The sequence below is a fragment of the Microcaecilia unicolor genome, unplaced genomic scaffold, assembly GCF_901765095.1.
Source record: "Microcaecilia unicolor unplaced genomic scaffold, aMicUni1.1, whole genome shotgun sequence".
NCBI lineage: Eukaryota > Metazoa > Chordata > Amphibia > Gymnophiona > Siphonopidae > Microcaecilia > Microcaecilia unicolor.
In genome coordinates, this window is record NW_021963593.1 from 1134694 (window position 1) to 1206782 (window position 72089).

The 72089-nt window shown below is 44.2% G+C and overlaps 1 protein-coding gene across 1 annotated transcript; it reads left to right on the forward strand.

The window, feature by feature from the left end:
* Positions 1–12353: 12353 nt before the first annotated feature.
* Positions 12354–54327, forward strand: LOC115459486 (fucolectin-5-like; the record flags this gene model as incomplete). The annotated part of the gene is given in 6 exon segments (XM_030189292.1): positions 12354–12418; positions 18029–18186; positions 43885–43937; positions 44010–44103; positions 44106–44154; positions 54207–54327. Coding segments are annotated over 5 exon segments (417 nt in total), but the record flags the coding sequence as incomplete, so codon positions are not given.
* Positions 54328–72089: the final 17762 nt, after the last annotated feature.

Consider the following 72089-nt stretch of genomic DNA (forward strand, 5'->3'; position numbering starts at 1 on the left):
ATAACTTTGTGTCATCCGCAAATTTAATTACCTCACTAGTTACTCTCCCTCTAGGTCATTTATATATGTAAAAAAGCAGCGGTCCCAGCACAGACCCCTGGGGAACCCCACTAACTACCCTTCTCCAATGAGAATACTGACCATTTAACCCTACTCTCTGTTTTCTATCTTTTAACCAGTTTTTAATCCACAATAGAACACTACCTCCTATCCCATGACTCTCCAATTTCCTCTGGAGTCTTTCATGAGGTATTTTGTCAAACACCTTCTGAAAATCCAGATACACAATATCAACCGGCTCACCTTTATCCACTTGTTTGTTCACCCCTTCAAAGAAATGTAGTAGATTGGTGAGGCAAGATTTCCCTTCACTAAATCCATGTTGACTTTCCAGCTTATAATCGAAAGTGATCGCCGGCCATCTTCTGACACAAATCGGGAGATGGCTGGCGATTTCTTAAAAGCGGCGAAATCGGTATAATCAAAAGTGGCATTTTACAGCATCGCCGCTTTCCTGTCGCTTCGCCAGCGAAAGTTCAAGGGGGCGTGTCGGTAGATTAGCAAAGGCGGGACATGGGCGTGGCTACCAGATGGCTGGCTTTCGCCGATAATGGAAAAACAAAAACGGCGTTAAGCAGTATTTCGCCGGCTTTACTTGGTCCTTTTATTTTCACGACCAAGCCTCAAAAAGGTGCCCCAACTGACCAGATGACCACTGAAGGGAATGGGGTATGACCTCCCCATATTCCCCAGTGGTCACCAATCCCCTTCCAAACTAAAAAAATAAAACTAAAAACCTTTTTTGCCAGCCTGTATGCCAGCCTCAAATGCCATACCCACCTCCATGACAGCAGAATGTGTTGTATCCTCCGACAGCCCTTCCCTGGTTGCGATGTGGCTCTCGGGTGAGTGTGACACCTTTTCTGTTAGGTGCCCTGCAGAGTCACATTAGCAATGCATTGTGGTGGGTGTAGGGTACTGGGCTCTACTCCCATGGTGCTTTCCCCCCTGCTAACTGGGTCAGAGTGTGCCCTGTTTTGTTTCCTGTTGTAGTCCATGCGGTAGTGGCCATTTTTGTAAGCCAGTTTTAGTTCCCTTTCCTGTGTTACCCACGTTAGAGAACGTAGTTCTTACCTTGAATAGTGCTGAAAGAGGGCATTGTACACCATTGTGTCAGCTCTGACCTACTGCTAATCTTAGTACCAGGGGACTCTTTGCCAGTGGGGCACAACCTCTGATCTGCAGTTAACTGTGAGTAAACGTGGTTATTTCAAGAAAGGACTTTTTCAGAGAGATTAGTCTTCAGGTGTGAACTGGTGTGCCAAAGTTATACAGCAGCAATAAGTCCTAGAGGCTGTATGCAAGTCCATGGAGCAATTTTAGTGGGTTGCAGTACATTTGTGGGTAGTGGGTTTGGGGGGGTTTGGGGGTGCTCAGCTCCCAAAGTAAGGAGCTATGCACGTGGGAGCTTTTCTGAAGTCCACTGCAGTGACCCCTAGGGTGGCTGGTTGGTGTCCCTGGCATGTCAGGGGGGCCAGTGCACTAAAAATGCTGGCTCCCCCACGGCCAATGCCTTGAATTTGGCTGGGGTTTGAGATGGCCGACATAACTTTCCATTATAGCTGAAAAAACAAACCCGGCCATCTCAAACCCGGCGAACTCCACGGCATTTGGCCGGGCTAAACCGATAATACGGTTCTGGCCAGCTGTAGCACCGCCGCCAACATAGATCGCCGGCGATCTATTTGGCCGGCGACGTATCGATTATGCCCCTCCACGTCTCATTAATCCATGCTTTTGATATGCTCTGTAATTTTGTTCTTAATAATAGTCTCTACCATTTTGCCCAGCACTGACGTCAGACTCACCAGTCTATAATTTCCACGGATCTCCTCTGGAACCTTTTTTAAAAATCGGTGTTACATGGCCCACCCTCCAATCATTCTGGTACCAAGCTCGACTCGCAGGATAAATTACCTATTTCTAACAATAGCGCCACAAGTTCCATTTTTTCAGTTCTATCAGTACTCTGGGATACATACCATCCGGTCCAGGAGATTTGCTACTCTTCAGTTTGTAGAACTGCCCCATTACATCCTCCAGGTTTACAGACTCATCAGCTACGAATACCATTTCCGGCACCGGTATCCCACCCAAATCTTCCTCGGTGAAGACCGAAGCAAAGAATTCATTTAATCTCTCCGCTACGGCTTTGTCTTCTCTGATTGCCCCTTTTACCTCCTCGGTCATCTAGCTGTCCAACTGATTCTTTTGCCAGCTTCCTGCTTTTAATATACCTAAAAATTTTTTTACTATGTGCTCTTGCCTCCAACACAATCTTTTCTCGAAGTCCCTCTTAGCATTCTCTATCAGCACTTTGCATTTGACTGACATTCCTTATGCTGTTCTTATTATTTTCAGTCAGTTCCTTCTTCCATTTTCTGAAGGATTTTCTTTTAGCTCTAATAGCTTCCTTCACCTCACTTTTTAACCATGTCGGCTGTCGTTTTGTCTTCCGTCCTCCTTTTTTAATATGCGGAATATATTTGGTCTGGGCTTCCAGGATGGTGTTTTTGAACAGCATCCATGCCTGATGTAAATTTTTGACCTTCGCAGTTGCTCCTCTAAATTTTTTTTCACTGTTCTTCTCATTTTATCATAGTCTCCTTTTGTAAAGTTAAACGCTAACGTATTTGATTTCCTATGTATACTTACTTCAAAGCTAATATCAAATCTGGTCATATTATGATCACTGTTATCAAGCAGCCCTTCAGGATTCTGGAATCTTGCTATTCTTTGGGTTTCTACATGGAATCTTGTCACTCTTTGGGATTCCAGAAACTTCTGGGATTCTACATGGAATGTTGCTACTCTGAGATTCTGCATGTAATCTTGACACTCTTTATTATTTTTAAATCTTTATTTAGAAACTTTTCCATAAGATCAAAGCATGAAAGGCCAAGTGAAATAACAACTCAAAAGCAGATTAAACAGCACATAGTGTTACATACCCACATACCCCCCTCAACCACCCCACCAACCTTAAGCATGATCCCCTAACACTTCAACTATTCACAGCGTAGAGGGTCCAGGTCCAGCAGACTACTGTATAAACAAGTCCCAATGCGATGGTAATCTTGTCGCTCTTTAGAATTCCAGAATCTTGCTATTCTCTGAGGTCCTACATGGACTGTTGCTACTCTTTGAGATTCTGCATGGAATCTTGTTACTCTTTAGGATTCCAGAATCTTGCTATTCTCTGAGGTCCTACATGGACTGTTGCTACTCTTTGAGATTCTGCATGGAATCTTGTTACTCTTTAGGATTCCAGAATCTTGCTATTCTCTGAGGTCCTACATGGACTTTGCTACTCTTTGAGATTCTGCATGGAATCTTGTTACTCTTTAATTCCAGAATCTTTTTATTCTTTGGGGTTCTACATGGAATGGTGCCACATTTGGATTTCTGCCAGATACTTGTGACCTGGCTTGGCTACTGTTTGGAAAACAGGATACTGGGCTAGTTGGGCCATTGGTCTGACTCAGTATGGCTACTCTTATATTCTTATGTTCAAAGGAGAGACAGTGCTTGCTCTGTAACCCTTGCAGTCTAGCCTGGACCCACACGTCTGAGGAAATTTGCAAATCATCATGAGCATCTTATATTATATATGACTTCTATTCCTCAGATACCTATATTTATAAGACAATTGGACAAATCAAAAATTTAGGAATTATTATTTCCAAATCTAACACATTCAATTATTAAGTATCCAAAATTCAGGAGTTAAAATTTCCAAATCTACTACTTATCACTTCTATAGCACAGTTTACAATTTAATCAGGTCAGACAAACAGGACAATAAGGGATAAGGGAATTAATAAGTTGGAAAGATAAAATATACAAGGGTACTACACAGGTGAATAGGGGTTAGGAGTTAAAAGCAGCATCAAAAACAGGGTTCCTGGGGACAAGTGTAGGGAGAGATAAGAGTGGAGAGGGTACTGAGGAGCAGTAGAGTGAATGCACTTGTAAGTCCAATAAGAGGAGTTCGAACTGTATGCAGAAACAGATAGGGAGCCAATGAAGTGAGTTGAGGAGAGGGCTCATATGAGCATAGCGACACTGGTGGAATGTAAGTCATGAAGCAGAATTTTGAACAGATTGAAGGGGAGAAAGATGGTTTAGTGGGAGACCTGTGAGAAGCAAGTTGCAATAGTCTAAGTGAAAGGTGATAAGAGTGTGAATAAGGGTTTTGGTAGTGTGCTGTCACGTTTCAAAGCTGGAAACTGGTTGTGAGCCCTTGGGCCACTGCCGAGAGCGGCAGTGGCAGGCAAAACCACCCCACACCGGAGACTAGGCAAATCTCAGGCAAGCAGTTAGGCTTCACCTGCAACTTGGCCACTTTTCACCCAGAGTTGAGCTCTGGGCTTCAGGTGGCCGGCAGGAACTTGCTGGCAGGGCAGGACTGGATAACAGCAAGGCAGCACAGGGACTGAGGGTCAAAGGGGAAAGGGAGGACAGGGCAGCAAGGCATGAAACCAGTGCAAAGGAAGGGAAAGCTAAAGGGCAGAACAGAAGGCTGCAGAACAGCCACTAACCAGGGAGCAAACACTGACTAACAGACACAGAACTAAGAGCTGCAAGCAGCCCCAAGCCAGAACACAGACAACAGAAACTAAACACAGAATTACAAACAAGAAACCAGGCAAGGAAAGCAAGCAACCTAAACTAAACACAGACTACTAGAAAACAGGCAAGAATCTCAGGCAACAACCGGACTAGCAGAAGTGCAACAGCACCAACATACCAGGGGCCTTAGACGCAATGCAAAGGCAAAGGCAGAGAGGTTCCAAATGGCTAATAAGCCCAGCAGGCAGCTGAGACTCAGGTGCAACAATCACCAGGCAACTAAGGGTCGGGCCAGCCTGGAAGATCCGGACTGGACTGAGCTGAAATCTGGAACGGGTGACAGCACACCGACAATCTAATACAGCCAGCACACAGAGACGGAGACAAGAACTACTCACAAAGAACAGACAGAAGCCAGCTCAGAAGCTGACCACAGGAAATAAGGTGAGTCTGAGAGGGGTCACGGCCACAGACGTGACATGTGCTTAGAAAGGAAAGGACAAATTTTGGTGATATTGGATATGTGCTGAGAAAGAGAGAGAGGAGTCAAAGATAACCCCAAGGTTACGAGCTGATGAGACAGGGAGGAATGACAGTGTTATCCACAGAGATAGAAAATGGAGGAAGAGGAGAGGTGGATGGATTAGGGGGAAAGTCAAGAAACTCAGTATTGGTAAGTTTAGTTTCACATTGCGGTGAGACATCAAGGCAGCAATGTCAGACAGGCAGGCTGAGACTTGGGCCTCAATTCCTACTGAAATTTCTGGTGTGGAGAGGTAGATCTGGGAGTCATGAGCATAAAGGTGATACTGAAAACCATGGGATGAGATCCGAACACCAATGGAAGAAGTATAGATGGAAAAAAGATGAGGTTTCAAGACACAGCCCTGAGGTACACCAACTAATAATGGGGTAGAGGTGGAGGAGGATCCACCAGAGTATACACTAAAAGTGTGATGGGAGAGATAAGAAAAAAAAACAGGAAGAACAGAGCCTTGAAATCCAAGGGAGGACAGCATATCAAGGAGTAGGCGGTGATCAACATTGTCAAAAGCAGCAGATAGATGAAGAAGGATAGGATAGAATAGAGACCTTTGGATCTGGCCAAGAACAAGTCATTGGAGACTTAGCAAGGGCTGTTTCAGTTGAGTGAAGATGGCAAAAGCCAGATTGAAGTGGATAAAAGAATAGCTTGAGATGAAAGAAAGTCAACACAATGAAAAGCACGTTCTAGAATCTTGGATAGGAAAGGATGGAGGGAGATGGGGAGATTTTTTTATTTATTTATGTTACATTTGTACCCTGCACTTTTTCCCACTCATGGCAGGCTCAATGCAGCAGGCAATGGAGGGTTAAGTGACTTGCCCAGAATCACAAGGAGCTGCTTGTGCCGGGAATCAAACTCAGTTCCTCAGGACCAAAGTCCACCACCCTAACCACTAGGCCACTCCTCCACTCATACACAGATAGCTGTAAGGACAGGTTGAGTCCAATGAAGTTTTTTTGAGGAATGGTGTAACTATGGCATGTTTGAAGGCATCAAGAACAGTTGCATTGGAAAGTGAAAGATTAAGGATATGACATATAGAAGGGATGACAGTAGGAGAGATAGTGCTACGTAGATGGGTAGGAATAGGATCAGATTAACCGGTAATCAGTTTGGAGGAGGAAAGAAAATGTACAGTTTCCTTTTCAATGATTTCAGAAAAGGAAGAAAAGGAGCCAGGGGTTGAAGGGGGGTTGAGAGAATGGAATGAGGGAAGGAGAGGTGGAGATGACTTGGTTGAGAGTTCAAGGTTAATCTTGTGAACCTTATCATGAAAGTACTCAGCCAGAGTCTGGGGAGAAAGTGAAGGGGGAGTTGGAGGTGAAGGCACTTTGAGGAGACAGTTCAGTGTAGCAAAGAGACGCTGAGGGTTTGAACCAAGAGAGTTTGTCAACTGGATGTAATAGTCCTGTTGGTAAGTGAAAGATCACACTGGAAGGAGGTCAGCAAGAATTTGAATGTAAGAAGTCATCATGGGCACGGGATTTCAGCCAAAGTAGCAACAGAATCTCAATAGTAACACAGAATCTCAAATAGTAGCAAACAGAATCTCAAAACATTCCATGTAGAATCTCAAATAGTAGGAACAGAATCTCAAATAGTAGCAACATTCCATGGAGAATCTCAAATAGGGAAAGGGAAATGGGACTTGATATAGATTTTCAACTCATATAATGGACCGATGAAGAACTGGGTGTTATCCACTTCCTATAAATAGGAGCAGTGGCTCTCAAGGAAACGCACTTCTGATGGTCCTAAGAACTAATTTAATGCATTAGATCTTTACACTACAGAAGCCTGATCCAGCTGTTTCCAGTCTGTCTGCTCCAGCTTGTTCCAGTCCGCCTAATCCAGCTCATTCTAGTCCGCCTGCTCCTGCTCCAAACCATTCCAGCTTGTTCCAGTCCTGCTGCTGTGCTCTCCACTGCACTCACCTGCTCCTGCCTGCCTGCTGCCCAATCACTTGCTCCTGCCTGCTAGCCACTCACCGGCCTACTAGCCAATCACCTGTTCCTGCCCGCCTGCCTGCTAGCCAATCGATCAGCCCGGCCGCTGTTAGCCCTTCAACTTGCCTGCCTGTTGCCCATCAACAACCTGCCACTTTACTAGCCCTTCACCCTCCTGACTGACTGCTCATCCTGAAACCTGCCTGCTTCCCAGCCCATCTTCCTGCCAGCTCATCGTTCCCCTGCCCGATTGCTCACCCTCACCTGCCTGTCTCCCAGCTCATCTACCTGCCCCCGTGAACACCTCAGTCACTACTCATGGCCCCCATTTAACTTCTATTTCCTTGCCCTGTCCCTCCCTAATCTTTCTCCCCCTCCCACCGCTGTATACCACACAAACTCACTGCCCATCCCTGTTCTCTCCCGTCCTGCTCACTACTGCAATACCCTACCTCCCCCTGTTCCCCACCACCTCACCATCCCTATTGTCCTCCTCCTCCTTCCTATCTCTCAACCTTCAACACCTCCTTCCTGCCATGAACCCTTCCCCATTCCTCCTAAGCGCATCCCGTCTTCGTCGCCTTCGTCGCCCTACCTCCCCAACCCTTCTCCGCACTCTCTTGCTCCTTCTCCTGCTATCTGCGGGAGACATCAATCCCAACCCAGATCCCCCACACCTGTCCTCGTCTTCATCTCATTTATGCAAACATTTCCACGATATCTCCAATCTCATCTCTATTCCCCTCCTCCCCCCTCCTCCCTCCCCTTCTCGTGTGCCCTGTGGAATGCCCGCTCGGTCTGCAACAAACTTTCCTTCACCCACGATCTCTTCATCTCCCATTCCCTTCAACTGCTCGCCCTAACTGAAACCCGGCTCACCCCTGACGACTCTGCCTCAATCGCGGCCCTATGCCACGGAGGTTATCTTTTCTCCCATTCGCCCCACCCAGTTGGCCGCGGTGGCGGCATTGGGCTACTACTTTCGCCCTCCTGCAGTTTTCAACCTCTCCTTCTACCACAGTCTCACTGCTTCTCATCCTTTGAAGTTCACTCCATCCGTCTATTCTACCCGATGCCACGCAGAGTTGCAGTCATTTACCGCCCCCCTGATAAGTCCCTCCCTTCTTTCCTTACCGACTTTGATGCCTGGCTCTCCGTTTTTCTTGAGCCCTCATCCCCATCCCTCATTCTTGGTGACTTTAACATACACACTGATAACCCATCCGACTCATACGCTTCTCAGTTCCTCACTCTAACCTCCTCTTTCAACCTCCAACTGAGCTCCACCACCCCTACGTCCTCTATTCTACCTGCTCACCCTCCAATTTCCGTGCATCAGCTCTTCCTCTCTCGACCATCACCTGATCACATTCACACTTCATCACCCTCCCCCTCAGTCTCACCCAACACTAACCACTACTTCCAGGAATCTCCAGGCTGTTGACCCCCCCACCTTATCCTCTAGTATCTCTGATCTCCTCCCTTCCATCATGTCCTCCGAGTCTGTTGACAACGCTGTCTCCACTTACAATGCCACTCTCTCCTCTGCTCTAGACACCCTTGCACCGTCCATCTCCCGTCCCACAAGGCATACCAATCCCCAGCCCTGGCTGACCCCTTGCACCCGATACCTTCGCTTGTGCGCCAGTTCGGCTGAACGCCTCTGAAGGAAATCTCGCACCCATACTGATTTCATTCACTACAAATTCATGCTATCCTCCTTCTAGTCCTCCCTATTCCTCGCCAAACAGGACTATTACACCCAATTGACTAATTCCCTCAGCTCTAACCCTCGTCGTCTCTTCGCCACCCTCAACTCCCTCCTCAAAGTGCCCTCCGCTCCCAACCCCCTTCACTCTCTCCCATCAATCTCCTGCCGACTACTTCCGCGACAAGGTCAGAAGATCAACCTCGAATTCACCACCAAACCTTCTCCTCCTCTTCATCCTATAACCCACTCTCTCAACCAACCAACCCAGGCCTCCTTCTCCTCTTTTCCTGATATCACCGAAGAGGAAACCATCTCCTCTTCCTCGAAATGCACCACCTGTTCCTCAGACCCCATCCCCACCAACTTACTTAACACCATCTCTCCTACTATCACCCCCCCACCCATCTGTCATATCCTCACCTCTCCACTGCAACTGTCCCGGACACCTTCAAGCATGCTGTAGTCACACCACTCCTCAAAAAACCATCACTTGACCCTACCTGTCCCTCCAACTACCGCCCCATTTCCCTCCTACCCTTCCTCTCCAAGATACTTGAACGCGCCGTTCACAGCCGCTGCCTTGATTTTCTCTCCTCTCATGTCATCCTCGACCCACTTCAATCCAGCTTTCGCCCCCTACACTCGACAGAAACGGCACTATCTAAAGTCTGCAATGACCTGTTCCTCACCAAATCCAAAGGTCACTACTCCATCCTCATCCTCCTCGACCTATCCGCCGCTTTTGACACTGTCAATCACAACTTACTTCTTGATACACTATCCTCTTTTGGGTTCCAGGGCTCTGTCCTCTCCTGGTTCTCCTCTTATCTCTCCCATCGTACCTTCAGAGTACACTCTCATGGATCTTCCTCCACCCCTATCCCGCTCTCTGTTGGAGTTCCTCAGGGATCTGTCCTTGGACCCCTTCTTTTTTCAATCTACACCTCTTCCCTGGGCTCCCTGATCTCATCTCATGGTTTCCACTATCATCTTTATGCTGACGACATCCAGTTTTATCTCCATACCAGACATCACTGTGGAAACCCAGGCCAAAGTATCGGCCTGCTTATCCGACATTGCTGCCTGGATGTCCAACCGCCACCTGAAACTGAACATGGCCAAGACCGAACTTATTGTCTTCCCACCCAAGCCCACTTCTCCTCTCCCTTCACTCTCTATCTCAGTTGATAGCACCCTCATTGTCCCCGTCTCATCTGCCCGCAACCTCGGTGTCATCTTCTACTCCTCCCTCTCCTTCTCTGTGCATATCCAGCAGATAGCCAAGACCTGTCGCTTCTTCCTCTATAACATTAGCAAAATTCACCCCTTCCTCTCTGAGCACACCACCCGAACTCTCATCCACTCTCTCATTACCTCTCGCCTTGACTACTGCAACCTACTCCTCACTGGCCTCCCACTTAGCCATCTATCCCCCCTTCAGTCCGTTCAGAATTCTGCTGCACGTCTTATCTTCCGCCTTGACCGATATACTCATATTACCCTCTCCTCAAGTCACTTCACTGGCTTCCGATCAGATACCACATACAGTTCAAGCTTCTCCTACTAACCTACAAATGCACTCGATCTGCAACCCCTCCTTACCTTTCTACCCTCATCTCCCCTTACGTTCCTACCCGTAACCTCCGCTCTCAAGACAAATCCCTCCTTTCAGTACCCTTCTCCACCACCGCCAACTCCAGGCTCCGCCCTTTCTGCCTCGCCTCACCCCATGCTTGTAACAAACTCCCTGAGCCCATACGCCAGGCCCCCTCCCTGCCCATCTTCAAATCCTTGCTCAAAGCCCACCTCTTCAATGTCGCCTTCGGCACCTAATCACAACATCTCTACTCAGAAAATCTAGACTGCCCCAACTTGACATTTCGTCCTTTAGATTGTAAGCTCCTTTGAGCAGGGACTGTCCTTCTCTGTTAAATTGTACAGCTGCGTAACCCTAGTAGCGCTCTAGAAATGTTAAGTAGTAGTAGTAGTAGATTGAGTTATATTATTACTGTAGTTTTGAAGTTTTCATCCATACAATTTTGGGACATTTTGCAACTATATCACTGGCTTAGCCCACAGGTGGGGCCTGAGGGGGCCGGGCCCACCCACTTTGGGCTCAGGCCCGCCTAACAGTAGCACACATTTAGCAGTACTGGTGGGGATCCCAAGCTCAGCAGCTCAGATTTCCCCCTGATGGTAATGAAAACGCTACTGTCCCAATAACGGCACCTGCGCATGCTGCAGTTTCAGCGCATGCCTGCTGCAGACTGCCAAGATGGAAAGATCGTTTTCCTCACCACTGAGATATTTTTTGGGTGGTTGGTTGGGGGGGAGGGGGGAGAACCTTGGTGCCCACCCACGTTCTTGCCTAGCCCACCCAAATCTGTTTCCTGGCTATGCCCCTGAACTATATGACAGCGTTTTGGTATGAAATGAGTCACATTTGCTCTTACCCACAGTAATAGATAGTAAAGAATTGGGGGGCAAAATTCATTAGGACTTATCCAGGTTGAAGTGTTCTGATTTGGGATAAGTCCTGCTGATTTGGATAGGTCATACCTCCTCAGTGCTGAGTGTTGGGCCATGAAAAGTCACATCAGCTGTGTTAAAATTCAGACTGAAGCGGTCAGTACTCCTTTAGAACTACTTGTGAATTGGAGGGAAGATTTTCTTGGAGCTAAATATGCAATTATTTGGACTCTTTCCATTATAAGAAAATTGTTATGCAATTTAGAACTATTTTAAGTTAACTTTTTTGTTATCTTAATTTAGAATTATTTATTTATGTGTTGCATTTGTATCCCACATTTTCCCACCTATTTGCAGGTTCATGTGGCTTACATTGTGTCCGTCATGGCGATCACTATTTCCAGAGTGAGAGATACAAGTGGTATTGCATTAGAGAATATTATTGACATTTTAGGTTAAACAATTAATATAAAGAATTCATATTCAGAATTAAGATAGAGTGGCAATCATGTTAAAGTTCATTCGTGGTAGAGTAGACTTTGGTAGTCGGTATAGAGATTGAGGTTATATCTAGTTCAGGCTTAGTTATGTTGTTTGTATGTAGGATGTATCCTTGTGGTAATGCCTTCTTGAACAGGCAATAATGAGCCAGGCAAGGTTTGTTCCATTTTGTCTCAAGTTCTTGATTTAATGCCACAACCGACTCACCCATTCTTAGTTAGAATTGCTGAGTTCATGATTGGCAAAAAGATACTAAATGAACTGATAGTATTGTACTGTGTTACAATTTTGGTCCTTCCTGCACTGCAAATCTTGCTATATTTGGATTTGGTTCCAGATACAAACATAGCACCATGGGGAATACGAATCAGAGTTCAACGAAGTATGATGGCTGCGGCAATATTAGCCATCGATGGGAATTTAAACAAAGATTCCCGGAAAGGCTCCTGTACCCATACTGAATTTGCTACAGGGGTCCTGGTGGCGGTTGGATCTACGGCGTTCCTGAAAATTGCATCCATCGTGGTACTGAAGCCGGGAAGACTGTTGCTCGCAACGACTGAAGGATGCAGAGATACGCATTGGTGACCGTCCAGACAACAGCAATCCTGTGTGAGTTGATTCCAGTGGTTGCACTCTCAAGTGCTACATTAGAACTCGCCTCTTCTACTTAAAATGTGCTCAGATTACTTTCACCCCACATGGGTACATGAGACTTAGAAATGGAACCATCTGAGATGCTATTAGTCTGAGGGGACGTCTCAATGGGCTTTTGTGGGTTTTATGGAAATTCGATAAAAAATATATAAGCATGTTTAAATGTGTTTTAAAACTTGGAAATTCTCTATTTCTGTGGATAACACTCTCATCCTTCCTGTCTCATCAGCTCATAACCTTGGGGTCATTCTTCGACTTCTCCCTTTCCTTCTCTGCACATATTCAGCAGACTGCTAAAACCTGTTGTTTCTTCTCTATAATATCACCAAAATTCGCCCTTTCCTTTCTGAGCACACTACCAGAACCCACATCCACACTCTTATCACCTCTCGCTTAGACTATTGAAACTTGCTTCTCAAAGGTTTCCCACTTAGCCATCTCTCTCCTCTTCAATCTGTTCAAAATTCTGCTGCACGACTAATATTCCAACCAGTGTCATTATGCTACTACTACTTAACATTTCTAGAGCGCTACTAGGGTTACGCAGCGCTGTACAGTTTAACAAAGAAGGACAGTCCCTGCTCAATGGAGCTTACAATCTAAAGGACGAAATGTCAAGTTGGGGCAGTCTAGATTTCCTGAATAGAGGTATGGTGGTTAGGTGCTGAAGGCGACATTGAAGAGTTGGGCTTTGAGCATATTAGTCCTCTCCTCAAGTCACTTCACTGGCTTCCTATCCGTTTCCACATACAGTTCAAACTCCTCTTATTGACCTATAAGTGCAGTCACTCTGCAGCTCCTCAGTACCTCTCCACTCTCATCTCTCCCTACATTCCTCCCCGTGAACTCCGTTCACTGGGTACATCTCTCTTATCTGCACCCTTCTCCTCCAGTGCTAACTCCAGACTCTGTTCCTTTATCTGCTGCACCATATGCCTGGAATAGACTTCCTGAGCCGGTACGTCAAGCTCCATCTCTGGCCGTCTTCAAATCTAAGCTAAAAGCCCACCTTTTTGATGCTGCTTTTAACTCCTAACCCTTGTTCACTTGTTCAGAACCCTTACTTTATCATCCTCACTTTAATATTCCCTTATCTATTGTTTGTCCTGTTTGTCCTAATTAGATTGTAAGCTCTGTCAGGCAGGGACTGTCTCTTCACGTTCAAGTGTACAGCGCTGCATACGTCTAGTAGCGCTATAGAAATGAAAAGTAGTAGTAATTAGTAGTAGTAGTGAGTGGGTTTGGGGGTTTGGGGTCTAATGTAGTTGAAAGCTGGCCCAGTGTCCATAAATATAATTATTAAATTTAAAAGAAAGGGTTTAGAGTCATTAGTGACAAAGAACTGGGGGAGGGGGGGGTGTTAAAATGTTATTTTCCTGCCCAGTGTGTAATAATAACAATAACAATATAACTTATATTCCACTATATACCTCTTGGTTCAAAGCGGATTATATTTACAAAGAAGCTGGAAATTTCCAGAAAGTACAGAGGTGTGGTAGCCGTGTTAGTCTACTCTTAAAGGTTATCAATAGAAATCAAACAAAATAAAACATGGAAAAGAAAATAGATGATACCTTTTTTATTGGACATAACTTAATACATTTCTTGATTAGCTTTCGAAGGTTGCCCTTCTTCCTCAGATCGGAAATAAGCAAATGTGGTAGCAGATAGTATATATGAGAGAAACATCAAAGCATTACTTTGACAGTCTGACAGAGTGAGAGGGTGGGGGTATGCATGGGGACATCAAAGCATTTCATTGATATTCTAACAGGATGGGTGTTGGTAGGTGAGAGGAGGGTGATAAACAGAGAAATACAGCTTTATGTTTTATAATGGGTTAGAAAACCCAGATCCTTTATTAAGTCCTGTCTGTTGGGATGTCAAAATATTCAATCATTCTTACTTCAAAGGTCTTACGCTCCTGTATTGTTTTAAAATTACCGTTCAGTATTCTTACTGTGAAATCACTGGTGCAGTGTTCTGGTCATGTGAAGTGTTGGCCCACAGGGGTGGGGGCCTGACTGGCACCGGCTATTTTCATGTGATGTCTGTGCAGATTGAATCTTGTCTTAAGCATCTGGCCTGTTTCTCCAATATAGCATCCTTCGTTACAGAAAAATAGTCAATATTATAAAACATTAGTATTTAAATTTAATTAAAATGATAGCAACCTAACTAATTATTACAATTCAGGACAGATTTCCTAAATAAATATTTTTAAATTTGTTTACGAAATGGACTGTCACAGAAAGCAGTAAAGCTTGAATATCCTTATCCAGACGAACCTCTTGATTTGAGAAAAGTGATGAGCTGGGATTGGGAATGTCTGTGAAAAGTGGCTGGGTGACTGCAGAGGGATTTAAGAAAGAAAACTAAGCTCAGAGAAAGTTTTTCCATTTTCTTTCAAAATAAATCTAAGATTCTGTTCTGACAGGGCTGTGTTTGTATATAGGGCCTGAACCTGTTTGATGAGTACTGACTTGAACTCCAGAATTTGGCATGAGTGATACTATGACATGAAATGCTGAAGAATTGGGGTTCTTCCTTAATAGGGAAGCAGTATAAGAATAGACATACGATAGATAAAGATTGTGATTATCCACTTAATTATACTGTGTCTAGTCAAGGAGATAGATTTTCTTATTTAATTTATTAAAGCATAGGATAGAAGGTGACAGCATCCAACTGCAGAAGCTGATGCCAAGAAGCTGGGCCCCAACATACAGCAAGCCTAAATGGATGTGGTAAGGGCTCACACGCTAACCCGGCGATAACCAATGCTAAAAAAATATAAATAATTTTCGAGCACCGGAAATAGCATGTGGCACACATTCCGTGTTACCAATCCCAGGGCTTAGTATTGAGACCTTGAGATGGATTACTTTCTCTGTACAAACATTATCAGCTCTGTCTGCCTTTGTTACCAGAAACGTTCCACAATGCTGTGCCTTAGTTGAATCCTGGTTGAACACACAGAGGGGCATAATCGAATGCAAACGCCCATCTCCATGGGCGTCTATGTCCGAGAATGGGTACGTGAAGGGGCAGGACAGACTGTATTTTCGAAAAAAATGGGCGTCCATCTTTTTTTCGATAATACGGTTTGTGCCGGGCAAATGCATCGGATTTGTGCGGATTTGAGCTGGGTGGTATCGTTTTTCAGCGATAATGGAAACCGAAGGCGCCCACCTCAAAAACGAACAAATCCAAGGCATTGGGTCATGGGAGGGGCCAGGATTCGTAGTGCGCTGGTCCCCATCACATGCCAGGACACCAACCGGGCACCCTAGGAGGCACTTGTAAAAAGTAAAAAAAAAAAAAAATACCTCCCAAGTCCATAGCTCCCTTCCTTTGGGTGCTGAGCCCCCCAAGACCCACTGCCCACAACTCTACACCATTACCACAGCCCTTATGGCTGAAGGGGGGCACCCACATGTAGGTACAGTGGGTTTTGGGGGCGGTTTGGAGGGCTCCCATTTACCAGCACAAGTGTAACAGGTAGTGGGGGGCCTGGGTCCATCTGGGTGAAGTCCACTGCACCCACTAACACTGCTCCAGGGACCTGCATACTGCTGTCATGGAGCTGGGTATGACATTTGAGGCTGGCATATAGACTGGAAAAAAAGTTCTTAAAGCTATTTTTTTTGGTGGGAGGGGGTTAGTGACCACTGGGGGAGTCCAGGGAGGTCATCCCCGATTCCCTCCGGTGGTCATCTGGGCAGTTGGGGCACTTTTTGGGACTTGTTCATGAAAACAAGGGTCCAAAAAAAGGGACCCAAATTCACGGTAAAATGCCTTTTTTTCGATTATTGGCCGAAGGCGCCCATCTCTTCTCGGCCGATAAACATGCCCCAGTCCCGCCTTCACCATGCCTCCGACACCCTCCCATCAACTTTGTTTGTTTCCATGATGGAGTGCAGTTGAAGACGCCCAAAATCGGCTTTCGATTATACCGATTTGGTTGAAATATGGGCGCCCATCACTTTCGAAAATAAGACTGACAGTGTCCTGTGTTGAATTAGGAGAAGGTGGTGACTTTCTGACTGAGGAAGGATGATAGCCAAACATCTGACCATTTGAGAACACAATAATTGGGGTGATCACTGATTAGGTGTCTCAAATTTGAAAGATCCATGGTCAATGTTTTGCCCTCTTAAATCTGCTAAGAGAAAGTCTACAACCCTTATTGTATACCTTCGATTTGTGTGATGGCCCTAGCCTTAATTTTGATTAGACTCAGTTTTGGAATCCCAAAGAATTGTCTTCATATTCCCATGTGTACTTGTGAACACAGTGGATTGTAAATATGATTAAGACCAATGCAGAAAGCTACTGTGGGCAGAAGGCTGCAATAACAAGCGGCACATGATGCCGAAAGGGTTTCAGTACCGAGTTATCTCACATGGTAGACATCAGCACACAGCATATTAAAATGAATAGTAAAGAGGCTATCAGTTAATTTGCAGAGAAGTTTCTAAGCTGGGCGAGAACTTCTTGAGAAATGCACTGGAAGGTCTGAAGTGGCATAGAAGGGTTAGTGAGAGGATTTTAGTGCACTCTTCTGATTGAGGGATCAATATTACCTACATACAAGGGGACCAAGAGAACAACTGTAGGGCCTCAATATTCAGTTCATGGCAAACAGCATTTTTCTAACTGGTGCACAGGGCCATGCCAACCCAGTAAGCGGGGTAAGCACCCGCAGGGGGGCGCCTGCCTTAAGGGCGCCACTGCCGGTCGAGTTCTATTTCAAAATTTAAAAAATACAACCGTACCGTACCACGTTGGTGCGTCGGCGCCTATGCGCATGCGCTGCTGCCTTCCCGCGCACAGCGCTTGGCTCTCCTCCCTCCCTCCCCATCAGCACATAGACATGTCCGCCTGCGAGCTCTACACCCAGGTAAGTGAAGCGGGGAATCTATCTCTTCAGCTGCTCAGCGAGTGGCGGGGGGAGGGGCGCATTGAGAGAAAGGAGATGACACATGGGGGGGGCGGGGCGCCAACTGATAGTCTGCAGGGGGGCGCCAACGACCCTAGGCACGGCCCTGCTGGTGCAAGCCATGTCTGGGTTCTGGCATTGAATTTCTGGCTATATGACGGTGGTGAACCCATAGCTGGTTACGGTGAAATAAATAATATAGGAATGACTTTTATGTGTCCTATTTACGTAGTTACTATGGCTGGTTAGTACTGATCTGACCGCAGAATGCCCACAAAATAGCCAGTTTCAGCTTGAGTGCTAACTGGATATGTTCAGTTAGCCCCAGGCAGCTGATTTAAATCATTTTAAATATTGAGCCCTCAGTTTCTACTTTTTATTTTTCTGGAATGGGGGCAAGAGAGCAAACATGAGGCTAGGACAAACCCTGTCACGGTGGCCTCAGGGTGCTGTTGTCATTTCCTTCAGGTTTCTTCCATCTCATCATGGCAAGGATGGTTATAAACCCTTATTAATCCTGTCTCTGAGTCCTCTCTCTTCTCTCAACAGGATAAGCTGGCCATATTTTAGGTGGGGTCCATCTCTCAATAAACCAGTCATCTTGATTTCTTCCCAATATCCAGATGTGGCAACATCACTGATATCAGAGCGGGCTCCATCACAACGCTCTGTTGTAATGGGATGGAAGGTCGTTATGTCAGCGTGGTCCTGCCAAATCGCAAGCAGTATTTGACACTTTGTGAGGTGAAGGTGTTCCCTCTCCAACATCCTCAAGATTCATGTAAGTAGCTGGATCATCCTCTGTTCTCTTACAGTGTCCAGACCCCCAACTCTCAGTCTGAGCTGAGGGTGTCAGGTAGAGATATAACATGGGAATCCACCGCAGATGTTCTGCTTCTCATTCTTCTCTAGAATTCTTTAGACTGATATTCAAAAGTATGACATGGGATATGCAGCATGGCCAAATGTATCCGTCAGGAAAAGGGATGTGGTTTGGCATAAGGCAAGAGGAGGGAAAATAGCTATGAGTTTGGTGATAAAATTTAGTCATTCATATTTCACCTTAAATATCCAAGTACCAAAGAGTAGACATCAGATCTAACATCTGGACATAAATGCATCTGTTCAAGTTACACATGTATTTTCAAAGATGATAGTTATGGGTAATGCATCTGAAAATACTTATAATTTCCTACAGCCAGTTATACATCCAGAGGTCATCATAGTGACCATAATAAATTCATTCTTAGATTATTAACTCAACTTCCCAATGAAGTTTAATGTGATTGACAGTATTTTTAGCATGTAGGTACATAAGTTCCTTCCCCAAGGAGCTTACAGTCTGAGTACATGAGGCAATCTCTTATTCTTTGGCAGTTCTGCACTCTCTCTCCTCGATTGTCTCACATGAGGTGTCATAATGTACTCTCTTCCCTGTCCAGTATAAACAGGTAGAGGAGCAGTAATCCCAAGCCCTGTGCTATTGTAATACTAGTCAGCAAGTTTAACCAGATCAAAATCCCCATGAGAAGAGCTGCTTTCTTAGTTTCCAACTATTTATTACATATAAGCAAACAGATTGTAGAAGCCCAGAGTACCACACTGAATCTGGTTAAACAAAAGGATTAAAAAGCCTTTCTCTAGGTCTTTCAGTTGTATAGTTGAGAATTGAGTGAATAGTAACTCAGTAGCACAGTAACTGACGCAGAAAAAGAACTGTATGTGCCATCCATTCTTCCCAACAAGTCGAAGCCATTTAAGCAAAACATCACCCCTCTCCTCAGGTCACTTCACTGGCTTCCGATCAGATACCGCATTCAATTCAAGCTTCTCCTTCTTACCTACAAATGCACTCAGTCTGCTGCCCCTCACTACCTTTCTACCCTCATCTCCCCTTACGTTCCCGCCCGAAACCTCCGTTCACTGGACAAATCCCTCCTCTCAGTACCCTTCTCCACCACCGCCAACTCCAGGTTCCGCTCATTCTGCCTCGCCTCACCCTATGCTTGGAACAACCTTCCTGAGCCCTTACGCCAAGCCCCTCCCTGCCCGTCTTCAAGTCTTTGCTTTAAAGCCCACCTCTTCAATGCTGCGTTCGGCACCTAACCCTTACCGTTCAGTGAATCCAGAATGCCCCCAATTTGACTGCCCCTATCGGACCGACCCGTTCACTTGTCTATTAGATTGTAAGCTCTTTGAGCAGGGACTGTCTCTCTTTGGTTAAATTGTACAGCACTGCGTACCCTAGTAGCGCTCTAGAAATGTTAAGTAGTTAGTAGTAGTAGATAGATAGATAGATAGATAGATAGATAGATAGATAGTGAGATTACAATTGACCAATAATCTATCCTTTGAAAATCAAGTCTCTAAAGTGATTGTCAAGTACTTTTAACGTGTTCTGGAATCTAAGGAGGCTAAGACAATTTTTCACAAGACCAGTCTTTCATACCTTAGTTTAGTTCAATCTCCTGTTTTAACAAAATTTGGACTATTGTAATTCCATCTATGCAGAATCAAATGTGGTTTTCTTAAAAAAAAACAACCCATAACAACTACAAACCACTCAAAACATATCTGCGTATCTCACTTTGTCAAAGCTGCTCCTCTCCTTCATCATTTACATTGGGTGCCAATAAAGAATAGAATATCATTCAGCTATGTGTGTATTTAGTCATCAAAATCTGCACGGCATGCCACTATCCTATATGAATGACTCTAATTGAATTACCACCACGTAACGCCATTATATCATCCAGAGAATATCTCATCTTACATTTTCCTAGATGCAAGAATGTAATCTACAAAAGAATTCATACTACCAGCTTCTCATATCAAGGCACCAATTCTTGGAACCCTAAACAAATTAGATACACAAATGATTACATGATATTTCAAAGCTTACTGAAAACACATTTTTTCAGTTAGAAACATAGAAACATGACGGCAGATAAAGGCCACATGACCCATACAGTCTGCCCAACCTCTGTAACCCCTAATTCTTCCTGTTCCTAAGCATCCCACATGCTTATCCCATGAACAGTCCTGGACTCCACCACCTCACCGGGAGGCCATCCCACTCCTCCACCACCCTTTCTGTGAAATAATACTTCCTTAGGTTACTCCTAAGCCTATTCCCTCTCAACTTTGTCATATGCCCCCTCGTTCCAGAGCTCTCCTTCATTTGAAAAAGGCTCTCTTCCTGTACATAAATGCCCTTGAGATATTTAAACGTTTCTATCATGTCTCTTCTCTCCCTCCTCTCTTCCAGCGTACACATGTTGAGGTTCATAAGCCTGTCCCTATAATTTTTTGCATTCAAGACCGCTTACTAATTTCGTAGCTGCCATCCTTCAATAAACAAAGAACTAATTTTGAACTGTACAATGTTGATCTTTCTATGTCATATTCTATCTCTCTTGTGGCCCTTTTTACTAAACGGCGGTAAGCTATATGGGAAGTACCGCCAGGGACAGCAGCACGGCAGTACTTTCCACCCTAGCACACAGTCATATCTGGCGCTACGAAAAATATTATTTTCATAATGCCGGGTGTACCTGGTGGTAATCGGGCAGTCCCGTGGTGCTTCCGGTTACCGCTGGTAAGGTGTGGGAGCTCTTACCACCACCCAAGGGCTCCCTCCGAATGGCCACGCAACAAGTGCTTACTTGCTGCAGCGGCCATTTTCTGAAGGAAAGAGAGACTTCTCTGCTGCGGTAGAAGGGGGCCTCAGCACCCATGAAAATGCATGCCGACACCAGCGCAAGCCCCTTTTGCACAGCTTGGTAAAAAGGGCCCTTAATTACTTCATATCTCTTGGATAATCAAATCCTTAGTTGATCACTCTATAATTAATGATTACCTATCTAATATTACTCAACATATTTTACTCACTATCATTGTACTTGAGTCTCAATATTTATCAATTCTATATTGAAATTGTCAACTTTTAGTTGCTTTTATTATTCTATCTACTACTACTACTTAACATTTCTAAAGCGCTACTAGGGTTAAGCAGCGCTGTACAATTTAACATGGAAGGACAGTCCCCTGCTCAAGGAGCTTACAATCTAAAGACAAAATGTACAGTCAATCTGATAGGTCAGGACAGATTGGGGCAGCCTATATGTTCGAAAGGTTAGGTTCCGAAAGCAGCATTGACGAGGTGAGCTTTAAGCAAGGATTTGAAGATGGGTAGGGAGGGGGCTTGGCGTAGGGATTCAGGAAGATTGTTCCAGGCCTAGGGTGAGGCAAGGCAAAATGAGCGGAGCCTGGAGTTGGCAGTGGTGGAGAAGGGTACTGAGAGGAGGGATTTGTCATGTGAGCGGAGGTTACGGGCAGGAACGTAGGGGGAGATGAGGGTACAGAGTAGTGAGGAGCAGCAGACTGAGTGCATTTGTAAGTAAGGAGGAGAAGCTTGAATTGTATGCGGTATCTGATCGGAAGCCAGTGAAGTGACCTGAGGAGAGGGGGTGATATGAGAATAAACGGTTTTGGCGGAATATAAGACGGTGCGGCAGAGTTCTGAACGGATTGAAGGGGGGATAGATGGCTGAGTGGGAGGCCAGTGAGGAGTAAGTTGCAGTAGTCGAGGCGAGAGTAATGAGAGTGTGGACGAGAGTTCGGGTGGTGGCTCAGTGAGGAAAGGGCGAATTTTGTTGATGTTGAAGAGGAAGAAGCGACAGTTTTGGCAGTCTGCTGGATATGCGCAGAGAAGGAGAGGGAGGAGTCGAAGATGACTCCGAGGTTGCGGGCAGATGAGACGGGGAGGATGAGGGTGTTATCAACTGAGAGAGTGGAGGAAGAGGAGAAGTGGGGTTTAGGTGGAAAGACGAGGAGCTCGGTCTTGGACATGTTCAGCTCAGGTGGCGGTTGGACATCCGGCAGCAATGTCGGATAGGCAGGCGATACCTTGGCCTGGGTCTCTGCGGTGATGTCTGGTGTGGAGAGATAGAGCTGGTGTCATCAGCATAAAGATGTACTGGAAGCCATGAGATGAGATCAGTGAGCCCAGGGAAGAAGTGTAGATAGAGAAGAGAAGGGGTCCAAGGACAGATCCCTGGGGAACTCCAACAGATAGCAGGATGGGAGTGGAGGAAGATCCATGAGATTGTACCCTGAAGGTGCAAGTGGGAGAGATAGGAGGAGAACCAGGAGAGGACAGAGCCCTGGAACCCAAATGAGGCCAGTGTGGCGAGAAATAAATCGTGATTGACAGTGTCAAAAGCGGCGGAAAGATCGAGGAGGATGAGGATGGAGTAGTGGCCTCTGGATTTGGCCAGGAGCAGGTCATTGCAGACTTTAGAGAGTGCTGTTTTCTGTCGAGTGGAGAGGACGAAAACCGGATTGGAGTGGATCGAGGATGGCATGAGAGGAGAGAAAATTGAGGCAGCGGCTGTGAACGGCGCGCTCAAGTATTTGGGAGAGGAAGGGTAGGAGGGAAATGGGGTGATAGTTGGAGGGGCAGGTAAGGTCAAGTGATGGTTTTTGAAGAGAGGTGTGACTATGGTGTGCTTCAAGGTGTCAGGGACAGTTGCAGTGAGAGAGAGAGGTTAAGGATGCGACAGATGGAGGGGTTGACAGTATGGGCGATGGTGTTAATTAGGTTGGTGGGGATGGGATCAGAGGAACAGGTGGTGCATTTCGAGGAGGAAAGAAGGCAGGAGGTTTCCTCCTCGGTGATCTCAGGAAAGGAGGAGAAGCAGGCCTGGGTTGGTTGGTTGAGGGAGAGGGTTAATGGGTGAAGAGGAGGTGATGGCTTGGTAGTGAACTCAAGGTTGATCTTTTGCACCTTGTCGCGGAAGTAATCAGCCAGTGATTGAGGAGAGAGTGAGGGGGGGGGTGGGAGTGGGGGGCACCTTGAGGAGAGAGTTAAGGGTGGCGAAGAGACGACGAGGGTTGGAGCTGAGAGAATTGGTCAATTGGGTGTAATAGTCCTGTTTTGCAAGGAATAGGGAGGAGTGGAAGGAGGATAGCATGAATTTATAGTGAAGGAAGTCTGAATGAGTACGAGATTTCCTCCAGAGGCGTTCCGCAGATCGTGCGCAGGAGCGAAGGTAACGGATGCAAGGGGTCAGCCAAGGCTGGGGATTAGTACGCTTTGTGGGTCGGGAGGTGGATGGTGCGAGGGTGTCCAGAGCAGAGGAGAGAGAGCGGCATTGTAAGCGGAGATTTGTCGACAGTCTCGGAGGACATGATGGATGGGATGGATGGATGGGTGAAGAAGTGTGAATGTGATCAGGTGGTGATCGGAGAGAGGAAGAGCTGAAGCTTGGAAATTGGAGGGTGAGCCGGAGGTGGAGAGGACGAGGTCAAGACAATGGCCGTCACGGTGAGTAGGGGTGGTAGAGCACAGCTGGAGGTTGAAGGAGGATGTTAGGGTGAGGAACTAGAAGCGTGAGGGTCGGATGGGTCATCAGCCTGTATGTTAAAGTCTCCGAGAATGAGGGACGGAGATGAGGGTTCAAGAAAAACAGAGAGCCAAGCATCAAAGTCGGTGAGGAAGGAAGAGAAGGATTTATCATGGGGGCGGTAGATGACTTCCACTCTGAGTGGGAGCGGGTAGAATAGCCGGATGGAGTGGGCTTCAAAGGATGAGAAGCAGTGAGACTGCGGTAGGAGGAGGGGTTGGAAACTACAGGAGGGCGAGAGTACTACTACTACTACTTAACATTTCTAGAGCACTACTAGGGTTACGCAGCGCTGTACAAATTAACAAATAAGGACAGTCCCTGCTCAGAAGAGCTTACAATCTAAAGGATGAAATGTCAAGTTGGGGTAGTTAAGATTTCCTGAGAAGAGGTGTAGTGATTAGGTGCCGAAGGCGACATTGAAGAGGTGGGCTTTGAGCAATGATTTGAAGATGGGTAGGGAGGGGGCCCGGCGTATTGTTGAGAATTGGGGGGTCCCGAGCCCCCCAAGAAGGCTGGAGTGACCTTAAATCTGACTCCATCTCTAAATAGCACTAGTACTGGGGTACTCAAGGAGTTATTGCCTCTAAGGGATTTAGACTACAGGTTATACAATGCAGCGAATGATAGCCTGATGTAGCAAAAGCATTTATACTTACAGCCTTTCATCATTAAGTGAAGCCCACAAATCATCATTTGGAATGAAGAGTTTATTTGCAAATCAGACTTTAATCAGATACATTCATCAGACAGGTTCTGGGTTCAATTGCACAGAGCTTCTGCCCTCCGAGAAGAGTTCGGGACCGTTCCAATGATCTGCCAAAATCTCATCTCTTTTATAGGCGCAGATCTCAATACAAGTCAATGGCAAGACCCTGTTTTTTTTCTCAATATTGCCCAACCTCTGAATCATTTCCGGCAGGTGTCCATCTGTACCCTCACTTTTCCATTCTAACTATTGCAAGTTATTGTGCAATTTCCCTTTTTGTCAATATCTCCCTAGATACGGACATCCAAACATGGCTATTGTGTAATTTCCTTTTTTGTAAACACTTTGTTCTTATGAAGATATCTAAATATAGATATATCAATTTCATAACATCTTGTGATCTGGGTGCCAACTTATTAAAGACAGACTCCGTGTTATGAACCAAACTTCTTATCATTTCTGTCTTTAACTTCTACATCATGTGTGTTACACTCAATTTGGAAGTTGCACCAGGTTTCATTAGAACTCACCAAGCAGTCCTTGCTCTTGCAGGCTCTCTGCTATAAGGCCATCATCTTGTTATCAGGCCTAGTCAGTGCTTTTCAGCTGTTTAAAGCTATGTAGCTTGGCCCACCACTATTCCAGTGGATAGGTCTTAAGCTAGAACACATATTAACTTGCAGGAAAAGCAAGTCCTTGCTCAGCCAGTCATAGATTTTTAAACCTAGCTGGTATTTTTACAGCCTGAGTCCTAAAATCTGGCCTTCCACCCTTCCGGTGGGCATCCAGTGAGGCCTCTTGCTGTACTATAATTATACATTCCCACTTGTCACCCCCTCTGAGGAGGGGTGACACAAAGCTCGTCAAGCTCGTCATCATCCATTCCAGAAGGTGGCAAGCTATCAAACGAGAGGGGGAGTTTTGCTCTTATGGATTGCTAGCAGATATTATGCAAGACAGAAAACTTCATTCTTAGGTGGTATATTTTTGGGCATATGGAATTCCTTTTATATTACCCAATCCCTTGGGCCTTAATCCTGATGTCATCTCTCTTGAGACTTACTCAAACCTGTAGTGAGAGAGGTTTTATGAATGGGACAAATCCATGAGTTCATCTACAAAATCCCATGAAGTATAGGTATGCGGGTAATAGCAATTTCAGGTGGATCATACTAGTAAATACTTTCAGGTCTTTCTATGACGTCTATTATATCTGTTGCATAGCGCATGGAGAGATAATCTAATGTATCTATCTCAGTGGTCCTCGGAAGGAATAGTAGTTTTGATTAAGTATTGTTATGGTGGCTCAACAACTATATGGTTAGTACTTAGATTGCAGGCTGTTTTAGGTTGTAGGTATTCAGAATCCTTAAACAGGTCGGAATTCCTGGACCTTACTATTACTCATCATTGGCATCCAATCATGAGCACTAAAAAGTGGATAGCAAGTATAAGGTTGCCTCATACAGCAAAAATGGTCAATCCTAGGAAAATTCATATTAACAAAGGACATGCATGGAACTTGACATATGCATAATGATCTGGAAGTATGGGAAGCATTTTATATATCCGTTATCCCACTTGGAGCTTAGTCAAACCTACAGAAAGATATGCAGCTTAAGTAAGCCTACACCAAAGTTAAACAATTGCATAACTGGTTGATACTAACAGGGTTTACACCTACATTATGATATCATAGCCAGTATTAGGGTTTGATGTTACCCTTGTATCTGAGCAATATCAACTTCAATTTAAATTACATAAACAGAAATAACGGGGAAACTCTTGGAAAAACAATTAGAACAATAAAGGAAATAATAGGAAAATAAAAATAAAACCTTTTCAATATATAGACAGGATTACTGCTACACTGAAAATAAAACAAAATATGAGTCTATAATGTCCATAAACAGCAACAGTAATTCTCAAATTAAGTATCAGTTCTGAATTCTCTTTCATCGAGGCGGTGGAAGCGCAGAAGAATCTGGACGGAGATCTGGGTTTTCAGGCTGGCCTGCTGAAGGAAGTGGCTGGTCTTGAGATGGTTAGGCTGGTAACATCTGGTTCTGTGGCTGAGTAAACCCGTATATCTTTCACATGGACCCAAGACTTGTGATCCAGTAGTTTGCAAGGTGTAAAGATTATTGCCACAACCTTGGGGGATCTAACATCATTTGGGCCTGGATAGATCTTGAAGACGTACTTGTGGTGTACAAACTTGGATCTTTCCATGTCTTTATTCTAGACATGCACCATCATAATCAGTCCATCAAGATGACTGTATGCCTGAATGTTACATTGCTATATCTTGGTGGGCATAATCAGTGTGAACTGAATAAGCAAAAATAATATATAGATGTCAAGAGACATGAAAGACAATGTAAACATGGAGAAAACAGTGCAATAGTATATATGAAATTATATCTCCTGATTGGTAGGGGTCAGAGCTTCAACTTCAACCCTCTTAATACTAGGAATTGGGATTTGCATAATATATCCCCACTTCTGGCTTGCATAATGTGCAAGACAGACTGGTAATTATTACGAAGAGATGATCCAATAACAATGGTAAAGTTTATGGAACAAAAGAAAAGAGTACAAAAAACTAATAATAAAAATTGATTGTTCGAGTTATTGATGTATGGAGGGTCAAAAATATGGTGAACAAAAATAAGCAAAAGGCATGGATAATGCGTTGCAATCTATGGCCAGTAGGTATGGAATCTTCACCTGCGATGACTAACATTCACCAAGGGTTGAGCCCTCAGCTGCAGGAGGCCAGCAGGACTTACGAGTTAGATGATTCAGAAAGAAGGGTGGCTTAGGAAATAGTCATAATCAGAGCAGAAGTCTAATGTGCAGGAATTTAAAACTCATAACTAGTCCAGGTGATGGAAGTATCTTCTGGAATCACGGTCGCTGTCTGTTGTAATAGAGAGCTCATACGTAAAGTGACATGTATGTTCTGGAAAAGATGAGCCTGTAAAAATATTTAATACAGTAGAATATTTAAGAGCATAACCAAGAAGGTCTAAGTTAATGACATCATTTGGACAAAAGAAAATTCTCATTGGAGAAGGTAGCGCTTCTTTTTCTTGTCAGAGGTCAGTTGTAGCAGAAGTACCAAACTGGAATAAAGGCGGTAGGTCAGGAATTGGATTAGCAGTCTTCACTCAACCTACAAGACTTAATAAATAGAGCTAATATAAGAAGTAATATCAAGTGGTCAAATCTCAGCACAGGACCATTAGAAAGAAAAAAATCAAAGAATGCATTGTTAGTTCCTTGGGGCACAATAGGTGGAGCATAGTTTCAATATATAAAATCATAAGTTACAAGTAGAAAACAATTTTTCTCTGTCGATTAGATTTTGCTAGCACAGGAAGTCAGCAGAGTCTGAGGAAACATTGTGGTCAGAGTCTGCTCTAGGAAAATGCAGACTTTAATATGATATTTAGAGAGATAGAGAAAAGCCAATATCAGAAATGTAAAAACTATATATTTCTATGAGGCCTCCTCACGTGACCTTTACAAGGTTTAAATAGGTCAAATGAGAAGGACAACAACCTATAGTCCTCTGTAATAGCTCAGAGCCAATTTGGAAAATAAAAATTATATTAAATTTTAAACTGATCCTTTCAATGCTTTCACAATTTGGGCCCTAAATCATGACAGCATATCAAGATTCACATTCAGAGGGATAGCTAAAAATAAGCTTATATATTCCCAGGAATCAATTTACAATTTAGAGTATATTATAAATACAGAGGAGGAACCAATTTATAAACAGGAGACAAGTAGGAGCATTTCTTAAAACATTTTAGTAAAATTCAAAAATCAAGGATATAATAACAATTTTTATTAATGCAATAAATGCATAAATTGACCAGTATGATATGTTCATATAGACCAGTATGATAAATGGAACAGCTTGTAAGCCTACATTGTAAATTGAATTCTAAACAAAGAGTAGCAAGGATAACACAGGACCACAGAAAAACCCATCTAGTTATTAAAAATCTGAAACACGTAATCAATTCCTGTATCATATACTGAGTTCAAAGCTTTTGTAAAAATGAACTTAAGAGAAAATAAGAACTACAAGGGTTAATCTCTGTTATTCGGTCCTAAGGAAATCACGAAATAACGGTGTTTCCTGTGTCAAATTTGAGTTTACTGCTCACTGCAAGCATTGGATATAATGGTGACTGAAAACAGGACTATACATCAGACAAAAACTGTAAGTTGAAGTTTTTATATTAAAACTTCATGCTGGTGTAATTAGTCTTCATAGAATTAATACTTCAGGAGAGGAAAAGAGGAGAAGGTTATTACTTTATCTGCTACCAGAGGTACGGTTTTCAATAAAAGGAAGGTGGCAATTGTAGCTAGTCTTATCTGAACATAGCTCTGAAATAATAGCAACCTAAATTTCTTTAGTTCGGATTTACCAGGTAGTTATGTTATGCAAGGGTTAATCTCTAAGTGTACTTCAGCACTTGTTATTTTAAACAACGTCACAAATAAACAGTGTTTTAGAAGGCATATAATATAGAACCTTTCATAGGAAATATCTGAAATAATTATGCAATTTTCAAAGAACACACACCTATTCCATTAAAACTAAAAAGTGCTTGCATTTCTAGTGAAAGCAATTTACCAGAAATCAAAAACAATCAGGTATTTAACATCTCGTCACAAATCAAACAAACTTTGCTTAAATGAAATAATATACAATCCTGAAAAAAACAAAAACACTCCTTTGAGATTTACTACCACTGCAGTTGATAGGCAATCTCGCGGGGTAACCTTAAAGCACTAATTTAAAACTAAAGAAATGATTCCTTAATAACTAGCTGGTTTAATATATGCCATTTACCACAGGACACACGGCAACATATAGACATAAAATTAAAACAGTAACCCAACCTTGATAAGTAGAAAACTTAAAGTTCAGAAGAGGAAGCAAGATATTTCTAAATGTAGTTCAAAACCAAGCATTGGAATTGTGCACGGTTAAGTAATTTTTTTAGGGTTTTAAAACAAAAAATATAAAAATAAATATTCAAGTAGCCAATTACAAGTCATAGCACACAGACAGTATAGAAAAGGAAAACCACACTCATACACATACAAAGTTATTGTCCCACATACAGAGGTGTCCCTGTGTATTGAGGACAAAATCTTTATCCTAAATTTGGTAAAATAAAACATTTAAATTAGAGCTAATCCAACAGGCCATGAAAGTATACAAAGGCAAGCTCAATAGCAATACATACAATAAATGAAAATATACTCACGATTCGTGCAATGTAATCTCCAGCGCAGAAAATCAATTGAGAAAGAGGACAGTTGGCGGGGTCACTATGCCCTTCCGAACTCTCGGTGGCATAGGGAGGTCAACCGCAAAATAGAAAGGTTTGTTTCGGACGGAAAGTCCTTACCAGAGATCTGAATAGATGTCAGATCACCAGTATCTGGTGTTGGGTGCGGAGAGGAAGATATGATATAATGGGTAGTGAACAACATCACCCAATATGTATAATAACGGGACCTAGTGAGCAAGTGGTCTACAAATAAGCTTCAGACCTGTAATTTGCTATAGAAAAAATGAACTAGATTAATAATAATATATATATTGACCAGATCTAGAACCTGGTCCAAGGTCAGTGGTTCAAAAGGCAGCTTCAGAGATAACAAGGAGACCTAGAAATGATAATGTGCTAACAGTTTACAAAAACATACAATGATTATTCTGATAGTAAAACATGCAGAGACATAACACAATCATACTCACACATCTATTAATGTGCTCCAACAAAGGGACCCGAAATAAAAATTACTAATTGGCGGGAAGCTCAACGCTTTTACCGCAGGTCAAATTAACAGACAAATGACAGTCACAAAGAGGAAAGGAGGAAAGGAAAGGAGAGTTTAAGAAAAAAAGTACAAAAAGTGAATGGTGTCAGCTATTATGTATCTATACTACTCTACCCCTAATTAATAAATACTACTCTCCAGAGTGTGCTTCTAAAGGCATAAAGAAACCCCGTTTCCCTGCCTGCCAAGAGCTATCCAGGTTACTTGGCCATGAGCTCCAGCCCATGATAGAGCCCCCAAAAAGGGACATTGCAAACACTCCCAAAAAGAACTCAAAAAACCAGCGAATAAGGTCTCATGAGTCGAAGAGCAGCGGTCCAATGGGTTTCCGCTGATTATTGAACTTCTCGTGTACGATTGAACTTCTCGTGTACGACTAATCACCCCAAAGGACCTGTAGTTTGAGAACTTCTCGTGTACAACAACCCACTCAAAATTTTATGGTTAGGAAACATCTCGTATATGACTAACCAGTCTAGAACGTTGAAAAGTTAGGAAAACTTCTCGTATAAAACTAACCCTCCAAGAATATTGAATGCCCGAGTCAACCTGTACACAATCTCAACCAATGTCTTAGACGTCTCTTTATTGCCACGGCGATCATGTATACCAGCAACTCCTATGTGGGCAATAATACCGAATCCGCAGGCCACTCCGAAAATGGAATGGAAGTCTGCTCCTACTAATTGAGATACCGTCATCCATTGAAGGATCACCTCCAATGGGTGTAAGCCCCAGGCATCGATATCAAACCCAATGGTTATAGCGTGACACTGGTATATAAGAAAATAAAAATAAAAAAATAAAAAAAAATAGAAATAAATAATAATAAAAAAAAAAATAGAAATAAAAATATAGCATATCCCAGGGAAGAGCCCCTGAAACAAACTGCAAAGGTAGTAAAAATAAAGTAGATATAATAAAAAAAGGAAATTGAAAGAAAGATTTGTAACACTGAACACATGTAAGCTCTTGGGGGATGGTACCATAAAAGAGTCACTAGACAATAGATTTTCTATTAAATAATTCATAAGAAGGGAACTCAAAAGGCATTAAAATAAAACAGCCGACAGTAAGGAAGCCCGCAAAACCAGGACAATACAATACAAAATAAAATCATTCACACTGTTGTACTACATAAAAATGCATTAAAGTCTGAAACAAGAGTGACACACGCAAAATAGGAGAGTAGGTGGGACTTGGAGGGAGAAAAAAATGATTTTGATGGACAAGCAGAGCAAACCAATGGACAAACGACTTCGTATGTTCCCCATATCAGAGGAAAAAAAAAACTGTACAACAAAATTGGAATATCAAGTAAATGAACAAAAAAAAACCTGGACAAACAGACTGTAAATCATTATTATGGAACTTGCAATATTACACTGCAGAAACAAAAGCCATTCTAGACAAACAACAAACCAGCGCTGCCACCGCAAAAATGAAACCGAAAGCATTCAAAACACTGCTGTTCGTGTAAGAGAACACATACAAAAAAGCTAGAGAACCGGGAACTGAATTATCAAAAGATAAGTGATTTAAAAGAATATGTACCATTACATAGGAATATCATTATGCATGCTGAGAAAATGTGCCATAAAACAAGGTTAAACTTGCAGAAAACTGAATATATGATTGAACTGAAAACATTGCCGCACACCATTAATTTATAGAACTCAAACATAGTCTTGCAATCTTAACTAAAAATGAAAACCCAAGCTTTTGACAGTAGAGCTAATCAGTAGTGTAAAATCTAACTTGCATCCTGAAAAGTTACGGGCAAGTAGTTCTACAGGAAATAAGTGGATATTAATCATGCCGTTCAGAAACAATGCCGTAAGCTAAATCCCGGAGTATCATTTCAAAGTATAATAACAATAATCTATGGAGGGTCATACATATAAATGCTACTACTTTTGATACATTCCATTAATTACCCCGTAAACTGAATATACCAGAGTAGCAGCAAGGAGGGACAATTTTAGGGGGAGGAAAAAAACAAAAAGGTGCAAGAGTCGGTAGAGCATCAGAGAGGAGGGCCGTGAGGTGTATCCCAAGTATGGAGCGTCAAAGTGAGAGCCCAAAGCATATCCAAGACATAAATAAGGAAAATAAATGACAAATCTTAAGCATTATTAATTAAAAATATAACATTGTCCCAAAACAAATTGTAAATTAAAAGGGTGTGATAACAGCTACTAGGTCAAGTACAAATTTAAAATTACAACTGTAAGAGGAGAAGAAAAAGCATTAATCAGACCGGAAGATGGCCGTATAGTTTGACAGCCAGCCATAAGTTACAGTATAAAGCACTGACAATACATGAAGGAGAAGAGCATGCTTCTGAAGTCCAGATAGCTTAGAAAAACAAGTCACAGAGCCAGGGGACAGGAGAATGCTGTATAAAGGACAAGAGACCTTTTGCAAGGAGAAAGTATAGGTGGGAGTGAGATAAATTTAACAGTCTTACAGCCGAGGCTGTGACAGGAAAGAGGGGTACAGAAAAAAGTGGCATATTCACTCAGAGAAGCAGTAACAACGAGAGCTTAAGGCAGACAACTGTCAGGATTAGTGCAGGACTTTTGGGACTTTTAGCAAAGACAAAATACAAAGGTAGAAGACTTGGAGCGTAATAACAGTTTCATATATAGTGAGTATGACAGAAAGGTGCCGAAAGTGGCAGAGACGGGGTCTATGCAGCGAAAATTAAACCCGGAAGCATCCAAAGTGGCTGCGGGGAACAGAGACAGAATACAGACCGGGACTTCTCAAGCGGAGATTTCTAATGTCATGAAAGTTTCAGACGGGGGTTCCCATAGCAGGCAGGCATAGAAATAAGTGTGGTTTATCAAGTATAAAGCTGTATGACAGGAAGGAAGGGGGGGGGGGGGGGGGAAAAGTTATCAGAGCGGAAGATGGTTACAGCGCACGAACGGACAGCAAGCTCTCAAGGCATGAGACGCACTTGCAAAATAGAGACACCGGTTAACAATACTTAGAACTGGCAACAGACCTGTCATAGGGAATATTTATAATCAAAGAAATAACTAACAAGATAATATGGCAGAGAAATCACTGACGGAGAAGAGAACATAACCTTACTGACAGATAGCCTATATATAAGAGCAGGGAACATAACCAGGAGAAAAGGAAGGTGCCGTTGCAGTGACCAACGGAGGCAAATACAAAGTACAGGGCAAGACATTATTACAAAAGATTATTAGAAACAGGATTTAATAATAGATTCCAAAGCTAAAGATTAGCAGATACGAGAGGGAGAAAGAGCAGAGAAGAGGAAGGAAGTGGGCACCGCCCAAGAAGCCAGGCAGTTACAGAAGAAAAGAGGAAGATAAGCAGCTACGCACTTATAAATTGAGAGAGTCAGTGAGAGACTTAAAGAATCGGAAGAAATGGGACCGCAAATGTGTGCAAATATAAAGAAAAGAAATAAAGTGCGAAGAAAAACCGTATAGGAAACCGGCATCTCCTTCATAGTCAAAAGTATTAGGCCAATAAGTGGCTAGGATGCTGAGCGCCGTTACCCGAAGCTTGTAGATAACATAGTGACAGTAAAAGATAACTCAATCTAACACCCGATTGAGTCAGAATTAAGCAGTTGAAGGTCAGACAGAGGTAACAAAAGCGTATAGGCGAGAGCGAGCATCTGAGGAAGCAGGAACAGAGGTGGGGGCAAGCCTGTCAGTGTTGAAGCATAGGTGTAATGCTGCTCATAAAGCTTGGCAATAACAGCAAAATAAGGAAGCAGAAAATGATGAAGTGCAGCTAAGAAGCTGACAAAGAATTGTTAGGTTTAAACTATAAATCTTTCACAAAGACACATCAGGAAAGTTTCTAACAAGGATGGGGAGAAATCAACAGTGGCCAGAAACAGAAGCAGAGAGACATGCAAGGTAGAGGTTAAGTACCTCTCGGAGGTTTAAGTACCGCACAGAGGAAATGAGCACAGATCTCTTGGAGGGCAGGGAAGGGACACTCCCTCCGTCCGAGATCTAGAAGCAGAAGTGTATAGGCAGGAAAGGAGGTTGGGGCTCTGTGGGCTGTCAGTTTAACCAAAATGATTTTAAAGGAGAGATATAGGATTTCAGGGAACTGCAGTGAATAGGAGCTCAGACAAAAGTAAAAACACATGATCTACAGGTAGGGATGGTGGGAAACATAACGGGGATCAACTTCAACATACACTGAATAGCCTAAAAAGACAGGAGAAGCTTCGCTCAAGGGAGGACGGAGACTTAAGACACGAAATGTCAAGGCGTTAGGCTAAGAATAGCCAGCATGAGACCGCTAATGACAATCGTGGCGAAACGAGAAAAAACAGCCAGCATCTGCTAGGCGTGGTCTCCCAGCCTAGAACCTAGATGCCACTCGTACCCTTGCACACACCAAGCGCTCGAAAGGGACAGGGTATAGGTGATGAATAAAAGAAAAGATATAAGGGCACTTATCACATAATAATCGTTAGACAGACTCACAAAAGGACAGGAACAGAAAAACAAATGCGCCAGCCAAGCGCAGAAGGAGAAAGCGATAAGGGAACAGAGGAAGAAAGCAGAAAAACAGAATAGTACCAGAGGAAGGGGTTAGAAGAGGAGCGGACTGAATACCAGTTCCCAGTACCCCTCAAGTGGGCACTTTTCACCAGGGTATATGCCAGTCCAGTGAAATAAAGGCAGAAGAATAGCGTTAGTAGACATACATAAGAGTAATGATACAGTACTCTGTTACCTGATTGTGCATGTATCCACAATCCTGGTGACGGGTGAGAGAAGACAATGATTTATGAAAGACCACACATGCTCCAGAAGTTAGGCGTATAGCCCGCATTAAGACCTTGCTGGTGCCATGTGGACGAACTCTGAGCGTACCAATCCCCGAAAAGGTTTGGAAGTTTTAGGAGGTAAAAAAAAAAGACCGGCACCAAGGTACCTTAGGAGAACATGATATAAAAAGTAACAGATAAGAATAGAGACAGATATAACATCACCAGCAGTGGACCATACCGTACCAAAGCACTAGAAATCAGTGACACGCTGGGACAGCTGCATTCAAAGGGAAAACAAAAACATAAGTTAATAACAACCGGCTGAAAAGGGACAGAGGTGGCAGGGACCATGTAAAAGCTGCGGCTTAAAGAAAAAAAAAACCCCACAGGAAGGTGTGGCGACAGACTACCAAGAATGAAGAGGGAAGGGAAGAAATTATTTCACATAAGTGTGTTTTTGAAAAAAACAACTAGGGGGAGAATTAACATGTCAGCAAGGGGAAAGAGACCGGGAAAATAGCAGTGCCAAGAAGGGGAGATAGGAATCAGAGAGAAGAAATAAAGCGCAGTCTTGGACGCAACTAAGAGGGGGAAAGAAAGCACAAGACTTACATATTATCACTGACTGCGATAGGGAAGAATAACGGAAGTGGCTTAACCACAGGAAAGAGTGAAAGCTTAGAGCGAGAACAGCAGACTGCTATAATAAGGGACATGAGACATCGGGGAGGAAATTCTTGATCTTTAAATATTGAAAGACAAAAACGAGGGTTTGGACGCACAGAATATATCCCCACTGCATCCATAAACAAGAAGGAGAAGGACAGGAAAGGGTGGAACAGGGAATACCGAGCAGCGTACGGGAGTCACCAATGTTGAGAATTGGGGGGTCCCGAGCCCCCCAAGAAGGCTGGAGTGACCTTAAATCTGACTCCATCTCTAAATAGCACTAGTACTGGGGTACTCAAGGAGTTATTGCCTCTAAGGGATTTAGACTACAGGTTATACAATGCAGCGAATGATAGCCTGATGTAGCAAAAGCATTTATACTTACAGCCTTTCATCATTAAGTGAAGCCCACAAATCATCATTTGGAATGAAGAGTTTATTTGCAAATCAGACTTTAATCAGATACATTCATCAGACAGGTTCTGGGTTCAATTGCACAGAGCTTCTGCCCTCCGAGAAGAGTTCGGGACCGTTCCAATGATCTGCCAAAATCTCATCTCTTTTATAGGCGCAGATCTCAATACAAGTCAATGGCAAGACCCTGTTTTTTTTCTCAATATTGCCCAACCTCTGAATCATTTCCGGCAGGTGTCCATCTGTACCCTCACTTTTCCGTTCTAACTATTGCAAGTTATTGTGCAATTTCCCTTTTTGTCAACATCTCCCTAGATACGGACATCCAAACATCCAAACATGGCTATTGTGTAATTTCCTTTTTTGTAAACACTTTGTTCTTATGAAGATATCTAAATATAGATATATCAATTTCATAACATCTTGTGATCTGGGTGCCAACTTATTAAAGACAGACTCCGTGTTATGAACCAAACTTCTTATCATTTCTGTCTTTAACTTCTACATCATGTGTGTTACACTCAATTTGGAAGTTGCACCAGGTTTCATTAGAACTCACCAAGCAGTCCTTGCTCTTGCAGGCTCTCTGCTATAAGGCCATCATCTTGTTATCAGGCCTAGTTAGTGCTTTTCAGCTGTTTAAAGCTATGTAGCTTGGCCCACCACTATTCCAGTGGATAGGTCTTAAGCTAGAACACATATTAACTTGCAGGAAAAGCAAGTCCTTGCTCAGCCAGTCATAGATTTTTAAACCTAGCTGGTATTTTTACAGCCTGAGTCCTAAAATCTGGCCTTCCACCCTTCCGGTGGGCATCCAGTGAGGGCCTCTTGCTGTACTATAATTATACAGTATGGGCTCAGGGAGTTTGTTCCAAGCATGGGGTGAAGCGAGGCAGAAAGGGCGAAGCCTAGAGTTGGCGGTGGTGGAGAAGGGTACTGAAAGGAGGGATTTGTCTAGAGAGCGGAGGTTACGGGTGGGGAAATAAGGGGAGATGAGAGTAGAGAGGTAAGGAGGGGCTGCAGATCGAGTGCATTTGTAGGTGAGTAGGAGAAGCTTGAACTGTATGTGGTATCTGATCGGAAGCCAGTGAAGTGACTTGAGGAGAGGGGTGATATGAGTATATCGGTTGAGGCGGAAGATAAGACGTGCGGCCAAGTTCTGGATGGACTGAAGGGGGGATAGATGGCTAAGTGAGAGGCCGGTGAGGAGTAGGTTGCAGTAGTCAAGGCGAGAGGTAATGAGAGAGTGGATGAGAGTTCGAGTGGTGTGCTCGGAGAGGAGGGGGCGACGCCAATGCCTCCACCGCGGCCAACTGGGCGGGGAGTGTGTGAGAAGAGATCCAGGTTTCGGTTAGGGCGAGCAGTTGAAGGGAGTGGGAGATGAAGAGATCGTGGGTGAAGGGCAGTTTGTTGCAGACTGAGTGGGCATTCCACAAGGCGCATGAGAAGGGGAGGGAAGAGGGGGGGAGGAGGGGAATAGAGACAAGATTGGAGACGTCCTGGGATCGTTCACGTGGATAGGACGAGGACAGATGAGAGGGACCTGGATTAGGGTTAATGTCAGGAGGAGGAGCAAGAGAGTGCGGAGGAGGGTGGTCGAGGTTGGGCGATGAAGACAGGGGTGCACTTAGGAGGAATGGGGATGGGTTAATAGCAGGAAGGAAGTGTTGAAAGTTGAGAGCTAGGATGGAGGAGGGGGACAAGAGGGATGGTGAGGTGGTGCGGGATGGGGGTGAAAAGGGTATTGCCGTGGCGGGCCAGGCGGGAGGGCAGCGAGTTCCAGTGGTAGACAGTGGGAGTGGGGGGGGGGGGGGGGAAAGAGATTTGGAAGGGACAGGGCAAGGAAGAGAATGTGGATAGGAGCCATACGTAGTGACTGAGGTGTAGCAAGTGACTGTGTGGTGACTGAGGTGTTAAGCAGATAGATAGAATGGAGAGCTGGGTTGGAGGCTTGGAATTGATGGACTGGTAAGTTAATGGTTGACAAGCTAGCAGCAGGCAGGCAGGTAAGTCAATGGTTGAGAGGCTCGCAGGCAGGCAGGCGAGCAGGTAAGTCAATGGTTGACAAGCTAGCAGCAGGCAGGCAGGTTAGTCAATGGCTGAGAGGCTCACAAGCAGGCAGGCAGGTTACTCGATGGGTTAACAGGCAGGTAGGCAGCAGCTGGGACAGACGGACAGGAACAAGCTGGGATGGATGGATAGGAGCAACAGGATACGCTGAGATGGATGGATTGGAACAAGCTGGAACAGGCAGACTGGAACAAGCTGGGGCAGGCAGGAATGGATGGACTGGAACAAGTTGGAACAGACGGGCTGGGAAGGAATAAGCTGGAACAGGTTGGAACAGGCTGGAACAAGCTGGAACAGCTGGACTGGAGCAAGCTGGAACAAGCGGTCTGGCACAGGCTGGAGCGGAAGGACTGGGACAAGCAGGAACAGGCGGACTGGAACAAGGTGGAACAGATGGACTGGAACAAGCTGGAGTAGACTGGAGCAAATTGGAGCAGAAGACAGCGGTATAGCAGGACTGGAGCAAACTGGAGCAGAAGACAGCAGTATAGCAGGACTGGAACACACTGGGTCAGACGGACTGGAACAGGCTGGAGTCGACGGACTGGGACAAGCTGGAACAGATGGACTGGAACAGGCTGGAGCAGACAATGATGGAGCAGGACTGGAACAGGCTGGACTGGAACAGGCTGGACAGACGGTCAGTAACAGACTGGAACAAGTTGGAGCAGATGGACTGGGACTAGGTAGAGCAGAAGGTAATGGAGCACTGGGACCGGAGCAAGCTGGGACAGGCAGACAGAGAGAAGCAGGAGCGGAGGGAGAAGAGCAGGGCAGCGGACCAGAACAAGCCGGACTGGAGCGGGCTGGAGCCGAGGGATAAGAGCGGACAGGTAGGGCAGCAGGGCAGAGGCATGAACCAGAACTAGTAGGAATCGCCGGGACAAGAGAAGTGGGTCAGAGAGAGGATCCACACGAGGGCCTAGGGATCGGCTGCTACAGGTCACCTGGCTCCCCACTCACTCTCGTCAGAGAGATCTACACAGGGCCCATGGACTACCTGCCCCAGGTCACCTCGCTCCCCACTCTCCCGTGCCAGAGGATCGACAGGAGGGCCGAGGGAGCAGCCGCCCAGGACCCCTGGCTCACCACGCTCGGAAGGACCAGCACTACAGGCAGGGAGATGACTCGCAGCACTCCCAGTGCTGATGAGCCGCTGCCCGCTACCCGCTGCCTCGTCGCCCACTCAAATCTCCCGACTCACACTGCACCGGCCACCAGGCAGCGGAACGAGGGAGGGACGGCAGCCACGTGGACGCTCGGTCCCGCGGCGCCCTGCCTCCCGACGATCGCGTTGCTCTTGCTAATCCGATCCATTGCCGATCCAATCCTCCTGTCCCGCACCACCGGCCTCCCGCCTCTGCGCCCGACCAGGCCAGCGATCAGGCCAGCGATCGAAGCGAGGCAGGGGGCGCAGAAACCAGGCTCCGATCCCACCACAGCACAGCACCCCAGCGATCTGCTCCCCTCCGTTCGCCGCCACCACATCCGCCGCGCCGTTGGCCGTAGCCCGGCCGCTGACCCCGCCGGGACCAAGCCGAGCCTCGGGCCGCGTGGGTCATGCAGTGCAGTGCAGGGCAGTGTAGGGCAAGCTGGGCCGCACACGCATGCACCTCCGGTTGGACCACAGCTCTCCTGTTCACTGTCCACGCTAAGTATGTAGCTGCCAATTGGAGCTAATTGGAGCTGTTAAACGGAGCCTTATAGTGGAGGACTCCGATTGTCTGGAGGAGCTCCTCTCAGCACATCCGTTCAGTCGGCCATCTTAGATCCATTCTCAATATAGAATTGTGTATTTCAGGATTATTGTTACGTTGAAATAGCTTAAACTTTAAATTTCAACGTATTATTAGAAGACTAGTAAAAAAGGCCCGTTTCTCAAACAAATGAAAAGGGCGCTAGCAAGGTAATCACCTTCTCCCATTAATATTTTTAAGGGAAGTGTTAGGATTTTAAATTGTTAAATTTGTTTGATTCATCTTCTTCCCACCAAAGCATCCATGTGCATCCCTCCCCCCTCCCAGTTCCAGGGTCGTCATCCTTCCCTCCGAGTTGCAAGATCATCATTCCTCCCTTCCAGTTCAAGGCCCCCTCCCTCCGAATTTTAAAAGTCTTCTTCACTTACTTCATCGGGGTTACGGCGGCCGGCAGCAGCGGTACAAAGCATGCAGGTTCGGCCCTTAGTTTGGTTTTCCCTTCTCTTTCTCTGAGCTGTGGTCCTGCCCTTGTGGAAACAGGAAATGAGGGCGGGACCAGAGCTGTAAGTGAAGTAAGTGAAGAAGACTTTTAAAATTCCGAGGGAGGGGGCCTTGAACTGTCGTATCGTTTCTTTGCCTCTGATATGTCCCTCATGCTGGTGACACCGCGTTCCTTTGCCTAGCAACTCTGCAGCGTTCCCTTCCCTCTCACTGTTCTGCCCTCGACGTCATCACGTTTTGACGTGAGGGCAGGACAGAGAGAGATGGTTACAGAGTTACGAAGCTTACAAACCCTTCACTGCAGTCTGCCACGGAGTCAGTTTCAGAACGTTGGAGGTGCAAACTATTATAGTAGATGTATTATGTGAACAGATACTTTTCAAATTGCGTACAATTCTACCGATGTTTGTAATGTAAGCCACATTGAACCTAAGCTCTTCTTGGGCTAATGTGGTATAAATATGTCATAAATAAATAACCAAATATATTGTCAACAGTATTGAACTTGCTAACCTCGATTTTAAGATGTTTTCCCCTCCCTGTTGAGACGCACAGCTCCCTCACGTCGTAGCATATGATAATAACGTGATATACAATACGTAGACTTGATCTTCATCTGTCTTTTGCCATCTGCGTGACACAGACTTAGAAGTCCATCTAGCACTGGCCTTAGTTCCTTAATCCAAACCTGACTTTTGCCATTTGTGGAACAATGACCCCTGGAGTCTATATATCACGTCCAAATTTGGGAAGTTGTCAAGATGCATTGATAGCTGTTATCTATCAATATTGGTTGCAAACAAATCAATTATTGATGTTGTTTTCCACCCAATAAAATTGTGCACACATCTGGCTGCATGCTGTTCTGTATGGCAGGGCACCTAACTCTTATAGCATGTATCCCAAAAGGGGATGTGGCATGGTCGGGCATTCCAAAAAGTTACATGCATACTTATAGAATACTGGCTCAGCGTGCCCAGCCTGGGCACCAGTATTTACACCAGGTTTTCAGCAGGAGTGAGTCTGGCACCCATAGGATGGCTGTGGGAATTGGCACTACGCAAGATGCTATAAAGGGTAGATACAAAAGACAAAATCCATCAAGTCTGCATATTGTATGTCACGTATTATCATATGCTACGAGTGAGGCTTCTGTGCATCTCAAGGGAGAGGAGAAAACATTTTAATGTTGAGATTAGCAAGTTAATACTGTTGACAATATATTTGGATATAAAATATTGTCCCAAGACAGTATCCTAATTAACTACCTATACGTGGTTGGCATGATGGCAAATTGTCAACCAGCGTTTAAGCATGAAGAACTATAACCTGCACAGAGTGGTGAGTACAAGCTTCGTCTTGTTGGAAGAATGGATGGTGTGTATCCTTTATAGAATCGTGCTTGGCGCCAATTTTTCCGGTGCTCGATTCTGAGCGCCATTGATAGAACTTTCCCCAGACTGCAGAAGTCCATCCGACATTGGTCTTAGTTCCCTAATCCGCACCTGTCTATTGTCATTTGCCGGACACAGGTCATATAAGTCCATGCAAACACTGGCCTTAGTTCCCACTACTCTTGTCCAAAGTAACACCTCAACAGCCATGTTGTTGTTGTCCATCCTCCTTTTAGGGCATGTGTTTATCCCACACATTTTTGAATTCCTTATTGTTTCTGACTCTACAACTTCTCCTGAAGGGCATTTTAGGCATCTACTGCCCTTTCTCTGAAAAAGTATTTCCTGACTTCTAAATCCACCGCCCTGCAAACCTCCATTCATGTCCTTTGGTCCTACCACCTCTCCGTCTCTGGAAGGGGTTTGCTTGCATATTAATAACTTCAAGAACTTAAATGATAATGAGTTATTATACCTGAGCTTAAAAATGTGATAGAGGGAGTTAAGTTGCCTCTTCTCATGCTATGTGACCATGGACAAGTGACATTTATCTCTGACTCATGTCACAGACAAATTTTGGTGACCAGTCCTGTTGTGACAATAGATTTGATGGGAGAGTAGGAAACTAAGATGTCAGCAACTCTTCCTTTGAATTTATAACATTTTGCAAATACCGATAGAATTTTGGTATGAATGAGTCACAGGTGTTCATACCCGCAATTTGGATATTAAAGAAATCTTGAGCAATATTCTTAGACTTATCCATGTTAAATGTTTCTGACCTGATAAGTCCCGCTGACCGGGTCATACCTGGATATTGCTGCTAAATATGTGTTCATACCTTTTCGGCATCTTCTGGGTAGGCCACAGTAGTCTGGTGCAGAGTCTGAGAGAAGGCCGGGAAGTTCCCACTTAGTTTAGTCCAGTACAGTAACTATCCAGATAAGCTTAGGACAGCAGATAGGCTTTCCTAACTTTATCCAGATGGCTATTTGGGTACCTGGATAACAACCAATGACTGCTCATAGCTGATTAATTCCTCACCCACATAGCTTGGCACAGTCCGGTGCTGAATGTTTGTGGCCACGAAAAAGCCATGTCAGTCCAGTGTTAAAATTCAGCCTGCAGTGGTCACTATTCTTTTAGGACACACTTGTGATTTGGAGGGGAGTTTTCATAAGTAAATAAGTAATGCCACATGGGAAAAGACCAAGTGGCCATCGAGCCCAGCATCCTGTCCACGACAGCGGCCAATCCAGGCCAAGGGCACCTGGCAAGCTTCCCAACGTACAAACATTCTATACATGTTATTCCGGAATGTGGGATTTTTCCCAAGTCCATTTAGTAGCGGGTTATGGACTTGTCCTTAGAAACCGTCTAACCCCTTTTTAACTCTGCCAAGCTAACCACCTTCACCAACGTCTCCAGCAACGAATTCCAAGTTTATTACGCGTTGGGTGAAGAAACACTTTCTCCGATTTGTTTTAAATTTACTACACTGTAGTTTCATCGCATGCCCCTAGTCCTAGTATTTTTGGAAGCGTGAACAGACGCTTCACATCCACCTGTTCCACTCCACTCATTATTTTATATACCTCTATCATGTTCCCCTCAGCCGTCTCCCTTCTCTAATATGTAATTATTAGAATCCTTGTATGATAAAGAGGAATGATATGTAGTTTAAAACCAATATTTAACATTAGCTTTGTACTATCTTAAATTGTACATATTTAGAATTATCGTGAACCAGGCAAGATTTATTACAATAGAGAAACTGTTTTTGCATTTGTCTCAAGGTCTTGATTTAATAACACACCGACTCATCCATTCTTAGTAAGAATTACTGAGTTCATGATTGGCAAAAGTTACTAAATGAAATCATATTATTGTACAGTTTTATCATTTTAGTCCTTCTAGCCTTGCAAATCTTGCTTTGTTTTGGATTTGGTTTTCAGGGACAAACATAGCACCACTTGGAATAGCCAATCAGAGCTCGGTGGCTTTTATGGTTCTCCAAGATTAGCCATTGATGAGAATCCAACACTAATTATCACCGAGGCCCTGTATCCACACCAGGAAGGAAATGGGAGCCTGGTGGCGGTTGGATCTACAGCGTTCCTGGAAAATTAGATCCGTTGAGGTGGTGAACCGGAGAGACTGCTGCTCGCAACGATTGCGGGAGCACAGATACGTATTGGTAACAGTCTAGACAACAACAATCCTGTGTGAGTTGATTTGAATGTTTGTTAGCTTAAAAGGACTAACCGTGGTTGTACTCTCAACTGATACATTAGATACTTCCTCCACTAGAACAAATGTCACAAATTCTTCAATAGACAATCCAAAAGTGGTCACAAATTACATAAAGGTAACCATCAATCACTAATGTGTCCAAAAATAAAGGTTCCTTATAGAGACTTAATTTTTTTGTGGACCATCAGAATAGCAGTTGACTTCTATATCACAACTGTAAAATAACACTCAAGTACCTCGCTCAAACACCGCATCGGTCATTTTTATATTATTATAAAATATTCTTTTCCTAAATTCGATGTCACATGTGCATAACAGAAGACTAAATAAACTTTCAGTTCTTCGATATTAAAGCAATCAAGTACTTATCTTTGAAGCTTTAAACTTTGAGGCTGTCACGACTGTGGTCCATGATCCCTCTCTGACAGCACCTTTTGTCCCGATGGCAGCTGCTGTGCTGGTAATGTCATGCATTGTTTTCTTTCCTGTGTGTTTCAAGCCTCATTTTGGGTTCTGTGAATTTCATGCCTCTGTCCTATAGGGTTTTCCACTTCCTGTGTGTTTCAAGCCTCCCTTTGGGTTCAGTGTATTTCCTTCCTCTGTCCTGTTTATAAGGAACTGAGCGTTTGCAATGCCAAAGGTCTCCAGGTTAGTCAGTGTGCAGTGTAGCACTTCTCGCCTTGATTTCTTGTTGCTTTGTTCATAGCCTGTGTGCCTGTGGGCACTTCTGTCTGAGTCCTTGTTTAGGGGTGCCTGTGTGCTCTTCTGCTTCTGTTCCTCTTGGTCTGTTTGTGTGCTAGGTTCAGCCTTCAGCCATAGTTCTGTTGTTTGTCTGTGTGGGTCAGCTTTGTGTCCTGCCTAGTCTGCCTTGCTTGTTCTAGTCCCCTCTACCTTAGCTTCAGCCATAGTTTGGTTATTTGTCTGTGTGGTCAGATTTGTATCTTGCTTGTGTCTGCCCTGTTTGTCTGCAGCTCCAGTCCCCTTCCTTCTTGTCTCTGCCCTGTTTGCTTTACATAAGGACAGAAGTACATAGTGTTGCCATACTGGGAAAGACCAAGGTCCATCTAGCCCAGCATCCTGCACCGACAGTGGCCAATCCAGTCAAGGCACCTGGTCACGCTCCCCCAAACGTAAAAACATTCCAGACAAGTTATACCTAAAAATGCGGAATTTTTCCAAGTCCATTTAATAGCGGTCTATGGACTTGTCCTTTAGGAATCTATCTAACCCCTTTTTAAACTCCGTCAAGCTAACCGCCCGTACCACGTTCTCCGGCAACGAATTCCAGAGTCTAATTACACGTTGGGTGAAGAAAAATTTTCTCCGATTCGTTTTAAATTTACCACACTGTAGCTTCAACTCATGCCCTCTAGTCCTAGTATTTTTGGATAGCGTGAACAGTCGCTTCACATCCACCCGATCCATTCCACTCATTATTTTATACACTTCTATCATATCTCCCCTCAGCCGTCTCTTCTCCAAGCTAAAAAGCCCTAGCCTTCTCAGCCTCTCTTCATAGGAAAGTCGTCCCATCCCCACTATCATTTTCGTCGCCCTTCGCTGTACCTTTTCCAATTCTACTATATCTTTTTTGAGATAAGGAGACCAGTACTGAACACAATACTCCAGTGCGGTCGCACCATGGAGCGATACAACGGCATTATAACATCCGCACACCTGGACTCCATACCCTTCCTAATAACACCCAACATTCTATTCGCTTTCCTAGCCGCAGCAGCACACTGAGCAGAAGGTTTCAGCGTATCATCGACGACGACACCCAGATCCCTTTCTTGATCCGTAACTCCTAACGCAGAACCTTGCAAGACGTAGCTATAATTCGGGTTCCTCTTACCCACATGCATCACTTTGCACTTGTCAACATTGAACATTCATCTGCCACTTGCACGCCCAATCGCCCAGTCTCGCAAGGTCCTCCTGTAATCGTTCACATTCCTCCTGCGACTTGACGACCCTGAATAATTTTGTGTCATCAGCTTCTGTTCCTGCCAAGCTTGTTTGAAAATCCTGAATCCTGCTTGAGTATCCTGAATCTTGTTCCTGCCAAGCTTGATCCAGTATCCTGAATCCTGTGCCAGTCAAGCCAAGTCCATCCCATCATCCAGTTCCAGCCAAGCCAAGCTTGTTAGTCCAGTCCTGCTTGGGGGCTTTTGCCTCCTGCTGCCTCTCGACGACAGTAGGCTAAGGGCTCACATTGTTCCAGAGTTCGTGACTGTTGTTTAAGCCTGGGACCGGTGACAGAGGCTAGATATAATTTTTTTGCTGCCTCGGCATATTCTAATAAAGAGTCAAATGAGAGCAGCTTTTGAATCTTTATTAGAATATGCCAACATAGCGCTATATTTTGCTAAGCATAAATAGTTTGCTTCAGGGATTTCATTCTGAAAAAAGGAACAGAAGGGAGCTTGGAATACCATATAAACGCTCACCTGGTTTGTACTTGCACAATGGGATTATAACATGTGAAATCAATAAATTGTGATGTGAAAACCCAAGTGGCCTAGTGGTTAGGGTGGTGGACGCTGGTCCTGGGAACTGAGGGAACTGAGTTCAATTCCCACTTCAGGCACAGGCAGCTCCTTGTGACTCTGGCAAGTCACTTAACCCTCCATTGCCCCATGTAAGCCGCATTGAGTCTGCCACGAGTGGGAAAGCGCGGGGTACAAATGTAACAAAAATAAAATAGATACTATTGGAGATTCTACATGGAATGTTGCTACTATTGGAGATTCTACATGGAATGTTGCTATTCCACTAGCAACATTCCATGTAGAAGGCCGCGCAGGCTTCTGTTTCTGTGAGTCTGATGTCCTGTGCATGACGTCAGACTCGCAGAAGCCTGCGCGGCCACATTGGTGATCTGCAAGGGCCGACTTCTACATGGAATGTTGCTAGTGGAATCTCAAATAGTAAGCAACAGTGGAGGAGTGGGCCTAGTGGTTAGGGTGGTGGACTTTGGTCCTGAGGAACTGAGTTGATTCCCACTTCAGGCACAGGCAGCTCCTTGTGACTCTGGGCAAGTCACTTACCCTCCATTGCCCCATGTAAGCCGCATTGAGCCTGCCAGGAGTGGGAAAGCGTGGGGTACAAATGTAACAAAAAAAAAAAAAAAAATTACTGGGAGAGGGATAAAGAAGAGTCAGTAAGACCCTATGGCAATGAGGACAGAAAGTTTTGGGCATTGGTATCTGGTAAGGGAGGATTATCCCTAAACATTTAGTCACTGAAGTTCAGTGGGCTAGTCAGCATTCTAAGTGCTATCAACACTCAACATCTTTGAAGGTACTTGGTGCCTGAAGTTAGTTAGCTTTGAAAATATTATCCTGGAGGGAACTTGGTAATTGGTAAGAGATTCACAGCTTCTTAAACCCCATAGGTTCAATATTTAAAAGGACTCTCCGGTAGTGCCACTGGGTAGCACTTTCTAGATAATGCCAATGTAGTCCAGGGGTGGAAAACGGAGTTATCTGGGTAGTGGCAATTTGGAGTTCTACTACGAAACTTAGTTAGCAAAAGGGCTGTCCTCCATCTATCCAAATAACAGCTGAATATTCCTACTCTTCGGGTAGTGCCAGCACTTCATTGATCTATCCATATAGCCACTATTGGTGTACTTCTGTCAAATATGCTTAACTTTTTGTTCTCTTGATCCACTACCCTCCTCCATGGCTTACTGTTCCAGAGTTTGGAACTTCTTCCCCAGGTTCTTAATATAATCATACTAGCATCTCTATTGGGCAAGTGCCCTTGATGTCTAATTCTCAGAAGCCATCTCTCAACCCCCTGGTCCATGCCCACCACCGTCTGGTATCTCACCTTAGTTTTCTTTCTAAAGCACTGGAAAAATTGCTTTCACATCAGTTGATATCTTTATTGAGAAGACTTTGCCCTCCATCCTAGGCAATCAGGATGTAGACCCCCATTTGGTACCGAGACTCTCTTTACCGAGAGTGAAAATGAAATATGTTCACACTGGGATAAACACAAGATCGTTCTTGCAATTTCACTTGATCTTTCTGCTGCTTTTGATTTAGTTAATCACATTTATTATCCCTGGGTATATCTGGCATCATGTTTTTTTCTTTCTCTCTAACTGTTCCTTTCAGGTTATTCAAGCAGCATCTACTGCCTCCCCCCATCCCTTATCTTGTGGAGTTCTCCAACGTCGGTTCTTTCCCCATTTCTCTTTCATTGTTTCTCAGTCCCCTTACCTCCCTGATCCCAACCACTGGCATTTCCTTTCATTTCTATGCAAATACGTTCTTCTTTTGTTTCCCCACATGCTCACACAATCCTGATCTCACTCTGCTTCAACAGTGGCGTAGTTTAGGTGGGACCATGGGGTCCCCACCCCCACCAGCTGAAGCCTTGTGCAGCACCGGTCTGGGGCACCACCGTGTTCCCTTCTCTGCTCAGTTTCACTTAAAGCAGCTTGAAGGATATCAGGAGGAAGAGAGAGCAGGGCAGGGATGCGGTGGTGCTGGAGACTGGCGCTGGAGAAGGCTTCAGCTGACATTGGTTGGGGACCCCTGCCAGCCAAGGTACTTGCTGCTGTGGGGAGTGGTAGGGTGGTGGGAGGAGTGATGAGGCGGTGGGGAGAGTGGTGAGGTGGTGGGGGCTGCGGCGGGGCGGCAGACTAAAATCTGCCCCCCACCTCGGGCTCTGTCCCCTCCCACTGTAAGGTCTGGCTACGCGTCTGCCCTTCAGACTGCTGTTGCTAATCTCAAATTGGTTAATGGTCACAAATTCTGAAGAAAGTAAAAACCATTGCATTCTGGTTCAGCCCAGATGTGACCATCCCTGCCTCTTCTATCTTTGGAATACCCACTCTTCCTGTTGAGTCATTCCATTATCTAGGAGTCATCCTAGACTCCCGTATTTCTTTCTCACCACAATTGTCTAGTCTTTGTAAGTCATTCTCTGTCAACTCCGTTCTCTACGTAAATAATTTGAACAATCTACACTCCATTCCTTTGTCACTTCTTACAACTTGACTGGATTATTGTAATATTTAATATTTAGGTTGCTCTCACTCAAATTTGAAAAAACTTCAGTCTACACTGAATACAGCTATTAAGCTCATTTGCCATGCACAAAAGTTTGATCATGCTTCAATCCTTCTGCAAAAATTTCATTTGTTCCCCATCGAACAGCGAGTTATCTTTAAGTTGCTGACTCTTATGTTAAAAGCTCTTAGAATAGGTGTCCGTGATTACCTTTCTGCTTTAACAATTTCCTACTCTCCTGGTTGTCTGCTCCATTCCATAAGCAATCACAGACTAGTTCTCCCTAACCCTAAGTCAACACATTCAGAATGTACCCACCACAATTCTTTATTACTGTGCCTTTTTACTGGAACTCCCTTCTTCTTTCTCTTCAAGCAAAACCTTATTTTAAGATTCTCAAGAAATAATTAAAAACTTGGCTTTTTAAACAGGTTTTTTCCACTAACATCATTTGCTTTTCACGGATTACGTAGATTGTCACCATTCTCCACCAGTTCCCTCTTCCTATTCCCTCCTTACTTACTTCTTGACTTCTCCCCTCCCATTCCCTTTTGATTTCCTTTTTCTCTTTCTTCTGCTTTGTCTTCCCTTTGTTGTGATTATCATGGTAGGACTGGTTTTACCCTATTTCTTATCGAATTTTGTAGTTCTTTTCTACACTGTTAACCTGTTTGTTTTTATTTATTGTAAACTGCCCAGTTCTAAGAGTCAGCTTGGACAGTATAGCAAGTTATAATAAACTATAACCAATAAATATCTGGATTTCATTACCAGTAGAACCAGCCTTTTAAAAAAATGTTGATCACCACAGGCTCAATATCAAGAGGCATGCTCATAACCACCTGTACTCACTGGTCATCCAGTGCAATCATTTCCTCGATGCAATGTGTAACCACCTTTGATTCTGGCTTCCATTAGACCTGGAATGGTGATATAGAATGACATCCCATGGGCATCAGGGCTTCTTGCCTGTCACCTCATTGTGGGAGAAGGGTGGGGGCTCAGCTAAGGAAATTGATTTTCTTTGTTCTATTGCTTTCTTGACATAAACAAAACAACAACAGTAACAGACTGGATCACGTCAGAAAACCTGGTCCTAATCTTCATCAATGAAAACTGGATACACGACCAAAAGGACCCCATAATCCTTGACCTATGCCCTCCAGAATACAAAATCACTCACTGGAGCAGAAAGGAAAAAAGAGGCGGAGGCATAATGCTAATCTATCGATTTCACTTTACAACCAAAACCACTGCCGAGTCCATAACAACCCAACTTGAAATCGCCTCAATCAGAATCCATAGCAAATCCCTGATTGATCACCTAAATTGTACCTTGTTCTACAGACCACCAGGCAATTGGAACAAAAGCCAGTCAACCTTCATGGACTTCATTTCAAACACCTGTGCAACCAACTCAAACATACTGCTACTAGGAGACATCAATCTTCACCTAGAAGACCCAAACTCTGCCAACGCACGAGAATGCAAGGAATTCCTCCCATTTATGAGACCTCATATGGCCAAACATGCAAACAACCCACATCAAAGGACATACACTTGACCTCATCTCACACAAACTGTCCGCAGACCAAAACCTAACAATAACTGATGTTAAATGGACAGAAATACTATGATCCGACCACTATAAACTAAATCTATCCCTAAACTGGCTGAAGAAGGGCTCACACTACACACAAGAACACACAACCTACAGCACAAGAGGCCAAATAAACTCGGAAACATTCTGGCAACAATTATATAATAATGAATGGACAACACAAATAGACTCCATACACTACCTCTCTAACTGGGACAAAAGATGCAGAAGCATACTAGATGAAATAGCACCATTATAAACAAGAACATCATGAAGACATATCTCGATACCATGGTTCAACGATGAACTGAAAAAACTAAAAACACAAGCCAGGAAACTCGAAAGAGCATGGAAAAAAAAAGACGAACACATGATCAATGCTTGGAAACAATTACAAAGAAAATACAAATACACTATAAAACAGGCCAAAAGGTCATATTACAGAACCAAATAGGACCAGACTACAAAGACACGAAGAAACTATACCAACTAGTAAACAAACTACTAGATACCAGCCCAGTCACCACTACCAACATAGACATCCCATCTGCAGACAAACTTGCCAATTATTTCAATGAAAAAATTGTAAACTTACGCAATACACTTCTCTTGACAACACCAATATCGAAAATTTCATCAACAGCCTGGACCCAACCCCTGGTGAATACCCAGTGGACTGAATCTGGTCAAACTTCTCTCCCCTCACCACTGAAACAGTTACCCATGCGATTCATAAATTCTCCCACACTCACTGCAAACTGGACACTTGCCCCAGCTACCTGATGAAATCTGTCTCCAACCGCTTCATAGCAGACCTTACATTCCACCTAAACTACCTACTCCAACAAGGCCTCTTCCCTAAGGAAAATGGCAACATCCTACTCACCCCAATTCCCAAAGATACCAAGAAAAAGACAAGCAAATTTACCAACTACCGTCCAGTAGCATCTATCCCACTAGTAGTCAAACTGATGAAAAGTCTGGTAACCACACAACTCGGTGATTACATAAACTAATTCTCAATCCTACATGAATCACAACAGGATTTTGCCCCCTCCATAGCACAGAAACAGTACTCATCACACTCCTGGCCAAATTCAAGCAGGAAATAGCAACAGGTAAAAGCATACTCCTCCTCCAATTCCACACGTCTAGTGCATTCGACATGGTAAACCTTAATATACTTTTAAGACTTCTAGACTATTTCAGTATTGGTGGAAACATACTTAGCTGGATCAAAGGTTTCCTAACTACTGCAACATGCCAAGTGAAATCAAACTCAAACATATCTTCACCATGGAAAGCCGATTGTGGAGTACCTCAAGGATCACCATTATCCCCAATCCTCTTCAACCTAATGACATCACTAGCCAAATCCCTATCCAACCAAGGCTTTAACCCATTCATCTACACAGACGACGTCACAATATACATACCTTATAAACACGATCTAACAGAAATCACCAATGAAATCAAGCTCAGCCTAAACACCATGAACTCATGGGCAAATGCATTTCAACTAAAACTCAATACAGAAAAAACACACTGTCTCATCCTCTCATCCCAATACAACACGTACAAACCCACAAATATAAACACCCTAGATTACACCTCTCTTTCTCAGACAGCCTGAAAATCCTAAGCATTACTATCGTTCGTAACCTCACACTTGAGAGCCAAGTCAACTCTACAACTAAGAAAATGTTCCACTCAATGTGGAAACTCAAACGCGTGAAACCATTCTTCCCAAAGGAAACATTTTACAACTTGATACAATCAATGGTTCTAAGCCATACAGAATACTGCAATGGAATTTATACGGGATGCAAAGAACAACTCATAAAGAAACTTCAGACCGCTCAAAACACAGCAGCAAGGATTATATTGGAAAAAACGCAATTCGAAAGCACCAAACCCCTCTGAGAGAAACTACACTGGCTACCAATCAAAGAACACATTGCTTTCAAAATCTGCACCTTGGTACATAAAATCATCCACGGCGTCGTCCCGGGTTACATGACAGACCTCATAGACCTACCAACAAGAAACACAATTAGATCAACACAAACATACCTAAATCTCCATTACCCAAGCTGCAAAGGACTCAAATGTTAAGTAGTAGTAGTAAATACAAATCAACATATGCATCCAGCTTCTCCTATATAAGCACACAATTGTGGAATGCACTACCAAAAGCTGTAAAAACAATGCACGACCACCTAAACTTCCGGAAATCACTAATAACCAACCTGTTCAAAAAGGCTTACTTTATCGACCCAACTTAAATGCCTAAACCTTGCAACACAACAAAACCAAAGCTCGTAACCAATTCTGCATAAATCTTCTCTTCACAACTCCCCCTACCCCCTTCATCTCACATCCCTGAGATTAATTTTTTACCCCTGATCTCTCTAAAAAATATCCCTGGTGTCTACTTGCACCCCCTCCACACCCCTCATTCCCAAACAAATATATTTGGTGTCCTCTGCATATCCAGCCCTCCTTGTTGCCCCCCACTGGCCTCCCATCAGTGGTGCCCACTTGCTCCTGCCTCCACACAGCCATCCTGGAAAATGGCAGCACCTGATCCCAAGTGATGCATCCTGGGGCATACCACATGGGATCATTCTCCCAAATAAGGGATACATCTCAAGATGCACTATGCAGTGTCAGGTGGCATTATTTTTCAAGATAGAGACACAGAGGCAGGAGCGAGTGGACATCATTCCTTCCTCTTGAAGTTATGCAAGGGGATGGGATCTGGGGGAACAAGGGAGTCATGTGGGTGAGGGGGTCACTACATCAGGAATATTTGTTTGGGGGGTCATGGGATGGGGGGGTTTGTTAGACAGAAGGGAAATTTTGGGGATAGAACGGGGAGTCATGGATCATCTTGTAGGGGAGGGGGTTTAGGGTCCTGAAATTTTGGTGGGGGATGAAGGTATCAGGATGATAAAAAATGGGGGGGGGGGGGTGCTGGGTGCCAAGATTTTAGGATATTGAATCAGGAAAGGCGCCCCTAAAGTACCAGTTTTTGGAGGTCAATCAGCTTGAAGTGGATCTTATTTTCTCTAAAATTGTTGTAATGAACTCTTATAGTCTATGTATAAGGGGACCAATACAGCAACTGTAGCTTTTATTTTTAGAGTGGGGGGGGGGGGGGAAGAAAGCAAACATGAGGCCAGGACAAACCCTGTAACAGGGCCTCAGGGTGTTGCTGTCTTGCCTTCCAAGGTATCTTGTCATCTTAGCATGATAAGGATGGTTATATCCCTCACTAACTCAGCCTCTGAGTCCTGTCTCGTCTCTTCTCTTAGCAGGATAAGGCTGGCTAAATCTTATGCCAGAGTCAATCTGTTACTAAACCTGCCATCTTGATTTCTTCACAAATATCCAGATGTGGCAACATCACTGATATCAAAGCGGGCTCCATCACAACACTCTATTGTAAAGGGATGGAAGGTCGTTATGTCAGCGTGGTCTTATCAAATCGCAAACAGTATTTGTCGCTTTGTGAGGGTGAAGGTGTTCCCTCTCCAACATCCTCAAGATTCATGTAAGTAGCTGGATCATCTCTGTTCTCTTACAGTGTCCAGACCCCCAACTCTCAGTCTGAGCTGAGGGTGTCAGGTAGAGATATAACATGGGAAATCCCAGCAGATGTTCTGCTTCTCATTCTTCTCTAGGAATTCTTCAGACTGATATTCAAAAGTATTTATTCATGAGCAGGAGAAGTGACCACAGCCTACGGCACATATGAATTGACATGGGATATGCAGCATGGCCAAATGTATCCGTCAGGAAAAGGGATGTGGTTTGGCATAAGGCAAGAGGAGGGAAAATAGCTATGAGTTTGGTGATAAAATTTAGTCACTCAATATTTCACTTAAATATCCAAGTACCAAGAGTAGACATCAGATCTAACATCTGGACATAAATGCATCTGTTCAAGTTACACATGTATTTTCAAAGATGATAGTTATGGGTAATGCATCTGAAAATACTTATAATTTCCTACAGCCAGTTATACATCCAGAGGTCAACATAGTGACCATTAATAAATTCATTCTTAGATTATTAACTCAACTTTCCTAATGAAGCTTAATGTGATCGACAGTATTTATAGAATGTAGGTACAATAAGTTCCTTCCCCAATGAGCTTACAGTCTTAGGGCCCTGTTTACTAAGCCGTTGTATAAGTGTGTTAGCATCTTTAATGTGCATTAATCATGTACACACGTTAACCGTGTATGTGCCTACCATATCCCAATAGACGTCTACACAGTTAGAGCGCATGCTATTAGAAACAGGGCCCTAAGTGAGTACACGGGGCAATCTCTTGTTCTTTGACAGTTCTGCGCTCTCTCTCCGATTGTCTCACATGGGGTGTCGTAATGCACTCTTTCCTGTCCAGTATAACCAGATAGAGGAGCAGTAATCCCAAGCCCTGTGCTTTCTTAATTTCCAACTATTTATTACATATAAGCAAACAAACGGCTTACTGTAGATACCAGAAGCCCAGAGTGAGCATTAAATCTGGTTCAACACAAGGATGAAAAGATTTTCTCCAGGTCTTTTCAGTTGTATAGTTCAGAAACTGAGGGGTCCTTTTACAAAAGGCGCGCTAAAATGGCTTACGGTAGTGTAGCATGCCTATAAAAAAAAGGCCTTTTAACGTTTGTGTCAAAATGGACGTGCAGCAAAATGAAAATTGCCGCGCGTTCCATTTTGGGTCTGAGACCTTCTTTTTTAATTACTTTTTTTATTGCATTTGAATTTACAAACTAATACAGTTTGTCCGGAAATACAGAGAAATTAAACATAAGAGGAAAATAAACTTTACAACTAGTAGTATAATTAACTCTTCCTTAGACCACTAAAAATAGACGTAGGAGTGGTTTAAACACAAGTGAGGAGAATTAATAAAAAAAGTAAAAAAAAGAAGAATAATGTCCAAATTAACCTGAATCTTATCTCGTTCCTATTAATTTATAGCTGTTTATGATGTTACCAACGTGCGGTTAGATAGACTTTCATGTCCAGGAAAACCCGTAACTGATGTGGTTAAAAAAAAAACCCCATATTGATCCCCAATAACGGATCAAACATTTACAGGGGTAAACCAAAGTCTTTGTTTCCTCTCTAAGCGCCAAAAACTGTTTTCTTCTTTCTTGTGTTGGTTTTAGCACGTCGGGTATATCCAAATTCTTTGTCCGCAAAATAGAGATGTGGAATATTTAAAATACAACTTCATAACCATATTCAAATCTTGCTCAAAGACGAAAGACGCAATCAATGTTCCTCTAGTTAGTATTTCTGTCATTGAATCTTCAAGTAGAGCGGTTAAATTTGAAGCCCAAGTTCAGTTTTTTGTATTTGTGATGAAGTCGCAAGATTAGTCGCATCGGCGTTTTCTCCTGTTTTGCAGTAATAGAAGGGAGATAATATATTTTATTGCATGGAGGAATATCAGTTGAGGAAAATTTTAATATCTCTTGTAAATACTTTTTGAAGAAATCGTGAGATGTCATTACTGATGATTTAGGAAAATTTAACAATCTAAGTGTTAAGTGCCGATTGTATTCTTTATTTGTTCTATTTTGCAATGTATAAATAATTTGTCTTTCACTAAGACGTCTACTGTAGATTTTACTTTATTAACTTCTTCTTGTGCCTTAGTAGATTTAGCCACTTCAACGGTTAAGTCCTGGACAGATTTCCAAATAGCCACCATCGTCACCTCCTGGGGAGATTCATACTCCTTGTTAGTTTTCTCTGCATGTTCAGGGAGAGAGCGCCGAGTAGGTCTGCGGTATGAACCTCTTCGGTTCCCGTCTGTCCCAGCAACTCAACTCTGGACCTTGCAGGGCACGGAGGAGGATTCAGATCCGGCGGCGATAGGGTAGTATCCGGTCCCAAGAATGATGACGCTGCTCCGTTGACAGTCAGTACGGGGCTCGCCAAACCAGTGTCTAATGAAGAGCTCCGCATGTAGCGGCCAAGTGTCTGCTGAATAGGAGATGATACCAGGGTCATCGGTGGTTGAGCCTTCGTCGCTCCTTTCCTTTGGAATGAGGCATTCTAAGAGGTAACGGATTCAAGAATATTCAGCATATCACCGAACCGCTACCGCAACAGGTTAGGACGCCATCTTGCCACTCCCCCTGGGTCTGAGACCTTAACTGCCAGCCATTGACCTAGCGGTACATAAGTACATAAGTAGTGCCATACTGGGAAAGACCAAAGGTCCATCTAGCCCAGCATCCTGGGCACCTGGCACGCTCCCCAAACGTAAAAACATTCCAGACAAGTTATACCTAAAAATGCGGTCTATGGACTTGTCCTTTAGGAATCTATCTAACCCCTTTTTAAACTCCGTCAAGCTAACCGCCCGTACCACGTTCTCCGGCAACGAATTCCAGAGTCTAATTACACGTTGGGTGAAGAAAAATTTTCTCCGATTCATTTTAAAATTTACCACACTGTAGCTTCAACTCATGCCCTCTAGTCCTAGTATTTTTGGATAGCGTGAACAGTCGCTTCACATCCACCCGATCCATTCCACTCATTATTTTATACACTTCTATCATATCTCCCCTCAGCCGTCTCTTCTCCAAGCTGAAAAGCCCTAGCCTTCTCAGCCTCTCTTCATAGGAAAGTCGTCCCATCCCCACTATCATTTTCGTCGCCCTTCGCTGTACCTTTTCCAATTCTACTATATCTTTTTTGAGATACGGAGACCAGTACTGAACACAATACTCCAGGTGCGGTCGCACCATGGAGCGATACAACGGCATATATACATCCGCACACCTGGACTCCATACCCTCCTAATAACACCCAACATTCTATTCGCTTTCCTAGCCGCAGCAGCACACTGAGCAGAGGTTTCAGCGTATCATCGACGACGACACCCAAGATCCCTTCTTGATCCGTAACTCCTAACGCGGAACCTTGCAAGACGTAGCTATAATTCGGGTTCCTCTTACCCACATGCATCACTTTGCACTTGTCAACATTGAACTTCATCTGCCACTTGCACGCCCATTCTCCCAGTCTCGCAAGGTCCTCCTGTAATCGTTCACATTCCTCCTGCGACTTGACGACCCTGAATAATTTTTGTGGTCATCGGCGAATTTAATTACCTCACTAGTTATTCCATCTCTAGGTCATTTATAAATACATTAAAAAGCAACGGACCCAGCACAGACCCCTGTGGGACCCCACTAACTACCCTCCTCCACTGAGAATACTGGCCACGCAATCCTACTCTCTGCTTCTATCTTTCAACCAGTTCTTAATCCATAATAATACCCTACCTCCGATTCCATGACTCTGCAATTTCTTCAGGAGTCTTTTCGTGCGGCACTTTGTCAACGCCTTCTGAAAAATCCAGATATACAATGTCAACCGGCTCCCCATTGTCCACATGTTTGCTTACCCCCCTCAAAAAAATGCATTAGATTGGTGAGGCAAGACTTCCCTTCACTAAATCCGTGCTGACTTTGTCTCATCAGTCCCTGTTTTTGTATATGCTCTGCAATTTTATTCTTAATAATAGCCTCCACCATCTTGCCCGGCACCGACGTCAGACTCACCGGTCTATAATTTCCCGGATCTCCTCTGGAACCCTTCTTAAAAATCGGAGTAACATTGGCTACCCTCCAGTCTTCCGGTACTACACTCGATTTTAGGGACAGATTGCATATTTCTAACAGTAGCTCCGCAAGTTCATTTTTTAGTTCTATTAATACTCTGGGATGAATACCATCAGGTCCCGGTGATTTACTACTCTTCAGCTTGCTGAACTGACCCATTACATCCTCCAAGGTTACAGAGAATTGGGTTAGTTTCTCCGACTCCCCCGCTTCAAATATTCTTTCCGGCACCGGTGTCCCCCCCAAATCCTCCTCGGTGAAGACCGAAGCAAAGAATTCATTTAATTTCTCCGCTACGGCTTTGTCCTCCTTGATCGCCCCTTTAACACCATTTTCGTCCAGCGGCCCAACCGACTCTTTGGCCGATTTCCTGCTTTTAATGTATCTAAAAAATTTTTACTATGTATTTTTGCTTCCAACGCTAATTTCTTCTCAAAGTCCTTTTTTGCCCTCCTTATCTCCGCTTTGCATTTGGCTTGGCATTCCTTATGATCTATCCTGTTACTTTCAGTTGGTTCTCCTTCTCCACTTTCTGAAGGATTGTTTTTTGGCTCTAATGATTTCCTTATCTTACTGTTTAGCCACGCCGGCTGACGTTTAGTCTTTTTTCCATTTTTTCTAATACGTGGAATATATTTGTCCTTAACCTCCAGGATGGTGTTTTTAAACAGCATCCACGGCCTGATGCAAGTTTTTACTCTGCGAGCTGCTCCTTTCAGTCTTTTTTTCACCATTTTTCTCATTTTGTCGTAATCACCTTTTCTATAGTTAAACGCTAGCGTACTTGATTTCCTAGTTTCACTTCCTTCAATGCCAATATCAAAAACCGATCATATTATGATCACTGTTATCAAGCGGCCCTCGTATCGTTACCCCCTGCACTAGATCATGAGCACCACTAAGGACTAAGTCTAGTATTTTTCCTTCTCTTGTCGCCTCCTGAACTAGCTGTTCCATGAAGCTGTCCTTGATTTCATCAAGCAATCTTATGTCCCTTGCGTGTACAGATGTTACATTAACCCAGTCTATATGCGGGTAATTGAAATCCCCCATTATTATTGTGTTGCCCAGTTTGTTTGCGTCCTGATTTCCTTTAACATTTCCGCATCCGTCTGTTTGTCCTGGCCAGGTGGACGGTAGTACACTCCTATCACTATCCTTTTCCCCCTTTGCACATGGAATTTCAATCCACAGTGATTCCAAGGAGTGTTTTGTTTCCTGCAGAATTTTCAATCTATTTGATTCAAGGCTCTCGTTAATATACAATGCTACCCCTCCACCAATCCGATTCACCCTATCACTACGATATAATTTGTACCCCGGTATGACAGTGTCCCACTGGTTATCCTCCTTCCACCAGGTCTCAGAGATGCCTATTATATCTAATTTTTCATTTAGTGCAATATATTCCAACTCCCCCATCTTATTTCTTAGGCTCCTGGCATTCGCATATAGACATTTCAAACTATGTTTGTGTTCCTAAGTACATCATGCTTAGTACTTGACAGTATTAATTGGCAATCTTTTGTCTGATTTTTATTGTTATTTAAAGATACCCGATCTACTACAATCTCTTTTGCAACCTCACTATCAGGATACTCTATCTTCCCTGTTATGGTGATATCTTTGAAAGATACCTTGTCCCGAACCATGCTCTTTTGAGCGACTGTCGGCCTTCCCCCCAGGCAGGCCAAATGCCACTTGGCGCGTGTCCGTTATGCATGCCCGAAAATAACAAATTATTTTTCAGATGCGCGTAGTTTGGGCAGTAACGTTGGGCACGCATAGACGCTTACGCGGTTTCGTAAGAGGACCCCTGAGTGCTTAGATGGCTGCCCGAAACCCTCCGCTCACAGGACAAATCCTCCTCTCAGTACCCTTCTCCACCACTGCCAAGTCCAGGCTCCGCTCATTCTGCCTCACCCTCACCCTATGCTTGGAATAAACTTCCTGAGCCCATACGCCAAGCCCCCTCCCTGCCCATCTTCAAATCCTTACTCAAAGCCCACCTCTTCAATGTCGCTTTTCGCACCTAACCATTATACCCCTATTCAAGAAATCTAGACTGCCCCCAATTGATTGATTGCACATTTTTTGTCCTTTAGATTGTAAGCTCCCTTTGAGCAGGGACTGTCCCTTCTTTGTGAAATTGTACAGCGCTGCGTAACCTAGTAGCGCTTTAGAAATGTTAAGTAGTAGTAGTAGAGTAAACAGAGGGAAGGAAAGCAGGGAACGGTTTGTTTGTTATGCCCAAGATGGAGATTTCCAGCCTTACAGTGAGGGGTAGTAGGGTGAGTTCTCTAAGAAAACCTAATAGAATCGAAGATTAGACCTTAGAATTGGGTAAAAACCTTGGAAGTTCTCAAGGAGACTGGTGGGAATGGGTCACGTGCAAAATTCAATCTATAAGACAAATTTCCATGACCCCTGCAGGAAGCTCCTTGCTTTAGAGCAAAATAAAGCACAGAAACACATGTAAATATGCAAAAATCACTAAAAACCAACTTGTTCAACCCTGAAAGAGAAAACAAATGAAATTTTAAATAACTGAATGTGTGTTGCAAGAATAAGAACCTTCATCCTCAGCAAATCCAAGAATGTAAGAATCAGCAAGGAAAATGAATGCAAAGAAAAACATCTTAGTGCAGTTAACATGTTTCTGTCTCTACTCCTGGGGAAACTACAAAAATTAATATAGCTAGGGAATTTTGAACACAGTTTTGAAAATTCAGTAAAAATTCAGCATTTTTTAATGTAAAATTCCCCTGCCTCAGGTGTCTCTTTCTAACCCACTCTTTCTCAGACCCATCTCAGCACACATATCCCGAAGTTCTCCATTTGCTCAACCGTAGCTATTTCTCACACCGTTACATCGCAAACCCTAATAGAACTATCTCTGTTATCTTCATCAACCCTCTAGCTCACCCCCTCTCAAATCCCCATCCTTTCCCACCCACCCTCCCTGGCACATACATAGCAAAAAATCCCAGAACCTTCCCATTCAATTTTTTTTAACTAACATCATCAATTTAAGAATGGTCTATGACTTTTCCTTTAGGAAGCAGTCCAGGCCTTTTAAAACCATGCTAAGCTACTGCCTAAGCTAATATGATTAATCTTACAGCAGCACATTGTATTATCTCCACAAACAGGAGGGCAATCCCATAAACAAGTTATTGCAGTAGTCCGACCTTGTCAAAACCAGATGTGCAATACCACCCGAAAATCTGAGGGAGGTGGAATCACCCCCCATACCTTCTGCTAAATCCTGCTGTGGTGCTCACCCAGTTCTTTCTGCAATATACTTTGAGCTCGGAATGTTCCCCCCGCCCTCCCCCCCTCCCAAAGCATACACCTCCTATCCCCCATATACCCATACAGTCCAACAGCCAGAAGGCACACATCCATCCCATTCTTGTCCCTATCCAGACAGAGCCCAACCCCCCAAAAGCACACCATTCCTGTTCCTTACTCTCTACCTACCCACAGCCAATCCCCCAGGTGCATACTTGTCTAATTTTCCCCTCCTCTCCTAGAACTTATCCTGTCTTCTCCTAACCCACATGACATAGCCCCCTCTCCTGTGGGCAGGGCTGGTGTTAAGGGGACGGGCAAAGAGGGCAGTCTGCCCTGGGCCTCACTGTTCCAGGGGTCCCCACAGTCCAGGCATCTCTTCCCCTTCTCCCCACCACAGTCTGTCTCCTCCTCCTTTCTTTAAAAATCACTTTTCCTGGGGGATCCAAGATGGCATTTGGAACGGACGTGCTCTCTAGTGTCTCCTGATCGCTAATTTGGTTCCTTAAACGTGGTGCTTTCCCTAAGCTGGTATGGGGAAAAAGAAGCAAAATCAATGTGCTCACCTCCACGAGCCATTCCGAGTCCTACACCATGAGACAGGCAACTCTAGACGGATGGTGACCCGAGCGCCGGGGGGCCTCAACGAATGCTAACGGTAAACCTGGAAAAACAATGGGAACATAGCATTGAGGGAGTTAAATTAAGTCCTCTCCGATTACAGCCCCCCACCCCCCCCCCCCCCCCGAGACCCAGAGAAGAGATAGCTTCGGTGGAGCAGCAGTTTGTGCACCCGATAGTGGAAGACTCCCAGCTGCTGCAGGAGGAGGCCCCGTAGCAACTTCTTCACCTATGGGAACAGCGCAAGGACAGGATGTACATTCCCTTTCCTCTCAGGCACAGGAGAATCTCTCTGGAGTTCTCGGTGGACAAAGACCAGCTGTAGTAACCCTTGATATTTTATGGGACGCAATACAGGGTCTGAATGCTACTCTTCAGCAGATGTGGCTGAAATCAAGCAAACTCAGGAACTTTCTCTTGCCCAGCTCGAGACTCACAGCAACTAAATAACACCCTCATCCTCCCCCGTCCCATCTGCCCGCAACCTCGGAGTCATCTTCGACTCCTCCCTCTCCTTCTCTGCGCATATCCAACAGACTGCCAAGACCTGTCGCTTCTTCTCTTCAACATCAGCAAAATTCGCCCTTTCCTCTCCGAGCATACCACCAGAACTCTCGTCCATGCTCTCAGTACCTCTCGCCTTGATTACTGCAACGTACTCCTCACCGGCCTCCCACTCGGCCATCTATCCCCCCTTCAATCAGTTCAGAACGCTGCTGCAAGTCTATATTCCGCCAAAACCGATATACTCATATCACCCCTCTCCTTAAATCACTTCATTGGCTTCCGATCAGATATCGCATACAATTCAAGCTCCTCCTCCTTACCTTCAAATCCACTCAGTCTGCGGCTCCTCACTACCCTCTCCACCCTCATCTCCCCCTATGTTACCCCGCCCGCAACCTCCGCTCACAGGACAAAGCCCTTCTCTCAGTACCCTTCTCCACCACTGCCAACTCCAGGCTCCGCTCATTCTGCCTTGCCTCACCCTATGCCTGGAACAATCTTCCTTTACCCATACGCCATGCCCCCTCCCTACCCATCTTCAAAATCTCTGCTTAAAACTCACCTCTTCAATGCTGCCTTCGGCGCCTAACCGCTCGAGAAATATAAAATGCCCCAATCCATCCACCCTATCAGATTACTGTTCACATCGTCCTCTAGATTGTTCACTTGTCTTTAGATTGTTCTCTTGTCTTTTAGATTGTAAGCTCTTTGAGCAGGGACTGTCCTTCTATGTTTGAATTGTACAGCGCTGCGTAACCCTAGTAGCGCTTTAGAAATGTTTGTTAGTAGTAGTAAATAGAGGTACTTGAAAATGATATACAAACTTTCAAAACTTTTCTTCCTCTGTGTCTAAGGTTAAAAATATTCAAACCCGAAGATTGAATACCTTGAAAAATCAGATAAGGAGAAACAACTTAAGACTTTTAAATTTTCCCCAAATCTCCATTGATACCTCCGTTAGAAATGTTTAAAAGATATCTTAAGGATGTTTTGCATATTCCTCCGGAGAATGCCTCCGCCTATTACTAGGATTCAGTATATTTCTGGTACACGAAATGTAGAAAATTCTGTTTACCAAATTTAAATTTAACTGAATTCCTTGAGACGTCACTGGAGGTTATACAGAAAGGACCACTATGATAGTGACGTTTGCGCTTGAACTGGATCGTAACAATATACGTAAACTGTTTTTTCAGTCACATCAAAGATAATTTTCTAGGAGCAAGAATCAAATGTTTTCCGGACCTATCGAAGATACACAAAAGAGAAGGAAGGAATTTTACAATTCAAATCAAGATTGCTTAATATAGGTGGAACCTTTCTTCTCATGTATCCCTGTAGATGTTGTCTCGTTAAATTCCTGAATTTTATGTCCTTTGAGCCTAGTAAATTATTAAACTTATCTTGACTAGGAGTAGAATAAGACTTTTTTGTTGTGATATACTATGTATTGGCTGCTTCTTGTGAGGTACCCTTCCGTTTCTTTTTTCTTTATTCTTTCTTTAAATTTATTTGAAGTTTATTTACTTAGAAACTTGGATCTAATTGTGGACAAAATTAATATGTTTTTTCTCAGATAGGTTTAGTTTTGATATTTCTGATTCCTCTAGTTTATGTTACTACATGAATGTAATTTAAAATTCATAAATAAAAATTTAAAAAATAATAATAAAAATAAAAAAAAATATAAAAAATCCTTTTCCTTCTCAGAGAGGCCTCAGTGTATCTATCCTCACAAGCTGCATGCAACTGCCCAGATGCTTTTCTCTACCGTGATCTGCCCCTCTCTGATGCAACTTCTATTTCCTTCCGCCTGGGTAGATGACGGCAGAGGGAAAGTTTCAGGCCCATCTGAGAAGGGAAATAAATTTTAAAGAAGACCAGGAGGGTGAGGAGAAGAAGGCAGACAGACCATGGTGAGAAGAAGGGAAGAGATGCCCAGACCGTGTGGTAGTAGCAATAGCAGGTTTGGAGATCTGGGAGGGAGAGACAGGATCGGGGGCCCCATCCTAATTTCTGCCCTGGGCCCCAACATGTCAAAAACTGACCCTGCCTATGGGACACACAATTTCAAATATTTTTGTTTTACCCCAGAGCCTAATCTGAGGAAGAGGAGAGTAAACTGGCTGCATGCTGGCAAACGGACTCCATCCTCCAGCACCAGTGGACTGAAGTATTTGAACTGTGTAGCATAACTTAGAGCCATGTGGTTCAAATACTTCAGCCATCCTCAAATGCTGAAAGACGAAAAGGAGAAGGAGGAGGAGGAAAGGAGGGGGGAGGGGGGAAGAGGAGGAGGACGGGAGGAGGAGGGGGAGGGGGAGGAGGAGGAGAGGAGGAGGAGGGGGGGAGGAGGAGGGGGAGGAGGACACAGCCTGAAATGCAGCTCAAATGCTAAAAGAGGAGGGGGAGGTGGAGGGGAAGAGGAGAGGAGAGGAAGGAGGGGAGGAGGAGGAGGGGGAGGGGGAGGAAGGGAGGAGGAGGGGAGGAGGAGGAGAGGAGGGGGAGAAGGGGGGGAGGAGGGGAGGAGGAGGAGGGGGGAGGAGGAAGGGGAGGAGGGGAGGAGGAGGAGGAGAGGAGGGGAAGAAGAGGAGGGGAAGGAGGGGAAGTGGAGGGGGAAGAGGACACAGCCTGAAATGCAGCTCTAATGCAAAAAGAGGAGGGAGAGGAGGAGAGGAGGAGGAGGGGGAGGAGGACACAGCCTGAAATGCAGCTCAAATGCTAAAAGAGGAGGGGGAGGTGGAGGGGAGGAGGAGAGGAGGAGGAGGGGAGGAGGAGAGGAGGAATGGGAGGAGGACACAGCCTGAAATGCAGCCGCTTTTCTCCTGGTCTGTGGTTGCAAGATTAGGCTCTGGGATACGGCAAATCTTTTTAACAGTTTGTCCTGAGCAGGGGTTCTGCAAGAGATGGAGATTTTCCGTATGGGTTAGGGGAAAAGGAGGAGAGATTTTATACTAAAAACAGAATGGATATAGCCCCCTTGTCCCCTGTACAGAATCCCTCAAAAGTATATCTTCAAACTGATAAAATCCCTGAACATGAGGCATGTTTCAGCCCACAGTTATAGGCCCATTTCAAGGCCATTTAGACTTTCTGCCCTATCTTATGCAATAAATTACCGTAAGACTTATAGGGCCCCTTTTACTAAGCTGCGTAGGCACCAACACGCACCAAACATATGTCAAATTGGAGTTACTGCCTGTTACCACATAGCCCTTGTGGTATTTTCAATTTTATTTATTTATTATTTGTAGCATTTGTATCCCACATTTTCCCACCTATTTGCAGGCTCAATGTGGCTTACATAGTCCCGGAGAAGCTTTGAAGTCTCCGGTGAACAAATACAAGGTGATGTTGTGATAGGATGGAGTTCACGTAGCATTGTCACATTAGGGAGTCGTACAACCAACGGAAGAGTTGAGTAATGTCCATTACGTACTTGAGTTTTGTTGTGTAGCTGAGTTCAGGCATTTAAGCTGGGTCGGTAGGGTATGCATAGGCGGTCGGTGGCCCAACTGTTTGGGGAGGCTAAAGGGGGCAGGGTTGGGGGGTGGAGCTTAAATCCATAATTGTCTGATAACACACAGAAAAAATAAATAAAAATAAGTCACAATTAATACCTTTTATTAAATTTAGATATTAGATATGTATCATATGTCAAAGAATAAAGTGGTTGCTCAAAGCATATACTAACCACAATCGCTCAACTGCAAAACACTATGCACAACTTTGTGCAAAAACACACTCAGAACCTTACTGTACCATAAATATTACACTGGGCAGAACCTAATACACCAATATACCACCCATACGGAAAATGTAGACCGTCAACAATGTGAAACAAGGGATCATAATATCATGATACATGTAGAGCCACAGAACACCCTAATTCATGTTTAATGTGAGATAAAATGCCATAAATAAGTAAAGAAATATGAACTTTTAATGTTGAGCACCTAATTCTGAAAGTGGACATATTCCAAACACTATAATGAAAATAAAATGATCTTTTTTCTACCTCTGTTGTCTGGTGACTTTGTTTTTCTGATCATACTGGCCCAGTATCTGATTCTGCTGCTATCTGTCCTCTTAACTCCGTTTCCAGGGCTTCCTTTCCATTTATTTCTTTACTTTCTGCCTTTCTTCTTCATTTCTTATCCTACATCCGTAAGTAAAAGCTGGGTCCTCCGCAGACTTGACTGTTCAGTGGATCCAGCTTCTGCCTATTTTCTTCATCCATTTGCAGTTTTCTCTCTTCCTTTTCCCTCATCTCATCTCCTTCCTCACTCTTCTCTCCCCTCCATCCATGTCCAGCAACCCTCCTCCCCTCCCCTCCATCCACTCATGTCCAGAAACCCTCCTCTTCCCTGCACTCCCCTCCATCCACCATGTCTAGCAACCCTCCTCTCCCCTTCCCTCCATCTACCCATGTCCAGCAATCCTCCTCTCCCCTCCATCCACCCATGTCCAGCAACCCTCCTCTCCCCTCCATCCACCCATGTCCAGCAACCCTCCTCTCCCCTGCACCCCCTCCATCCACCATGTCTAGCAACCCTCCTCTCCCCTCCATCCACCCATGTTCAGCAACCCTCCTCTCCCCTCCCCTCCACCCATGTCCAGCAACCCTCCTCTCCCCTCCATCCACCCATGTCCAGCAACCCTCCTCTTTCCTTCCCTCCCCGCTATCCTCCCATGTCCAGCAACCCTCCGCCCCCCTGCCCTTCCCTCCCCTCCCCTCCATCCAGCAGCCCATGTCAACCATCTCCCTTCTGCCAGCCATTTCCTGCCTTCTTCCAGCCCCCCAATCCCCCGCTCCCCGCTCCCCCCTGTCGTCAATCATCTCACGTCAGCCCTCAGCTCATAGCCCTCGTTCCCTTCCTGCCCTTGCCTACTTTAAATATTGTAATTTTTCTCGAGCAGGCAGCACCAGCATTGCAAGCAGCAGCAGGCTCCAGCCTTCCCTCGCATGGTTCTGCCCTCACGGAAACAGGAAATATGTCAGAAGAGGGCAGGGCCATGCGAGGGAAGGCTGGAGCCTGCTGCTGCTTGCAATGCTGGCGCTGCCCGCTCCAGAAAAATTACAATATTTAAAGGTAGGGCAAGGGCAGGAAGGGAACGAGGGCTATCGGGCAGCTGAGGGCAGAGACGGGAGATGATTGGCGACTGGGGAGCGGGGAAGTCTGCAGCTCATGGGATGGGGGCAGCGGTTGGGCTGGGGAGGCCTCCCCAAGCCTCTTATACCGGGCGCCTATGAGGGTATACCTTTTGGAACAGGTTAGTCTTTAGTGATTTCCGGAAGTTTAGATAGTTATACGTCGTTTTCAAGGCTTTTGGTAATGCATTCCATAATTGTGTGCTTATGTAGGAGAAACTGGATGCGTAGATTGATTTGTATTTAAGACCTTTGCAGCTTGGGTAGTGAGGATTTAGAAATGTTTGTAGCTTGTTTCCACTACACGCGTCTGAAAAGTAATTTTTATTTTCTGGCGCATGTAACGGACGCACGCCAAGTGGCATTTGATGCGCGTAGGTCATTACTGCCCAGATTCTTTACCGCTAGGTCTATGGATGGCGGTAAGGTCTCAGACACAAAATGGACGCGCAGCAATTTTGATTTTGCCACGCGTCCATTTTCGACAATAAAAAAAGAGGCCTTTTTACAGGCGCGCTAAAAAATGGATCACCTACACCTACTGAAAGCCATTTTCAGCCCCCTTTGTAAAAGGACCCCTAAGTTAGTACAGGATTCCCTTTATTTTAGGACATTAGTCATGACTTGCCTTATCACAGATGCTTTTTTAGACTTACGTAATCTGGTTATGCTGCCAATTAATAAATGTTATTGATGGTTAGTCTGGATTACTTTGGAGTTGAAGGTTTAACTAAGCAGGAGAGGTTGCTGCCTGGCCAATCCACACTGAGTTGACCAGCTGCCGAAATTCAGCAGCACTTAACCAGGCAGAGGGAACGTTTCAGTGAATGTCACTGCTAACCAGCCATTCGGTCTGGGGGCAAACGTTGGGAAAAGCCAACACTTAGAGGTGATACTCAGTCCACTAACCAGCTAACTTTACTTGCTGATGTAATTAGGCATTGGTCTAAATATTGTTCGGTGTCCAGTTATCCAGTGTTAGTTTAGCCCGTTGACCCCTAAGGACTGAATATTACCTCCTTATAAATGTTTTTTTTATCAGTAGATGATTAATGAATAATTGCATTGTTCACTGCCCTGAGCCCATTCTGGGCTGAGGAATTGTATTAAAAGGAGTTGAATGAATGGATAGTTTCTATCTGGTTTTGTCCTTTAGATGAGTAACAGAAGATGCCTTCGCAGAGGTCCATCATCGCAGTCTGTGAGACCGATCAACAGCACCATGGGCCGAATCATTCAGAAAACATAATAATTAGAGTAGAAAGTCAGATTCCAAAAGTTTTGTGGTTGACATGAATAAAAAGGATGCAATAAAACATCACTGAGAAATTGACACCATAAATTTTCTTCCTTGGTTCATGTGACTGGTTCTTATGATATGGTTGGGGGGTGGGATGGATTAATACAGGTCTGGAAGTGGGAACGATATAGTGAGGTAATTACATTTTCAGATAGCGCAAAACTATTCAAAGTTGTTAAATCACTTGTGGACTGTGTGAAAATTCAGGAGGGCATTAGCAGATGGGAAGACTGGACATCCAAATGGCAGATGAAATTGAAGTGGATAAACGCAAACTGATGGACATTGGGAAGAATATTCCGAATCATAGTTACTTGATGTTGGGATCCACATTAGAAGTCACCACCTAAGAAAAAGATCTAGGTGTCATCGTGGACAATATTTTTTATTTTATTTTTGTTACATTTGTACCCCGCGCTTTTTCTCACTCATGGCAGGCTCAATGCGGCAGGCAATGGAGGGTTAAGTGACTTGCCCAGAGTCAGAAGGAGCTGCCTGTGCCGGAAATCAAACTCAATTCCTCAGTTCCCCAGGACCAAAGTCCTCCACCCTAACCACTAGGCCACTCCTCCACTCCATACCTTAACATCTTCTGTTTGGTGTTCAGCGGTGGCAAAAAAGCAAACATAATCCACCCGATATTTAGCTGGTGGTCAACCTGGATATTCAATGCTGAGCAATTTCCAGCAATTGGCATTGAATATCTGGGTTTTTCAACGCCGGCTAGTGTATGATTGGTGAAGTTGATATTCAGTAAGAACAGGCCATGGCTTAACAGGCAAAGATAGGCCTGCTTTTTATTTGGCCTTTGTTGCCCACTAAGCCTGGCTGGTTAAGTTCCGAATGCCTCTCTAAAACGATTGATGACACAACTTACCCCATAGTTTCTAGTATGAAAATACTTGGGATCACAAGTGATCAGTATATATCCTTCGAAACACAGATCTCTAAAGTAATATCAAGTGTCAATTGCAATCCCAAGTATTTTCATACTAGAATCACCCTTGAAACTAAAAAGAGTAATACCTTCTCTGATGACCAATCTTTCGCACCTTAGTCCAGTCTCTAGTTCTGACAAAATTTGATTACTCCAATGCCATCTATGCAGGAACTAAATGTTCTCTTTTTAAAAAGCTACAAACTGCGAACACGGCTACATGTCTTGTAAGCAGATCGCCACGTTATGCTAAAGCATCCCTTTTATTTGGTTTTCAAAATCCTATATGGTATGTCACCATCCTACATGAAAAATCTCATCAACTTACCACTATGAAATGCTTCCACAACCTCTAGAGACTAATTTACCCTACACTTCCCTAATTGCAAGAAATTAATTTATAAAACCATTCATACTGCCAAATTTACTTACCAAAACCTGGAATATCTTACCTAAACAGCTCAGACACACACAATTATACGTTGTTTCATAAACCTTTGAAAACCCATTTATTGAGTTAAATGTTCAGTAAGGAAAAGATCTAATTTGCAATCTTTAATTGTTTAATTCTCTTCAGCATACTCTACTATCTACTGTAAGCTCCTATGGTACCTTGATTTGATTGAACATCAACCCGCCGTTTATGTTTCTCTCACTATATACTCTGTTCCTAGAACTGATATTTTTGAGATCCTATTTGTATAAACCCTCCATTCAGAGTCTTGTATACTTTGAAATTGCAACCTAGTTGTCTGATAAAAATGTAATAAAATAAATAATAATAATAAAACCTAGTCATTTTCATAGTAACATAGTAGATGACGGCAGAAAAAGACCTGCACGGTCCATCCAGTCTGCCCAACAAGACAACTCATGTGTGCTACTTTTTGTGTATACCCTACTTTGATTTGTACCTGTCCTTTTCAGGGCACAGACCGTGTAAGTCTGCCCAGCACTATCCCCGCCTCCCAACCACCAGCCCCGCCTCCGAAGCACCTGCTCTGGCACAGACCGTATAAGTCTGCCCAGCACTATCCCCGCCTCCCACCCACCAGCCCCGCCTCCCACCACTGGCTCTGGCACAGACCGTATAAGTCTGCCCAGCACTATCCCCGCCTCCCACCACTGGCTCTGGCACAGACTGTATAAGTCTGTCCCGCACTATCCCCGCCTCCCACCACTGGCTCTGGCACAGACTGTATAAGTCTGCCCAGCACTATCCCCGCCTCCCAACCTCCAGCCCCGCCTCCCACTACCGGCTCTGCTATCCAATCTCGGTTAAGCTCAAAAGCATTAACCAGTTTAATGATGCTGAAAATCACCGGTTGCCCACCAAGATGCTAGTTAACTGGGCAGTGGCAAAAGAAGGGCAACCAAAAAGATAGATGGAACTCCTCCCATATGAGGAAAGGCTAAAGAGGTTAGGGCTCTTCAGCTTGAAAAACAGACGGCTGAAGGGGGATGTGATTGAAATCTACAAAATCCTGATTGGTATGGAAGTTCCGAGAGAAGAGGACATTTCTCTGGTAAGTGAACACTATTTTGCTTTGTGCTTTGGGAACTTAAACCCCAATCTTTTAAAGGAGGAACTGTAGGTTAGCGAGGCTGTAATGGTTGTGACTGTATCCCATGCCTGCACTCACCTCACCTCCTGGTGGCCAGGCCCTATGTCTGCTGTGGACTATCTTCTTCTTATTTCCCAGACATGTTCCAGAGTTCATTCCAGTCCTGATGTTCCAGCACTCCAGACTTGCCCTGTTGTTTCTGCTGCCAAGCCTCACATGTGACCTCATCTGTTATTGCCTTTATTA